Source organism: Conger conger, chromosome 16 (genome assembly GCF_963514075.1).
Source record: "Conger conger chromosome 16, fConCon1.1, whole genome shotgun sequence".
In the NCBI taxonomy this organism is placed as follows: domain Eukaryota; kingdom Metazoa; phylum Chordata; class Actinopteri; order Anguilliformes; family Congridae; genus Conger; species Conger conger.
In genome coordinates, this window is record NC_083775.1 from 32,308,032 (window position 1) to 32,380,120 (window position 72,089).

The 72,089-nt window shown below is 41.7% G+C and overlaps 1 protein-coding gene across 1 annotated transcript; it reads right to left on the reverse strand.

Annotated features, from left to right (window-relative positions):
- Nucleotides 1-15,047: 15,047 nt before the first annotated feature.
- Nucleotides 15,048-45,316, reverse strand: LOC133114720 (C1q-related factor-like). The gene is made up of 2 exons (XM_061224304.1): nucleotides 44,687-45,316; nucleotides 15,048-16,530 (listed from the first exon to the last, which is right to left on the reverse strand). The coding sequence occupies exons 1-2, from the start codon at nucleotides 45,314-45,316 to the stop codon at nucleotides 16,351-16,353; spliced, it is 810 nt and encodes a 269-aa protein (XP_061080288.1). The 3' UTR covers nucleotides 15,048-16,350.
- Nucleotides 45,317-72,089: the final 26,773 nt, after the last annotated feature.

Below are 72,089 nucleotides of genomic sequence, written 5' to 3' on the forward strand. Positions count from 1 at the left end.
AGTTTAGATGGAGATTAACTAAATAAAATAAAAAATGAAATTGTATTGCCAATTTCACTTTGTTTTTATTTACAATAATTGTTAGGGGTGCCAATACTTTTGAATTTTTTTTATAACTAAATAGAACAACATTGAAACACGAGAGTAAATATAAATGTACTGAAATAAAAGTATATTGTTTTCCTGTATGTTTGAACATAAAATATAGATCATTATCCATGTTGTTTATTATGTAGCCATTTTTATTATGGGTTCCGATAATTCTGGAGCCCACTGTAGTTTACACTGGTTTAACACTGTAACAATGTGCTCATTTTATTGACTGTATAGACCCTCTTTTAGACCCTCCTTTGCCAATCAAGGGAGAAACATGTTAGAAACATGCACAGTACATCAGACTGTGCATTTGCAATGGGCAATGTCTTCTTCCCCTTAATAAATAAACCAAGAGATAAATAAACAATTTACTTAACTAGATAATAAATTAATAGTGTAACCATTCTCTAATTGAACCTTCCAGAAAGGATTAGTGTACCTGGTGTTTTGCTCATATGGAATCAGGGTAAAGTATGACATCTCTGAAGAATGGCAAGACAGAGCCTCAGAAATGAGGGATGGCCTGGAAAGTACTATTGATTAGTTCCTTTCATATCGTCAGCCTTGGAAATACTGAACAGAAGCGTGATTTTCAGCCTGCTTCTTTTCTCTTATCATTCTCTAGCTTTCACCCTTACTTGTCTGTCTCTTGTTCACTTGGTGTCTTTGTTCATTTACCCATTCATCTTCACTCCTCTTTAGTTGAAATAAATGAGTGATTCTCAGCTGGCTGAGTAAGCAGTATCCCCTCTCTGATTGGGGGAAGGCTACATAAACTTTTTTTTTCCCATTTAGACATTTTACTGGAATTTGATTGGCCCATTCCAGAATGTAGAGCAGGTTAAGACTGAAGACTTGTTTTCAGCAAGGCCCATGTTCTGCAGGAGGATCAGTGTCATAAACGTAACATGGGGTACAGGAAGATTGATGTCATAACACAGTAAAATGTCAAGTATGGTCCATATGTACTCTGTATGACTTGATTTAACACTGAACATTTTATTGTGAGGATGTCGGGTACAGGTGGATCAGTGTCATCAACATAAGATGGGATACAGGAGGATTGGTGTCCAAGCGGTAACATGGGATACAGGAGGATCAGTGGGGGCAACATTTGGTCAGGAGGTAAGAAAGGTCGTCTGGCAGTTGCCAGTGTCGAATTGTCCCTGAGCAACACACCTATCCCGCAATTGCTCCCAACGAGCTGATCGGTACCTTGCATGTACTGGCGGCTGGTAGCCATTCACCTGGGTGACACCAATCCTGCTGTCAGCAGAAGAAGGGGGGGAATAGGTAAAAAGGAGGTAACATCAACTTCTGTTCTGATATAAAGAGGAATGTTTACACAGATGTCAATGCGTGGAACGGGCAGGCTAGCATTGATCTCTCCACTGCTGGGTGCTTGTTGCATCCCAGTCCACCTCTCTCCCGCTCACCGAGACTCTCTGAGTTGCTGCCTTCCACCTGACCCGTGTGGTGCCCCCCAGGCCAGCTCTTCAGTTACTGTTTGCTCTGTGCTCTGCTTTCTCAGAAACCCAAGGCCTAGGCTCTGTTCATTAGCGCTCAGGGAGACGAGATGGGGTCCAGCAGGATGGTGGGATGCTTTTTAGAGCATAGCTAATATGCTACAAAAACCATACAAGCTTGGGCTTTTCTGTTCACCCGCGCAACTGAACCATACAGCATAAGCCAACAAAACGGGTACAGCCCGATACCTGCACGGGCTATTGTGTAAAATCCCATAGTCTCACACAGGATCTGTTGTTGTTTTACAAGCATAAGGCATATTTAAACATATTTGAAGATAATTTGCCCTTTTCAAAATGTGCCCAAATTGTACTTGCTGCCATGGCGACCAGGACTTGCTGACATTTTCAGCGGTGGCCTCTCTCTGCCCTGGTGAGTTGCTGACCTTTGAGTGATGTTGAGATTCGGCTTTGAAATTTGCCCTGCACCTGGTGCAAAACGGGACTCTCAGCACACCTCTGGCACCATCCAGTCCCTTTGGTTGTTTTGTTGGGGGCTCTGAGCGAGGGCCTGGAGATTCACGCTGAATCGAGCGAGACCGGCTTCGAGAAGCAATTAATGGGCCTCAGCACTATTAGGGAGAACTTTCTTAATTGAAAAGGAACGCCATCGTCACGGGCACCTTGCCCATTTTGGCAGATGGCAGGGACTCCATTCTTCTCAGAAACGCGGCTGCCTTCAGAGCGTTCCCTGGCACTGTGGCAGAGACCTGCCTAACTTTCACTGCTTGCTTTTATTTGCTCCTGATATATTTTAGACACTTTAATGTATTTCCTATTTCTACTTTCATTTTACCATCTTGGTATTTCTTAGGTTTCAATTTCAGTATGCACACTGTGTGGTCCTCTTCAAGCTTGGTACCCTGCTTGGTACACACCTGAATCACACTTATCCTCAGAGTGCCTGTGGATTCCCTGCTGCTCTTCACAAAGCCCAGATCTATCTTTGATTTCTTTGATATCTTGTCTCTGAGGTGCTCTGACACATTAGGGGGATCTCTTGAGTGAATACACTGCTGGTGCCAGCTCCCAGACCCACCTCTGTTTCTATGCTCATGAGAGGCTCCTGTCTAAATGTCATGTTCTTGCATCTGCCAAACAAGCCAAATATGTCCATTGTCTCACATCTGTGTGAGCTTAAAGGAGCACTGTCACGCTTGTTTCAGTTGAGATTATTTGGATTAAATGCTTAAATTCTGTAGGCCTTCTTAAAATCACTGTCAGTGTAGCCTTTTCCTAAATATGGGGCAAAACTTCTACGGGGAAATGCATATCCACACCCAAGATTTTGATACAGCTTGTTACTTACAGCTTGTTTACTTACTCGTCGCTTGGTTGCCCTTCTGGGCCCCTTGGTTGCGTATACGCGTTCCAATGAATCCTCCAACTGCTGCAGAAGAAGTTGGTAAGAACTGCAGGATGTAGCAAGGGTTTGAAATTATTACTGGCAGTGATTCGTGTTCAGTTTCACCCATGCACAGTTCCCACACTGACACCAATTTCTGTTCCCACTGTTAGCTTTGGCTGCCTTGTTCTTCGCTGTCTGTCTCTCTAGCTCACACAATTCTTTCTCTGTAAATTCCAGTTCAAAACTGTAAGGTTGTATTTCTTCATCAAAATCGAAAAGCTTGTCCTCTAACTCGGCAAACTCAGAGCTGTCCACCATATCACTCAGGCTAGCCAAGTTGGGTTATTTGTATGCTAGGATATTTGTATGCTAATGTTACCGTATTTTCGTGGGAGTTTCATGTGATCGCCTGGATGGGTGGCCGCCCAGAAACCAGTCTGTGTTCAAGGGTGGAGTTTGAGTGCCTGTTACCTTCTGGGAAACGCAGGTTGGAGATTGAAGATTGAGATTGTTTGTTTGTTTTGCCCCATAGTTAGGAAACGGCTACACTGACAGTGATTTTTAAAAAGGCCTACACACAGAATTTAAGCAACTGAAACGAGCGTGACAGTGCTCCTTTAACTTGGGAACTTCAGTGTGAAAGAAGCAACAACTTGACATAAAGTACTTTGGAGGAAAGTTTGTGCTTGTCTGCACTTTCCCAACCTGATAGAGGAGAGGTTGCAGCTGTGGAGAAAAGGTTGACTATCTTTTTTATTGTATTTTTTTTTTTTTTCCAATCTGAAACTCTGCTGGGGAGGCATTCTTCTAACTGCTACATAGACCCTGCCCAGATTTTGGAGTTTGCAGAAGTTCCCTCGCAATACTTCTGCCTAGTTCAGTCCCCCATGGCTGAGGACTCTTCTTGAAGATGGATCTGCCACAGTAGGGGATTCGTCAGCACTGAATAGTGGAGTCTGAAATTCATACTATTAAACCGATGATTCAGGTTGTTTACATTTTCTCTCTTTGATAATCAATCAATGTGAATTTCTTGTCTTTTTTTTTTTTTTTGCCTTTGTCGACTATCTCTCAATAGAAACATAGTTTTTGTGTTTAATATGTGGCTTTAGCCCAGCATTATTTACGGTCCTATAGCTGTCTCATTATGAGTCTTCATATCATATAATTAAAACCATTTTACCAAGCTTGTCTGGTGTATTGGTACCTCTTAAATACTGCAAACCCTGCATTTTGGTCCTCTTGGTTGGCTCAATCACACCAGGCAAGATAAATCTCACAGAAAATATTTGAATCCAGAATAATTACGTATTTGACGTATTTAATTTGTCTGTTATCACAAATTAAAAACATTTTTTGGATTAATACTGTACATTGATAATGTTTGTACCTCTTGTTTCCCGCTCAACTGATCTCTAATTGTGATGTGGGTGTTACTGAGGGTGCATAATTATTCTCAACGCATGTATATATAGCTCAACACATGTAGCTCAAGCTCAAGCACAAGTCATCTTAATGTACAATCTATTGCATCACTATTAGCCCAATATAATGCATGATTCAATGGCTGTGATCCCAATTATTAGTTTATCTGTCTGATGAACTTTCGTCAAGCTATCCTGCTGATTTTTGTGAATACACAATCAGGGTAAGATTTTTTCATGAATGAGAACAATTTTTGTTTGCCTTTTATACATCTATGTGCATTGATTAATTTTAGCATCTGCACCATATAACTGCAGTCATGCAAACTAAAAGTGTAACAATTATTTTTTTTGTTTTATTGTTACTGAAACATTATGAACACATCGAAACTGTCTCTTTCTTTTCTAATTTCTTTGGTTTTGTGCCTGCCTGGCAGAAAAGTACAAGAGGATGTCTTAATGTGTGATTTAACACTTAACGCTCCCTTCTGGTTCAGACATAACCATCATCTCCCAGTCCTGTCATGCACGCCATTGCCTTGTGTCCATTACAGTCTTTGCGTGGCGCCTGATTAGAGCATAATGGTTGATCTTAGCCCCCAGTACATCTCGGCTTGCACAAAATACCCTTCATATAATCTTCAATCACACTGGCTCAGCTCTGATCTCTTACTCTTCTGACAAATCAAAGGGAAAAGCCAGAGCCCTATGGTTTCATTGATTCCTTACAAGCGGACCAATGACACATGCTTACTGCAAATGGGCCAATGACATGTGCTCCCTGCAAATGGACCAATGATGCTTTGTTTGTGCAAACAGACAAACGATGCATAGTTTGTTCGAAAGGACCAATGATTAACGATTTGTGCAAGGGAACAAATGATGCATCGTTTGTACAAACGACGACTACAAATAGAGTAATTTTGTGCAGACCATGCAATGCACCTTACATAAAGTCTACTCTTATTTTACTCTGCCTTCAGCGTAAAAAAGCATGCAAGTGCAAACCAAACCAAGAGCCCAGTTTCTTATTACTAAATTGGATCATTTTCAACTCTCACAACCAGAGGGAAAGTGTGGTTGAAACTTGGCCATCTACTGAAATCTTGGGAGATCACAACGAATACATTCAGGGCCTTCGTTTTGATTGAGATCAAAGTGTGTCAAGGATTGAGGTACAAACACCAGGAGACTGTAGACTTGAGAGGTTATAGACACATTTAGCCACTGTGACTTGGATGTTTATTTCAACATTTTAATCTTGTCCAGAGTGCATTCTCCTGAGATTCAAATCTACATGCAGTGAAAATTAATTTAACTTGCCCCAAACTCATGTGCTTCTTCTTTCTGTCTTGTGTAACTTAACGGACAAATAATTCCCACTATACTTGTTTGGAGGCAGAGGCATAGTAGGGAACAGAGGTGAGCAGACAAGAGAAAAATTAGGTAGCATGGAGTGGTGTTGGCTGTTATTTTGGGGCATGAAAGGCACTGAATGAAACCTAAATGTAATAGTGCCATTTTATTTAGTGCTGAATATGCCTATGTACTTATTCTTATTCCTTTGTCCTCGTAATATATTTTCTAAAACACAAGCGATAATCTGTGAGAGGGACCTTGCAGTGGTAGTGCAAGGCCACATTTAAAAATCTGCATTTTATATGAATTCATTTGCATTCTGAAACTGTTGCCATAATATTTACACAACATATATTTATTGTGGTATTATTACATGTCATGAATGAAACCAGGATGATGTAAAATACAAATAATGTTTTGGTATTCTGATCAAAACTAATCTTTGCCATACAGGCTAATAATAATTTTTAAAATCCTCAGACGGGTCTCTGTTTTAACTTACTCACGCTGAGCGAGCTAGCTAGAGTGGGACCTCTTGTTTTAAAATTTCTCTTTGAATCTTGTAATGTATTATGATCAATAAACAATGCAAATTTAAAAAAAAAACTCCTGCATTCCTGCTTTTTTCTGTAATAGAAATTGTGAAAACTGCATGCATACTTTACATGACAGGGAGGCAAAGCCAACCTCCACCAATGTATCCTGTCCATGTATGTTGTGGGTGATGCATAATAGCCTTTTTCGTAATTGTATTCAGCTAATTAAACAAAGTTTGGGGAAGAATTTAATGTGCAAATTGAACGAATGAGGCTGTAAATTTGTCCAGCATAATGTGGAATAACATACCATCATAGCACAGGGGTGAAAGAAAGACGAAGAAAGACCAACCCATATTGACCCACCAACACTATTCGCGGCAGAAATGTAGTATTTATTTGGAGATCCCATCCCAGCATTAGCAGGAAAGGCCATTGAGTGGAACAGCAGTGAAGTTATCCTAAGCAGGTGCTTGAGCAGCAGAAAACTGAAAGAAGCCATAAAATAAAAGCAGTTATTGGATGCCTTGCTTTAATGTGTGCTGTTTCTACCTGCTGCTGCATAGACCATGTGGTGCATCTACATATTAGGAAAATATATTTAACCTGATTTAGCAAATATCTTTCCATATGAAGGCTAACAAATACAGTAGGTTTCTACCAGGACAGAGGTAGCTATCAACAAAGGCAGCAGGGAGTGTAAAGGTCAAGGCGCCCATGACCAGGTCTGACCATGAAAGAACAACAATACTATTGCAATTCAGCAGAGGTGGAAAGCCCATGGCTCAAAGTAAGTCCTGCTGTGTGTTTCTTCCAGTCATGCCAGATAATTTCAGAAGTCATACTACTTTACTTCCTCACTGAAGAATTATGCTAATCAGCAAATCCAGGTGACTACAACAAAATACTGGGAAGAACTAACTTCCACTTCTGTTGTAAAATCCCCAAATAACATGCTTTTTAATTTATGAATGCAATTTCAGTTAACTTCTCAATCTGATGGATTGTGATACAGGGACATCAGTAGCTACGTTCCCGTATAAAAGTTTTGCAACTGTTAAGAAATTTTCTGAAAAGTCAGCATAAGAAAATGCAAATCAGTGAAAATACAAAACTACTGTTTTGCGAATGTTCTGAAGAAGGCACAACAAGGCCAGAGATCTGGGGGAGCTTTCCAGAGCAGAAGCCCAAAGGTTCTTGTCAAGTCATAATTTATTTTGCATCTTTTCCTCCTCGGTCAAGCGCGAATTTTTTGTGCTATTTTGGTGTCCAAATTACGGGTGTTTCCATTGGGGTTTTCTTATGCGCAAATTTGGAATATAAACGGTTGGATGGAACCCCATGACTGATACTGGGCTTTTTTTATGGGATACCTGGGAGTAACTCACCTACTTCAATTTCCCTCTTCCATAGAGGGAATGATCAACCATCAACCTCATTTGTCAGATCAAGACGTTCATAACATTTATCAAATGTTAAAGCAAAATGTAGCGGTTGAACTGTTTTATTTTAAATTACATGATCTTATGCTCTGCTCATTCCTTCACAATCTCACACATACAGCAACTGGCCAAGTTGTAATTTCTTAGATTCAACTTCTTTCCTGTTGGTCAACCCTTCGCCTACGCTCAGTACCTCCTGGGCTCCTGGCAGCATGAGCTGCAACCCAAGGCCCGCACTCGCAATGACATCATGGAGCAGATGGCACCGGAGCAGTTTACAATGAGGCTCCCAAAAGGGACCTCCGACTGGCTCTAGTGCCACCAACAAACCTCCCTGAGTGAGGCCATCCAGCTAGAGGAGAATCACCCGTCTGTCGGAGAGGACCCGGAGAGGAAGGATCATCGCGATCCTCCCTTCCCACCTGCTCCCCAGTTCCCCGTCGTTGCCACGCCCCAGCTCCAGTTACCCGTTTTAACCCCGCCCCATCCCCAGGCCTACGTTTCCATTACATTACATTACATTACATTACATTATTGGCATTTGGCAGACGCTCTTATCCAGAGCGACGTACAACAAAGTGCATACCCATAACCAGGGATAAGTTCGCTGAAAGACCCTAGAGGGAAGTACAATTTCAAATGCTACCTGTACAACAAAGATAAGGACGAGGGCCAATTTTTATTTTTATTTTATTTTATTTTTTTGAACAAAGAAACAAACAAACAACAGAGCAAAAGTGACCAAAGTTAACTATCCAAACACTGCTTACCTAGCCAACTAAAAATACCGATACACAAAGCAAGTCACAGAGACAACAATTAAGGTTCACAGGGAGGTAGGGAGGGATGGGGAGAGGTGCTGCTTGAAGAGGTGTGTCTTGAAGGTGGGGAGAGATTCTACAGTTCTGACCTCAACGTGGAGTTCATTCCACCACCGTGGAGCCAGAACAGACAGTAGTCGTGAGCGTGAGGTGGAGGTTCGGAGAGGGGGAGGTTGGAATGCTAGCACCAATGTTTTGAATTTGATGCTTCCCTGAAGTTTCCCTAAAAGCTAACCTCGTCCCACCCCATCCCATCGTTAACCCCCCAGGGCAGGGTTACATGGTGCATCTCTCCCCTGCTCCAGTTTGTATCTCATACCTGTAAGTGTGAAAGGGGATACAATCCAGGCTTTTTGGATTCTGGTTGCTACCATACCACTACCATACCATACTACAGCAATCTGATAGCAGGTCATTTGGGGCAGGGGAACCGAGTAATGGTCCAATTTTATTGGCCAGGTATACAGGAAGACGTCTATCGGTGGTGTATGGCGTGCCTTGAGAGTCAAAATGTAGATCCTGCCGCCATTCCAAAAGAACCTTTGCACCATTACACCCTTTAATAGAGGTCCCCTTCAAAGGAATTGGCATTTGTCTTGTCGGACCATTCGAGCAGAGCACAAAAGGATATCACAGGAGACGGTTCCCCTCTGCAATATATCTGCTAAGAGGCGCTGTTTCATTTTTTCTCCCATGTCGGAATCCTGAAAGATTCCGACAGATCGAGGCACCTCTTATGTCAGACACTGAAACAGTTGTACAAATAGTTGGGTGTCAGGTCTATTCAAACCAGCATCTACCACTTTCAAACCGACGGGCTCAATGACACACTGAAGACAATAATTTGTAAGTTTATTTCCACTGATATCTAAAATTGGGATAAACTAATTTGATTCCCTGTTTGTCATAAGAGAGGCGCCCCAAGCCTGAACTGGGGTTTTCACCTTGAGAGGGAACTTGAGAGGAGAGTCCAAGCGGAAGTAAAAATGAAATTCAATACGTGTTGGACCAGCGAGCAAAGCTGCTCTCACTCAGTCAAATTGCACGCAAACATTTGCTCCAGGCTCAAGAATGTTAGAGACAGTAATGCAATGGGGGAGCGCAATTTTTTAAATGTGGAGAGAAGTAGCCCCTGCTTTGCTAGCCACACCTAGTCATGTTGGATGAGCTGGGACCAGAAATTCACAACCTGAACAAGTCAAGTTTATTTGTATAGAAATACAGTAAAATGCAGTACAAAGAGTTAAGAGTCAAAGCCCCGTAAAAAGAGCAAAGTTTTCAGTCCAAATTTAAAATACCTGATACTAGAGGCATGTGTAAGGTCATAAGGTAGTTGGTTCTAGCTATAGGTAGAGTAAAAACGAATGGCTGCCTTTGGTTTTGACCTTAGTCACAGTGAGCTGACCCAATCCCAGAGATCTGAGTGATCTGCTTGGTTCATACGACCTGAGCATTTCCAAGATGTATTTTGGTCCAAACCCGTTGAGTGATTTATAAACTATTAGCATCACTTTGGAATCTATTCTATAGCAGACTGGAAGCCAATGAACTCATCCGGTGCCACTTGGCAGCCATCAGACTCAACAGACAGAGGTAGCTCGGTTGCAGCAACTCGGTTTCTGATGTATTCCCCCCCTTACCAGGAAGAACAAACCTTCTAGGACACCACAGGGCACTGTAGTTAGAAGTTGGCGGTATCGATTACCTGAACACAAGAACATTGTGGTACAGGAAGAATTCGCTTCTGCGCGGATTACCGAAAGATAAAAGCAGTAATTTGATGCCAATCCTATGCCAAGCTGCTGGGTGCTGCTCATTTTCTTTCTATGCTGGATTTAAGGGCTACTGGCAGATTCCCACTCGCCTTTTCCCACTCCGTTCAGTTTTCACCACTACATCACACTCCCGTTCAGACTGCATGGGGCTCCAGCAACCTGGGGCTGATGGACAGGCTATTAGGCAGCAGTGCATGCAGCATGCGGTCTTAACTGGATGACATTATCATCCACAGGAAGGACTGGCAACGACATATGCAGCATTTGTGAGAAGTTCTGAAGACGCCACAAAGGGCAGGGCTCACTGCAAACCCAGGGCAGTGTGCAATTGGACTGAGGGAAGTACGTTATCTGGGGTTCCTTTTGGGGCAGGGATTGTTCGGTCCACTAGTCAATAAAATCACGGCTATTTCGGCATGTCCCCAACCAAAGTCCAAAAAAACAAGTGAGGTCGTTCCTGGGGCTAGCGAATTAACCCCTTGACGGACCTCGCTCGAAACAGAGCCTCAGGGAAAAATCTGAAATAAAAAAATTAAAGTAGGCACACACCTGAACTAAATTACAAATTAGTCCAGGCTGTTTAAATGTGTGCTCATTGACTCGTGTGCAGTCGCCGTCTGATACCAGGAAACCACGGATGAGAGAGAGCTGTCCTGCGATAGAGACAGGGCTGAAAGGACACAGCGAAAGCTACAAAGCAAAAAGCTTGTTCCCCTTTATTATTTTAGTCCCAGATCCTGTGAGGGTGCCATTTTGGGTTATTTATAAGTTTGCTCTCGCTCTCTCTCCCTTCTCCTCTCCTGTGACATAAATAAAACGTTGGTGAAAACCGACAGTCTCGCTACCTCCCTGTGGCCGTCTCTTCTGCCTGCCCAGGGGTGTATCATGGCGTGTGACAGTGAATTACCGCAAGAAGTTACAGATGGTTTTTGGAAGTATAATTCAATGTCTTCGAAAAATTATGTTTGCTACAATTGTCATTGATGTATAAACTGTAAAAACATCAAACTGTGGAAATATAGAAAAACTTTTTTAAACAGGACTAAGTTTGTTTTACAGTGTGGCAATCTTATCCCTTACATTCACAGTTTGGGGTAATATTTTGTTTGGTATTCCATTGAATAGCTACTGAGTAGCTGTTGGAATAAAAAAATACTACTGCAACTTCAGCCCAAAAAAAAATACTACTGCACTTCGTTGTATATCGCTCTGGATAAGAGCGTCTGCTAAATGTCTTGTAATGTAATGTAATGCTCGCCAATGTTAGATATGCTTCTACAGCTAGTTTGACTATAATGTTCATTGAACTTTAGGCTAACTATCAGCAGGGCTTTGCCCAATATTCTTTGTGGGATATTGACATTTCCCAGCCTAACCTTCTGCAACTGCCATTTTTATTTATTTTTCTCATTCAATTGTTTCTACTAGGTTTTCTCTTCGTATACACAAGGATGCTCGCAGGCTAACATATCATTGCCAGCACACCTGTCTGTCTGCTGTATTATCTGTGCATTTGACAAATTAATGTTGATGTGATTGAATCACTTGGCTAAATGCAGCTAACAGACTATCCATCTGTTGTTATTAATGGGCAGAATAGCCTATAACATACCTTTTTGAGCGAATGTGTGTCCGTCTAATATTGCGGTATTGATGCGCTCAAAGTCTGATCTAGAAGACACTTTTCCCAGTCTGTCTTTGGCTTGGGGAATGGAATAACAATAACACCCTCCCCCCCCCCCCCTTCAGACATTTAGGAAAATGTGTCTGTTTTTTCCAAAAAAACCATTTTAACCACCTATAAAATGACCTTTGCAACATAACAGCTAAAATGTTTTTCGCTATGAATTACAATGTTGCAGACGAGAGACAGTTGCTACAGTGGTGTGAAAAAGTGTTTGTCCCCTTCCTGATTTCTTTTTTTTTTTTTTTGCATGTTTGTCACACTTAAATGATTCAGATCAAATACATTTAAATATTAGTCAAAGACAACACAAGTAAACACAAAATGCAGTTTTTAAATGAAGGTTTTTATTATTAAGGGAGAAAAAAAATCCAAACCTACATGGCCCTGTGTGAAAAAGTGATTGCCCCCTAAACCTAATAACTGGTTGGCCCACCCTTAGCAGCAACAACTGCAATCAAGCGTTTGCGATAACTTACAATGAGTCTCTTATAGCGCTGTGGAATGGAATTTTGGCCCACTCATCTTTGCAGAATTGTTGTAATTCAGCCACATTGGAGGGTTTTCGAGCATGAACCTCCTTTTTAAGGTCATGCCACAGCATCTCAATAGGATTCAGGTCAGGACTTTGACTAGGCCACTCCAAAGTCTTCATTTTGTTTTTCTTCAGGTGGACTTGCTGGTGTGTTTTGGATCATTGTCCTGCTGCAGAACCCAAGTTCGTTTCAGCTTGAGGTCACGAACAGATGGCCGGACATTCTCCTTCAGGATTTTTTGGTAGACAGCAGAATTCATGGTTCCATTTATCACAGCAAGTCTTCCAGGTCCTGAAGCAGCAAAACAGCCCCAGACCATCACACTACCACCATCATATTTTACTGTTCGTATGATGTTCTTTTTCTGAAATGCGGTGTTACTTTTACGCCAGATGTAATGGGACACACACCTTCCAAAAAGTTCAACTTTTGTCTTTTGTCTTTTGTCTCAAGTATTTTCCCAAAAGTCTTGGGGAACATCAAGATGTTTTCTGGCAAAATTGAGACGAGCCTTAATGTTCTTTTTGCTCAGCAGTGGTTTTCGTCTTGGAACTCTGCCATGCAGGCCATTTTTGCCCAGTCTCTTTCTTATGGTGGAATCATGAACACTGACCTTAACTGAGGCAAGTGAGGCCTGCAGTTCTTTGAATGTTGTTGTGGGGTCTTTTGTGTCTTTTGTGATTGGATGAGTCGTCGCTGCGCTCTTGGGGTAATTTTGGTCGGCCGGCCACTCCTGGGAAGATTCACCACTGTTCTATGTTTTCACCATTTGTGGATAATGGCTCTCACTGTGGTTTGCTGGAGTCCCAAAGCTTTATAAATGGCTTTATAACCTTTTCCAGACTGATAGATCTCAATTACTTTCTTTCTCATTTGTTCCTGAATTTCTTTAGATCTCGGCATGATGTCTAGCTTTTGAGGATCATTTGGTCTACTTCACTTTGTCAGGCAGGTCCTATTTAAGTGATTTCTTGATTGAGAACAGGTGTGGCAGTAATCAGGCCTGGGTGTGGCTAGAGAAATTGAACTCAGGTTTGATAAACCACAGTTAAGTTATGTTTTAACAGGGGGGGCAATCACCTTTTCACACAGGGCCATGTAGGTTTGGATTTTTTTTCTTCCTTAATAATAAAAACCTTCATTTAAAAACTGCATTTTGTGTTGTCTTTGACTAATATTTAAATTTGTTTGATGAAAAAAAAAATAAGAAAAAGAAATCAGGAAGGGGGCAAACACTTTTTCACACCACTGTAGATGTTGGTGGAAATTCAACATAGCAACAGTTTCTAAGCAGTGATTGGCGGACTGCGTGTCAATCATACGTTTGCTAAAGGCCGATTGTTACACTCCTTAATTATGACTTACCGTCTCTTCCATCACCGTTTTCAGAGTACTGAGGTTCCTTTCTCACGCACGTCTGCAGCACTGCGGCTCTCCACGTCTGCAGCTAGACTCATCTCAATTTGGTCTCGATCTCAATCTACATCTGGAAAGTCTCGAGAGATTTCTGTACTCGTCTCTCAACTTGATGGCATGCTGCAATTGACCCTGTCTTGCTGGAAAATACAGCCATCACTTCAGCACTGAAAACTTTGTTCAAGATCACTTGCAATGTGGCTGTTTTTCTGTTACTCGTTTTAAGCTCTGGAAATAAAACACATTATCCAATTTAATTTAATTACCTCTTCCAATAGTTACAGGCACAATTCCAGTGCCTGTTTCCTGCAGGGAGCCTCCATGGAGCAGTATTTCCTATTTGAGATGTTTTCTGTCTCATTACTCCTGTGTTAGCCTAGTCCCTTTAGATGCATTCCACACCCTGACAGGGTTTTATTTTACCCCTAGTGAAAACAACCCTCTAATTCCACCCATACTGCGCCATCACAGCTGGAAATCTCTATCAACCAAACGTGTCCAGTTCTTTAAAGGTGTCTTCTTTTATTGAGAGTGACTGCCATTTTGTTTGCCTGTTCCTGGAATTTCACATGATTGATATTTAGAATGTTTCCATCCTTCCTCAGCTTTTATTTTTTCTGCATTTTTTGAGAACTATAAAACCATGCATCCATTCACCTGGATCTCAAGGCTCTCTTGTTCTGCCCTGTTCCTAATATCGAGTAATAAAATGTCCTATTATTATCATCGTATCATTAATTATTGACTGATTTGTACTGTGACCAAAATTTATGTCTGAGAAAAGAGCCATGGCAATTACAATAGACTTACAACCTGTTCTGTGCTCAAAGAACAATAGGGGACAATGCTCTTTGTAAAAAAGCACAATGCATGTTAAATGTAGTAGTAGTAGTAGTAATAATATTAATAATAATAATAATTTATAAAACAAGATACAGTATGTCTTTTTTTTATGACATACATTACACAAACTTTAAAAACCTATGAAATGGGTTGCAACTAAACACAGAATTTCACAATCAATTCAAATCCATTATTAATTTTTTTTGGTCTCATGTTGATACAAATAATTCATTTGAGAAAAGAAGGTCCAAAATGCCATTTATTTAAATGAATTCAACAAATTGTAAAGATAGATTTGCAAAAGCAATATGTTTCTTCTACAGGCTGTTTGTATGTCACTGATCACTCTAAAACTCCTCCCCTCTGCTTTCACTCCATTCGCTGAATTAAAGACTATCTTTGAAAGCGGCAAAAGGAGCAATGGCACATGCACACATACAAAAACACAAACACACATGAACAACACACACATATGCACACACGCACACATTCGCACGCACATATACACACACAAGATCAAGTTCCTTCACCTGCGTGCTTGATGATCAAGGGTTTAAACCTTTACCTTCAGACACGAGCGGGTCACTCAAAAATCTGGTCTGAAAAGATGAGTAAACACTAGCAGAATGCATTTGTTTCAGATAATAATATTACGCAGCTTATGGACACTATTGCTGTGTGCCAGGGTTCCAACCAGGTTTGGCTTTTGTGCCATCATTGCCTGAAGCCTATGAGATACATAATTGCAAGAACAGTAGTATCAAGGATTTACATATACATCACATTTTAACATCAACTAATATATATGTATATATATATATGGAGTCTCTTGTTAACCCATTTGGTTAGTCTTGCATTAGACATGACAAACAGGTCCAAACCCAAAAGAGCAAGGGCAGGAGTGATAGACAAGACTGAAAATATACTATAATTTAGTCTGAAAAAAGTGGTTAGTGCCATGTTTCCTTCAGTTTTTCATAAACAACATTATTCAGCTATGACGTTTTCACAGGGCAAGACAAGGACAATATGCAACCACAAGGTGGCGCTGTGTCCAGTGTAAAGATGAGAGAAGTCTGTTCCATCTGCAGTGTTGTCACTCAGTCACGTTATTGACAATTTTGAGGGTCCAGATCTGAACGTACATTTAATAATCCCCAGTCACAAAAAATTACAGTGGCTAAAAAAGACCAAGAGACCAAGGAGCAGAGCAATTAGCCACTGTGACATTAACCTCCTCGTTTAACATATTTGGGCACATGAATACACTGATACATTACGCAGAATACGAGAGTAGGAACCCATCTCATTAAATCAAGTGTGGGATGAAATACTCGTGTCTCTTTGCAAAGTAATAAGAAGCTCTCTTTTCTCAAAACCAAAACCAAAAAGTTGTCTGAGAAAAATGAGAGATCTCTGGATATCAGCTTACAATATCTGACCAGGATGAATGTCGACGCTCTGAACTTCCCGCCATTTGGTGGGGACAGAGGCCGATGGAAACGGGTGTAGAGAGACGGACCGAGGATCTCAGAGGCCTCCCTTCAGTCCACGTACAGGATGAATCCAGAGAAGGTGCTGTACTTGTTGCTGTTTCCCCCGTGGGCCTTGCCACCATCCAGCTTGATGTAGACCTCGTCCCCAGTATCCAGGTGGAGGATGACGCTGTTGCTGGCGTAGTCGTAGTTTTGGTCCGCGTCCTGAGCGATGGCGCTGGCTCGCACCTGAACAAGGAGAAGGAGAGGGGACGGTCAGCGGGCCAGTCTCGGAAAGCAGACGGTCTGATCTCCAACTGCTGCAAACTCCAGCCTAGCTGGGTATGAGCTGGTCAACCAGCTTGTGCTGGTAGCTTGTCTGTTTCAAAACATAGCTGAGTTGGTCAAACCATGTCAAGCCGGGAGCTGGTATAAACTGGTCAACCAGCTAAACCATGTTGAGCTGGGAGTTGGTCTAAACTGGTTAACCAGCTAACAGCTGTTTCAAAGCTTAGCTTGAGCTGTTTTTTTTCATCTGGGCAGTCATCTCGGAAGACTGGCCAGATGGGAATGCCTAGGAACGGAACAGTAGCAGCAATCAGCATACCAGGGATGTGTCAGTTTAGACATTACTCAGATTCTCTGATGTTTGTCACTTTTCAATCATTCCTTGTGTGTTAGTGTTGAATCACTTGTATGAATCCCTGAATTCAAATTAGACCTGCCATGACAGAACATGGCATATTGGTTAAGAACTAAAAGATAGGGGATGTTCTGAATGGCAGTTTTCACCAGGCTTGTGCTAAGCTAGAGTAAACTGCAGAAGCTAATGGACGGAAGAATGCAAATCTGCATTGTTGATGTGGTTTATCTATCTACTGTATTGGTGGACCCAAGAAATACTCATATCAACAGAATATACAGACAAATATCCATCAAATCAACATCAACAAATTTAGTTTACATGTGGTCCCATTAATCTGAGGTTATTAATTTCTGGAGTACAGTTCTCATTTCAACTTCAAAAGTAAAAAAAAAAAAAAAAAAAAAAAATGGCACTTGTGTATTTTTCTACTGAGTAGAGGAGAGAATAAAGTGGCTTTTGAGTTCAGCTGCAGTCTTATGTTAAGCTGTCCTTGAGATATAGCCAACATGAGCATACAAGTCAGTTTGGGGCAAGTTGCTTCGTGACACATGACAACATCCCCAGTATAAATTGACACATAGAACTTTCTTAAAAATCAGTGTAATCAGCAACTAGGTGTCTTATAATAGCACTACTGTTATTTTAAATTGATTATTATACAGTAAACACTGTACATATATTTAGAGCAGCAGACATAACCCTGGACCGCACACGACTGGCTGAGTCTGACTATCAAATTTATGCTTGTACTCAAAGCCTGGCAATTAGTGTGTACTAGAGCTGTGAATTGGACTCTGAAGAGTTTGATTAGTCAGACATACAACAGACTACAACTGCCACATGGTACAGTGTTATGCTGCTATGCTGAGTTTGAGTGTGCCACTGTCATTTATCAGAGAGATTATTGACTGGGGATGGGGTGGAGAGGTAGGGGTGAGGGGGGATGTTCTGCAGTTCTTTGTCACAGGGATTGTTGACAATCGTGAAGGTTACATTAACACTGACATTAACAGGGGTACTAGCAATTGTGTCTGGGCGGGGGGAAATTAAACATTTGCCCCCTCACCCCCTCCCAGATATGGCCCACTGGTCCTTTGATGAAGCTATATTTGGTTTTTAATTTTAAATGGGGGAAAATATTAAAATAATAATGAAAAAAAACAAAAAACAACAATATTATTTTTTTACCTACAGTAGCACCTGTGCTAAATACTTTGGAGGTGCACTTGCCTCTATTACTCTAGCAAAATGCAGTGAACATTGATTGATTGTCCATTGAATGCATTTTTGTCAAAATAATGAAAATATTATTCATTGTTTGGTCCATCTAGAGTGTTGGTGTGTTAACTGTGCGAAGAGTTCTGAAAACGTAAATTTGGTATCAAGAAATGCTTGTCAGCATTTGAAAAAAATTGTAAGAATAATTAAAGTGAAGAGAGAGAGGCATCGCTCTTTCTCTGTCTCTGGTTCTCGTCCCCATGTGGTAAGCACAGCTGCATCCCTCAATGTTATGAGCTGTGTTTCTCATGACCTCTGAGAGTCTTAAACCATACCGATTGGTGCTGGGAGAAAAGTGTGGGCTGGGGTGAATCTATTATGGAAAAGATGGAATACTGGCAGATACTGCCATCTGTTGTGTGGCTTTATATGTGTGTGTGTGTGTGTTTGCTGTGTATTTACGTAAATGGCTGTGTGTGTGTGTGTGTGTGTGTGTTTGTCTGTGTATGTATGTACATGGTTGTGCGTGTGTGTGCGGTTACTGTGAAATGCTGTATTTTCTTTATGCCAGACATAACATTGACAACTTAGTAAATGTATCAAATTAAATCATTTATTTAAATGTGTTTTGTGTTTACTCAGGTTCCCTTTGTCTAATATTACATTTTGTATAAAGATCTGGAAGTATTCAGTGTGACAAATATGCAATAATAGAGGAAATTAGGAAGGGGGCGAATACGTCTTCATGGCACTGTATGCCTCCAAACTCATTGGACGGTATTTACTCATTGTATCTGTATGGTCACACTAGGACTCGGAACCATACTGTCCTCTAGGGTTCTCTTCACACTTGTCCCTGTGTTCGATCTGCACTTCGTTGTATGTCGTGCTGGATAAGACCGTCTGCTAAATTCTTTGGAATGTAATAATAATGTAAATGCCATTGTCCAGCAGCGATAATTGGGCTGCAGCTATGCCATCCTCAGAGTAACAGGTTGATAGACTGTGCCCCATGTCTATATAGCATGGAGAATTTAGCACTTTTCACCTTCCTTTTTTTCTAACTAGTCAATTTAAGGAAAATATTCAAACAAGGGCTGAACACATGCAGCCTGAAATAGGTACCCTGGGTGCTGAGAGACAGTGAGCTTTTGTCCAAATAATCTGTTTGCTTTTCTTTCCAAACTTACACTCTCTACTGACTTAATGAAAGTTAAAGTTAATAAAATATAATTTATTACAAGAAGGGAAAAGCAAAGAATGTCATTACATTTGATTTACTTAGTATTTTAGGGATATAAAGCAATAAGCTAAGCTTTGCCAATGACATTCTGGGCATTGCAGTGTCCTCCAAAGTTATTCCCAGCCTTGATAATGATGAACAAAGATGTCTGTATAAAATAAACACTATGTGCTCTATGTGTATTTGCTTGTTTCAGACATAAACAGTTGTCATTTTCCTGTCCAGTGCTGACGCTGTTAAAATAGCAAATGATCTTGACCCCCTCAGTGGGGTGAGTCATTGGGACTGATTTGCCCATGATCCAGGGGCTCTTGTTTAGATCAAACGCATAATGAATTCCACCAACCACTGTCGAGGACCCGGCCCTAGGCCTGCCTGATGAGAGATTGACGGAAGATGGGTTGGGCAGGAATGCATTGTTAACCCCTCGCACACGCCATTGGGGTGGTAGTAAGCACGCCCGTAAGAGGAAAAATATGTGGTTCAGGACAAATGTACAACCGTTTATGGACACTGAAGAGTCTGAAGTCAGAGGACTTAGATTTAGAGTACTAGAGAGCAAGGCTAAAGGTCTGACTGAGGCCATGCGTAGAATGTGTTCCAGCATGACCTTGGAGGAGACTCAACATGCCGAATGGGCGGTTGGTGACCCAGGGGGTCTGGCTTTCACAGAAACAGAATATAATAACATTCTTGGTTGAGAAGTGTGGGCTTGCTCCTACAGGGGAGGAGCATAAGGCCTGGTTAAAGCAAAAAGATGAGGAAAACAATGTGGACGATTGGGAAATGAAAGAGTATGAGGAGATGGAAAAATGTAGGAAAGATAAGGAAGAAGGGAGGGATGTTAATACCGAAAAAAGATTAAGAGGCTTTGAGGGCCTCCCTGATTATAGCACCACCAAGATATCTTTGCCAAAAAGCAGGTTGTCAGATTTGGCTGTAGGTGGACCTTCCCAAAAGACAATGCCCCAAACGTAGATCAGTGTTATACTGCAGTGGCCTTCCTGGCCTCTGGCCATAAACCCTATCAAAAAGCTACGGTCTAAATTGAAGAAGGCAGTCTATAAACACAAGTCAAAGGATATCGTGCATCTTGAAGTGCTCTCAATTGAGGAATCTCTCAATATGCCTTCAAATCTGTTGTCAATGACTGTTAAACAAAGATGGGTACAGTAGCAAAAAACTCAAGTAAGAGTACAGTTACTTATAATTAAATAATAATTACGAGTAAAAGTAGTCATCCAAAAAACTACTTGTGTAAGTGTAAGAAAGTATCTACTGGAGTACCAAGTTGCTTTAGTCTATAGGATATTCAATGGAACGAGCAGTGCTAGTGCAATGGCTAGAGAGCTGCAGAATCACAGTGTACATGTGTGATATAGCATACATACAGCAAGATCAACATAATTAAAATGTCCAAAGTATGACATTTAAAAATGCACTTCCAATAAAATAGTAATAGACATAACATCAGATCACCATGTGCAAATTAAAATGGGGCCTAAATCAAATACCATCATAATAAAAAATACACAGCAATAAATTAAATCATTATCCAACATAAGCCACAAGAAACACTTCATTTTTTTATGCATGGTAGGTTTGATAAATGCTGCAACAGCATATTCTTAGTTCCTAATACACATTAAAATCATATAACCTTGAGTCATCCACCAAGCTGGAGGACAACCTGTCAGTACAACATACATTCCCCCATCCCCCCCCCCCCAATAACTAAGTATTTAAATCTCACATCAGCTATACTGATTATAAATACAGCAATATTCCAGATTTATAATGGTTCATTTAGGGAGATAATCATTTTGGAAGATAAACTAAAAAGATCATTAGCCATCAGGCAGAGGAAACACAAAGGTTGTCAGAGGAAATAAGTGCAAATTGGATATATATAGGCAATTATAGGCATTATAATATTTTTTCAGACCATTATGTCACTTGTAAGTTTCGGATATCTAATTGTAATGTATCATATCTCTTCCTCATATACAAACTAACATGAGTCAGTGAGCAAAAAAAAAAAAAAAAAATCCTGTAAAAATTAGAGGCTTAATTAGCTACTAGTTACTTCCAACATCAGTATTTGACTTTTGTCCAGAATGTAAATAGGAATGTAAATAAGAAGACATTTTATGATGAGGTAACAATTGATTATGGCTAAAACTGGGTCAAAGAGGTCTGGGAACGTTTAGCCTCGAAACTCAAATCAGGGACTTTTGTACCTGCGTCCTTATTGTGTGCGTGTTTGCACATCTATTCAACAGGCATGCCGGAACTTTCCTGATTTTTAAAATCTTGTGAAAACAAATGAACAGAATATCGGGCATAAAAATGAGTTTAAAAATGTGCCTTTCTGCCAAATTCTGTGATCTATCTAAATTCTGTGGGCCACCAACACACCAACAGCCATTCTTTCAGCCATGGGTTATCTATGGCTTAGCCAGTGATCAAGCATAACTTTTGAACATTATAAATGTTTCAGAAGTTTGGACCAGGTAGGTGGTACACTACAGGACAGACCAAGGTACTGCATTCATTGTGGCTGTATATAAGATCGCCCTGTGCCACGGATGATGGATGTCACCCAGATCTTGGACATTGCAGAACTTCAGATGGAGGAAGGCAGAGCTGTCAAGTGCATTGGGAGGTTATGAAGGCACAGAGCATATGGAAGAAGAGAAACTTCTTGGCTGCAGAGTTATTTTCCAAGTGATATCTCATCCCGGGTGATACCTATCATCAATTAAACATATCTGAAGTGTTAAAAATGCATTATGGAGCTTGCACAGCCTGGAAGATAATACAAGTAATAAACAAATTTTAGAAATACAAATGACAACAGCAAAAAAATATGTCCTGTCAACTGTCTTGACATTATTTGCCCAAGGAGTCTTTTTGAAGAATCATAAATGTACGTGCTGGGACTCTGCACCTTACTTCTGGCCAGGGGGCTAAGCCAGGTAGCTATCCCCAAATACCTTGCGTGAATGAACTCTTAGAAAGGAATGTGCGTGTTTTGGACAATTTTAACATAGAGTGTATCAATGATGTTTAAACAGGAATTGTGTCAAATGGACTTACACAAAGACATGTAAAATGTGCAATATTAACACATTATGTATTATAGGACTCCACACGTAGTCTCTCCTGTCAAAGAGAGGACTATGGCTAAAGACTTAACATTCAGTTTACCCTGGCTGAATCATGGCTACCAGGACCCAGTCCCGGAGCTAGGCCTGGGGGTGGGTGGTGTCTGCACGCCAGAGATGTTCACAAGTCATCAAATGCAAGTCCAAGTCAAGTCTCAAGTATCTGAGCTAGAGTACAAGTCAAGTCTCAAGTCTCCAGAATGGTGCAGCCTAAACAAGAGTATGGCTATAGAAATCCATCACGATTCCTATGCTAATTGAAGATATAGAAACCAGAAGTGTAGAAGACATTTTGACATGAAGTATGTGACAGTTGAAGAAGCAGTATTATCAGGGTCATACAAAACGTTAGTGGTTATTTAATTTATTTATTCATATATCAATGAACTACCATGCCTGAGCCAATGTTTTGGCAAAGCCTTTCTCAAGATGGCTGGAGAAAGGCTTGCCAAAACCTCAGATCTGGTGTGGTAGGTAATTAATATATCAATAAATAAGATAAAATAAATAGCCATTATATTTTTTAAGAACTCTGTGTGACTCATGTGACTCATAATGTAAGCATTACCATAACATAAGATAAGATGATGGTCAATAGCAAAATAGGGGCCGGTTACATGAACACAGATTAATCTTAATCCTGGACTAAGTGCATCTTTGTATGGATAATTAATCTCCAATTAAATTTACTCTAAAACTAGGCTTAATCTGCATCTGCGACTCAAGAATAATAATTAGAACTTTATTTGTAAACAAAGTTACAAAGTGTTGAAATTTGAATTGTGTTGCAGTATTGGTTTATTAATATACTCTTACTTTTAAATTTTTAAATGAAAGGTAACTGTTAAGAATTAGATATTGTTTATGTAAGAAATCAGGATCTTTGATTTTGGGACTACATCTACATTACACTATAGGAGAACCTCGAATCCTAAGGAATGTCATTGCACTATTGCATAGTAAAATTATAAATCATTTCAAAACTGCATGCAACTACAGTGCATGCCAAACTCCTGTTCTATGGTAGCTTTTAATGTTAATGTCAATTACAAAAAAGCTCTCAAATACAGTTCATTTTTGTATGACACTGGAACACCAAACAATGTCAGGTTCTGTGTTTTCTGTTTCCTGATTTTCTGTTTCCTGTTTCCCCTTCATTTTTGCCTTTTGTTACCTTCTGTTTCCTGCTCCATACCCCCATTTGTTTGTTTCCACCTGTGTTTCATTTCATGTCTCCTCCTCCCCACTCCTTATATGTACTTCCTTCCTGTCTTTTGTCATTCAGTTCACCTGTGTCTCATTGTCTGTCAATCCCCTGTCGTTTTTAGTTCAGTGTTGCTAGTTCATCATACCCTGTATCCTGTGTCTGCCCCTGTATTTTCCTGTCCCCGGTTCTAGCCTCCTGTATCCTGTGCCTTCACCCCTGTATTCTGTTTAGTCTGTTCTATTTTTGGATATTCTTGGTTTGATCTCTGCCTGGCTTTCGACTTTATGTTTTTGGATTCTGTTTTTGTGCCTTCGTCTGTGTGGACTGCCTTCCTGTTTTTGAATTCTGCCTGTCATCTGACCCCTCTTCTGCATGCCCTGTATGAACCCGTCTGCCCGGATTTTGACTATTGCCTGTTTCTGGATAGCGTTTTGGATCTGCCCTGTGTAAATTAAACAAATTTAATAGGTTATTAAACCTCCCATTTTCCTACCTGAGTCTGCACTTGGTTCCTCTGTCCCCCGTACCTGACAGTCCATGCAACTAGTATGTAACATCACCTAACAATACATTCAAAATCACTCGCTGTCCTGGTTGCATATCGATCTTAAAGACCATACTGAAAGGTTTTTAAAGTAGTGCATCAGGCTCCAGATCAAAATCCCATTACATGGCCGTTTTATTGAAAACGCAGCTGCTTGTCTGAACTACGTTGACAATGAAAATATACGGGGCTTTTCAAGCCAACCTGACAAAGTTTGTTTGAACGTTACTGTACCTAATGCTCGTGGTTCTCTAGCTTGCATAGATCAGATTTTCAAGATCAACCATTTGAAATGCAAGCCAATATCGCTACAACTTGACAGTCAACAAAATAAGAAAAATATGCGCTTCTGTTATGCTGATAAAACGTGAACTAACATTAGCTATACTGAGTCTGAAACACAAGTTACATTAACACAACAGTGAACAGCGGTGGGATCAGCTTCGTTGTTCGTAAAACTTAATTACCTTTCCGAGTTTTCAGATGTCTGTTGAAATTTGACTTGGTTGGTCCCGCATCTTTTATTTTAATTATCCACGTTTTGCTAGTTGCAATCATTTTGTTGGGCTCGAGGAGCCTGAATTATTTAAACTCAGAAGCCACAACATCCATCTATCCATCATCTGAACCCGCTTATCCTGAACAGGGTCGCAGGAGGGCTGGAGCCTATCCCAGCATACATTGGGCGAAAGGCAGGAATACACCCTGGACAGGTCGCCAGTCCATCACAGGGCACACACACCATTCACTCACACACTCATACCTATGGGCAATTTAGACTCTCCAATCAGCCTAACCTGCATGTCTTTGGACTGTGGGAGGAAACCAGAGTACCCGGAGGAAACCCACGCAGACACGGGGAGAACATGCAAACTCCACACAGAGAGGCCCCGGCCGACGGGATTCAAACCCAGGACCTCCTTGCTGTGAGGCGGCGGTGCTACCCACTGCACCATCCGTGCCGCCCTAGGCCACAACATGTGGAACTGTAATCTTAGCGAGCTATGCTCCAAGAAGTACATCGTGTTGCTATGATTGCTACTAAAAGGCACATTGTGTGGCGCATAAAATGACATTGGGTGTGTTTTAACTAAGGAATATCTTTCATATAAATAGTGGAAAAATAATCATTGGCTGTGACATTATTCACTTCGTTATTTTCACGATGCCATTTGGCAGCCGAGAGTCCTAATTGAGTCGAGTCTCAAGTCAAGTGTATGTAATACCCCACGCTAACCCAACGACGGAATTTAGCGAGGGCTGAAGGTATCAGCGTGCTCGTCCTTCTGGTGTTGCTGAAAGAATACTAGTAGGGTTAAAAATGAGTGGCCCCTATGCGGAGAGTCTAGATCAGCCAATAAATAAACCATGATACAAAGACAGGAGTACCACTCTGCCTTCCGCTCTTTACTGGTGCGGGCTGACCAAGAATCTCCACAATAGGACCAATAGATTCACCTTTGTTTATCTGACTCCATTTTAGAATAATAATTTAGATTAGTTATCCACATTAGGTAGATTTCTTATTGATAATTTTGACTTGATCGCTATAGGAATCCTGTACTGAGATTTACTCTCCGAACAGTCCTCTGCTGGTACCACCGCATGTCACATCGTAATGTGCACGTCTCACGAACTGACTAGCTATCTGTAGTCATCAGAGGTCGCAGGAATAGCTACTCTTGGGTATATCTGTTTACAGCCTAGGGACCCAAACAGACCAACCTAGCTATGGCTGTGCTCGACATGAATGAACTACCATGCGGAGGCGAGGGATTTACCAACATAGGTCTACGGGTGCTATACGCCGTGATACATTAAGTGGAAATAATCATCCTCCCTAGACCAGTTCGAGGGGGTAAACCACGCATTCCCTGTATAACTTTGAGTGTCAGTAAGCGAAACCAAACAGATCAAGTTTTAACAATTTATTTTACCAGGCAGGTTACATACACGTAATTACATACTAGTTCAAAATCACAAAACATTACAACGGAAACCAAATGACGGAGTCTTAAAAGTCATACCTGGTAATAAAAGCTACATACGGGAGTCTAGCTACAGACACCCTGTACGTAGAAATTACGTGCACTGTGTGCACGGCAGGCTGATTGCATTCTCCCAGATTGCTTAGTTTGCTGTCCTTAAATCCAAAATCTGGCCTTTGATGTTAACCCTAACAATGGGTCACCCATCTGTAATTTGGAGCCACGCCTCCCCAGGAAGCGCAGGGGGGTTGAGGCACATGGCTTTCACTGAGGCAGAGCTCCACACAGCTTCTCCTGGTTGGTTATGATGTACAGGGTTTGCTGTTGCAAAAATAAAACCATTGCACCAGTCGCACTGAAACAATCAGAATAATACCAAACATGAATATTATCTAAACTGACTTTGTCATGAAACATCCAATGCTGTACACATCATTTAGTGACTGAGTAAAGAGGGAGAGAGCAATGAAGGGGGGTTCAGGAGAAGGTCAGGGCCTAACAGGCCGTGCTCTCTGAAACCTTCCCGTGCCGTAAAGGATGTTGCCCCGTCGTAACGAGTTTTATGGCTGGAGGCCTGAGTCTTCCCCCACAGGCTCCTGCCCGTATGGGTGCGGAGATAGTGGGGGTTAATGGTGCATGCTCCTGGCTTAAATTACTTTACAGCCACATATTCCACAATACCAGAGGAAGCCAGCAAGCTGACCAGCCCTGAGTGATAATGCCAGATGTCCAGCCTTACATGTATGTGCGACTCGAGTCCCCATCTCTGCGGCAGGCAAGCCCCGGACGGCCAGACAGGCCACATACCTCAGCTCGGCTCAGCCTGAAAAGAGGAACGGTCAGTTCCACTGAAACAGATTTAACTGGGAGTACATGGAGAGTCTCCATTCAAAATTGAATTGAGGCTTGTACTAGGCTTAGTCTGTGTCTGAAACTGGCCATAAAAGATCAACACTGGATCACCATGTAGGGGGGTCAGGTGCAATGTACAGTGGACCTGGGCATTGTTTGCTCGGGCAGCTGAAACTGACTCTTGGTCTCTCGCAGATATTTGAGGGGGCATGTACTTATACAGTCTGCATGTGTTTTGTAGATTTGGAGAAGGCTTATGACTGTTTCTCAGGGAATCTTGTGGAAGGTGCTGCGGGAGTATTGGGTGCTGGGTTCGCATTCTTGTCATGAACTCAAGCTTGTTCAATTTGAGTGTCGGACTCTGCCAAGGGCGCCCCTTGTCTCCCCTCCTGCTCCTGATATTCATGGACATGATTTCAAAGTGCAGCTGAGGTCTGGAGTGTGTGCAGTTTGGGGACAGAGGGATGACATCTCTGTTGTTTGTGGATGATGTCCTTTAGGCCTGATCATACTGTGACCATGTAAAATGTATCAACAGCCACAAGGATAACACTGAAGTTATGAGACACTGAAATAACAAGTCCTATGGACAGTGCATGCAACCTGTGTAGAGTACAATCTGTGTTTTTTTGGCTCTGCACTAGAGCAACTGTGCTCTATTTCTTCTTAATGATGTTCCATTTGGTTTTGGTAAGTATCTTGTTTGGCCTTTTTTTTGTTGTCTTATTTATCACCCTCATGATGGCTTCTTTCAGTTTTATTGGCACAACTCTGGTAGTCATTTTGACAAATACAAATAACAGACTCCAAAGGCAATCAAAAGCCTAGAATCAAGACTAGATACTGAAAGCATTCTTAAGGATACGATGGAATACACCTGACTAATCAGAAACAGCTGAGAAGCCAACTGTGCACAATTAGGTGGACTATGTATAAAAAGGTATGTACAGGTAGTTCCTACAGAGACTTTGTATGTACTACATGAATGCCCTTACCTTAAAGGTGACCTCATATTCAAGGTTTAATTTCTATGGGGTGCCAACTGTGACATTAACAACAGCTAAATGTTTAATTAAGTATTTTTTATTATTTAGCTAAATGTATGAAGCTTTTAGTTAAATATTTAGCTTAAAGGTACAATAGGCAAGATTTTTTTATTAAAACATTGTACTTTTTATTAAAACTCTGTATACTAATGCTTATTATCCAAGCAAAGACTACACACTTATTAAACAATACCAATTTGCTATCGGTAGCAACAAGCAAATTAGCCATAGTTAGCTCGATTAATTTATAAATATCCACCTGAGGCAATACAAACATAGTAGCGAGCGTTGCAAGCATAGTTGCACAAGCATTGTCCCTCAGGTGGATATTTGTAAATTCGGCAAGCTAACTAAAAACTAATTTACTTGTTGCTACCGATAATTATATAATTTTATAATACATTACATTACGTTAACGGCATTTGGCAGATACTCTTATCCAGATATGTATTCTTTGCTTGGATTGTGAGCAATAGTATACAGAGTTTCAGTGATCGCTTGTCTGGAGTGCAATTTGGGTAGCTACAAGTTCCTTTTATCTCTTTATGTCGTGCATTTAGCTAAACCTGCTGCCTCACAGCAAGGAGGTCCTGTGGGATAGGCTCCAGCCCCCCTGCGCCCCTGTACAGGATAAGCGGGTTAGGATAATGAATGAATTAATGAATGTAAGTTGCAGTTGCATCGTTTGTGTTACACTATCACATCTTAGTTATATAGCCAGCTAGTTCCAAGGCCAACTAAGTCGCTTGCTCATAATATAGTTGGTTAGCTAAAGTGAAAACTTCAAAAAGATAAAACATATTAATAGTGTTGTGCAGCACACTAAAGTCAGCATTTCATAAAGTCACCCGATCGGCAAACATTTTCTTACCAGAACATTACGAAAAGACGGCAGGCTCTTCCACGTTTTTCACTGTCAACTTTCTAAGACAGTGCATGTTGTGGTTTGAGGGTGTTTGTTGCTGCAATTCCTCTTTTGACCATTAGGAGTCTGAAATTACCTATTGTTCCTTAAATATATAAAATCTTTAGCTGAATATTTACCTAATGTATAAAACATTTAGCTAAATATTTGTAAAGTTTCAAAAGTTTCTTTTCATTTTTTATCCATAATCCATTTTATAAATTTAGATAACCAAGCTGCTGTACTGTAAGATTCCCAACCTTGTTCTCTCAATCTGATACTTAGTCATCGTCCAGTTAAATTTGTTTAATCATTCTAAAAATTGGCAAGTATGATAGCACCATGGCTTCCATGAGGCACCCAGGTGGTTGCTGCATATTGGTGGAAATAAATGCCAAAATGCATGAAACCCTTCCAATAAAAAGCAGTTCTCATTAGTAAAAAAATATATATCTTAAATTCACATTTCTTCATCAAAACCAACCTCCCAATTTACATTACATGATAGGCATTTAGCAGATGCTGTTATCCAGAGCGACAACAAAGTGCAAATCGAACCCAGGGACAAGTGCGATGAGGAAAGTTCGGTTCCGAGTCCTAGCATGACCACATAGAAACAATTTGAACCCTTGAAGACTACATCAACTTACCATGTAGCATATCACGGTTGGCAGCTGGAATACCCCGAGTACAACATACAACAATACTATATATATATATATATATATATATATATAGAGTAGTGTCAGTATAATTTAGTTTAAATAAAAATCAAAAAACCAAACTATACATTTATAAAAAGCATAGTAAATGGTTGGCAATTATATAGCGCCTTTATCCAAAGCACTGTACAATTGATGCTTCTCATTCACCCATTCATACACACACTCAAACACTGACAGTGATTGGCTGCCATGCAAGGCACCGACCAGCTCGTCAGGAGCATTTAGGGGTTAGGTGTCTTGCTCAGGGACACTTCGACACAGCCCGGGCGGGGGATCGAACCGGCAACCCTCCGACTGCCAGACAAATGCTCTTACTGCCTGAGCCATGTCGCCCCATATGCAATAGGACAATAGTATGCAATAGAACACATGGGAGCATTTAAAAAAATATTAATATGTGTTCAATGGCCACATTTGGGCTCTGCATCACAGGCCATGTTTGCACATCCATATGAGACTTGCTAGATTTAATCTGGAAAGTAAACAGTACAGCCCACCGATCTCCAAGGCAACACACAACAGAATTTCTTTTCTGAGTGGTTTCTGCACACTTTCCCACCTTTTGTTTCCCTCAGCCCTACTGATTGCCTGTGACCTCATAGCTGATCCCCCTTATGAGATTTAGTATGCAAAAAATAATATAAAGTCCCGGGCACTAATTTCAGCAATTCTGAGGCAAGATAATCTCTCATTAACAAGGCGTTTTTGCCCACAGAACTGCTGTTCACTGGATGTTCAGTTTTTGGACCATTCTCTGCAAACTCTAGAGACTGTTTTGTGTGAAAATCCCAGGAGATCAGCAATTTCTGAGATACTCAAACCTGACACCAACAACCATTCCATGGTCAAAGTCACTTGGATCACATTTCTTTCCCATTCTTACATTTGGTCTGAAAATCTATGAGTGTAGATCTAAGCAATCATCATCATCTGTAATAAATATGTACATACCATTGCTCTTGTACTAAGGGCCAAGGACGACGTACCAAATAGATTGGTAAATGAAATGGAACAAGATCAAGGCTGCTTCAAAATTTTGACTTGTGCCACGTACAGTTTGCATGAAGAGAAAGAAACTATATAAATAAAAAAATGTATGCAGTGGCTCCAGACAGTATTCAGGCCCCTTCACTTTTTCTACTCTTTATTGTATTGTAGATTTAATTTGAAATGGATACAATAGCCATTTTGCCCATCAATCTACTCTCAATTCTGACCAGTCTCCCTGTCCCTGCTCCTGAGAAGCAACCCCATAGCATGATGCTGCCACCACCATGCTTCACTGTAGAGATGGTATTAGCCAGGTGATGAACAGTGCCTGGTGTTCACCAGACCTAGTGCTTGGAGTTCTGCCGAGAGTTAAATGTTTGTCTCATCAGACCAGAGAATGTTTTTCCTCTCAGGGCTGTCATATGCCTTTTACTTAAGAGTGGCTTCCGTCTAGCCACTCTACCATAAAGGCCTAATTGATGGAGTGCTGCTGAGATGGTCATCCTTCCAGTAGGTTCTCCTATCTCTGCAGAGATCTTCCAAAGCTCTGTCAGAGTGACAGTTGGGTTCTTGGTCACCTCCCTGACTAGGGCCCTTCTTGTCCGATAACTCAGTTTTCCCGGACGGCCAACTCTAGGAAGAGTTCTGGACTGGTGGTTCTAAACTTCCATTTCACAATTGTTGAGGCCACTGTGCTCCAGGGTACACTGAAAGCTTTAGAAATGGTTTTTGCCCAGATCTATGCCTCGCCACAATTTTATTTGCAGAGGTCCAAAGAGAGTTCCTTGGACTTTGTGACTTGGCTTTCTCAACTACGTATGTCCAATCAATTCAATTTGCATTTGCCACAGATGGACTCATAAGGATAATTAATGCAAACGGGATGCAATCGAATTAAATCTACAACGCAATAAAGTTTTAAAAGAGTGAAAGGGGTCTGAATACTTTTTGAAGCCACTGTATATTATATTATATCTTATCCGATGGCATCCATTTCAAAACATGCAATCAGTGTTACATGTCAGTGTGAGTTTGCATATACGCACACTGACACGGTGTAATGTTGCAATAAGACCATGTACTCGGGAGAGTGAGACTACCTGCATTGTCAGGTGTTCATTTCATTGAGAATTCACAGCGTGACATGGGGGGAGCCTCCTAATACTGCTCTGTCACTCCTGTCTACCTCCACTATGGCCAGTTCTGGCAGTGCTTCAAGGACTTCTCGACTCCCCTATAAGATGGCAACAGCGCTCTAATGAGGGGGATCGAGTCCAGTAATGTGTCTGTTTGTCATTTACCGAGAGTGAACCTGATGACCAGTACTCCTGCTGATCCTGACCCAGCCACCCCCACTCTGTCCAGCCTGCCTGGCCCCAGCACCTGAATAAATAACCCCGCACTGCACATTACAGTGATTCGAGGCTAATTCTTGTAAAATAAGTATGCTGTATGGCTAATCAGTCCCAAGAGAATCTCTCTGAGTGTTTTTGTGATTATTTTGTGGTCCAAAATGACTGAAATTGCAGCGGCCTTTTCTGAAAAATTGCAATTGCTTTTGATGGTTTATTTTATTTCTGGCTGTATTACCAAATTAACTTCTCCTCGTGGATCGATAAAGTATTTTCCATCTGTCAAAATGACACAGGAAAACATATGACCAACAGAGCCATAAGAAATATTCAGACAAAGGCAAGAGAGATTAAACAGAACATTTCCTTTGTGTCTTGCCTGGCGGAAAGTACTTTTATGGCTGTCAACAAATACTTAAATCTAAAGATTAAGTTTGCAATTTAAATCATGGTACAGAAAGGCAGACAATTGACTTTTCTCTTTGTACTCTGAGGGACTGATGAAAATAATGGACTCAGACTCGTTGGTATACAAAGCGAAGGGGCTGTCATTCACATATATGAATGGGATAGGCAGAATAGCAGACAACTGACTTTTCTCTCAATCTTGTGCTCAATCTTGCCTCGTGTGTGCAGAAACGACTTTTCACTTACCGAGCGTGCACAACCTGATCTCCACCTACCTACAGAGTCCACATAGACTCCTCACTTACCTACAAGGTGCACATAGACTGCTCCTCACTTACCTACAAGGTGCAGATAGACTGCTCCTCACTTACCTATGAGGTGCACATAGACTGTTCTTCACTTACCTACGAGGTTCACATAGACTGTTCTTCACTTACCTACAAGGTGCACATAGACTGTTCTTCACTTACCTACAAGGTGCACATAGACTGTTCTTCACTTACCTACGAGGTGCACATAGACTGTTCTTCACTTACCTACAAGGATCCCAGACTGCTCCTCACTTACCTAGAAGGAGCCCAGACTGCTCTTCACTTACCTACGAGGTTCACATAGACTGCTCTTCACTTACCTACGAGGTTCACATAGACTGCTCTTCACTTACCTACAAGGAGCCCAGACTGCTCTTCACTTACCTAGAGAGTGCACATGCAGTAGACTTACATGCACATAGAGTGCACATACACTGCTCTATACTTAGTGTGCTGCAGAGAGGCTACTCAACCCTGCTTTATGCTAAACAGTATGATTACTCATACAAATTTCAGTGGTTGCTGACAGCTGGCAGACAACCACTGAGATGATGTCACAGGCAGTTCTGAATATTTCTCAATTTTTCTCTTTATACACAGGTGTTGTGTAGGCTTCAGGTCATGCTCCTTGAGTACATAAAACCTGTCATGAATTCTTTGTATTTAACATGTATTAGTTGATTTCAAACATTCTATATATACTCTTTCATATTGTTCTGGGTTTTTTGTAATTGTTTGAATGTTAATTATTGTGATGGACCTTTCTGGGAAAGAGGGAGAGATCATTTGGATGGATGGAACTAAAAGCCACTACAAATTCCCAGAGATGAATACAGTGCCATGTTAATAATGAATCGAAAAAGGTCAACCCCAATGTTCTAAGAAACTCAACCCGAAAGTTCTACTGGGGCGCAATGGAAGGTTTTTGGTTATTCTAGTGCATATGCTTTCTGTTTACACCACTACTCTTTCAGAACATCTCTTAATAATGTGCACTGCACAAGCCACTATGTGAGAATCCACCAAATTACCCTGTTTTGTCTTTGAGACATGATGCATGGGGAGGGGGGGGGGGTGGTTACAATTCATATTGTACTGTGTTTTTTGTTACTGTTGTTTCCACATTTTGAAAACCTCACCAATAAACTAATTAAGTACACCCACCCACCACAGCTGGTTGTCATTAAAAATGAAGGCTAGCGAGGCCTGACTTCTGCAGCCGGTTGGCATTTCATACAAATGCGTTTCACTGTTTAATGGCCCTGCTATAACTAAGTAGGCTTCCTGTAATGTTCTGTTTGACAGAGTGTCAAATCTAATGTCCAATTATACACCACATCAAGGCTAAAGGACTGACTTTGCTCCATCTTGCTGGGGAACACAAAGTGCCATTTATTATGTGCTCTGCACCTCCATCCTGTTCTGCCAAGGATTTGTCAGTTTAAATGAGTTATCATTCACCAGTTAGGAAGCCCAGGCCAATGTTTTACATCCATAGTTCCTCAACATCTCCTTTGAAGTTTATGTTCTTAAACTATCCATACAGTGATGTTATCCTGTTGTCCCTATCCTTCAAAGTACTACAGATAGCTGATTTTATGTTGAGAAATACTAAAAGACATCAGGTTTTTAAAAATTGTAAAATTAAACCTGTCTGTATCAGTGTCTCAATGTCAATAAACGCAAACTGGAATGCTTTAATTTCATTGGCTTTGGAAGAGCCTTATTACAGCTTTCGTTAAAGTGATCAGTGGATATAACGAAGCAGGGATTCAGCTCAAGTTATTAGTTTCGCCTTTTCCAACGCTTGTTGGTGGTGATTGATTTGGTGCTCATTAAGACACCTGGATGTATCAGAGAGAAAACAGTTGACCATACTGGAACTTTTCAGTTCCAAAATAAATAGCACTATGGATCAAAATAACTATGGAACTGTTTTTCCACATATCTGTGCTCTTTCTGTAATGCTACATTGGACTATTGGTATTCCTATAATTGCTAAAATTGAGAAATTTGTTTATGTTAGCTAGCTAGGTCTGCCATGTCCTGTTCAAATGGCTAGCTGCCTAGTTGGAATTAGCAAGATTATGATTGGATCACATAATCATATGGGAGGCTACTTTGCTTTCTTTCACGTAATTTACTGGTATTTCAGATTGCTTACTATGGGCGTGCTTACCGTTACTTGTTTGTTTTTTTTGTTTTGTTTTTCTGTGTACCTTGGAATTAAATCCTGTGGGCAGCCCTGTTTGGCTCTATACTCCACTCTACATTGGACTCATTACATTACATTAATGGTATTTGGCAGATGCTCTTATCCAGAGCGACATACAACAAAGTGTATACCCATAACCAGGGATAAGTGCGCTGAAAGACCCTAGAGGGAAGTACAATTTCAGCTGCTACCTGTACAACAAAGATAAGGACCAGGGCCTATTTGAATTTTTTTTTTTAAACAAACAAATAAACAAACAAACAACAAAGCAAACGTGACCAAACTTAACTATCCAAACACTGCTTACCTAGCCAACTAAACAATCGATACACAAAGTAAATCACAGAAAGACAACAATTAAGGTTCACAGGGAGGTAGGAAGGGACGGGGAGAGGTGCTGCTTGAAGAGGTGCGTCTTCAGTTTGCGCGTGAAGGTGGGGAGAGATTCTACAGTTCTGACCTCAACGGGGAGTTCATTCCACCACCGTGGAGCCAGAACAGACAGTAGTCGTGAGCGTGAGGTGGAGGGTTCAAAATGAAACAATGAATATGAGATTAAAATGCAGACTGTCACCTTAAATACATCCATATCAGGTGACATGTAGGAATAACATAATTTTTATACATAGCCCCCTGTCGAATAACTAATAAATATATTTACATTTACATTTACATGCATCAAAGCAAAGGCAAAGCATCATATCCATAACTAGGAAAATACACATGGAATGCTGTTCTAAACATATAGTCTTCATCATAAGTGCAATTTCTTTTTTTTTTTTTGGGGTTAGACAAGGAGGATAGGGATATCAGAAAGGGGGTGCGGGGGAAATCAGGAGGGAGGACTAAGGTAGAGTTTGAAAAGGTGTGAGTCTGCGTCAAAATAGGGGGAGGGATTCTGCTGTCCTGACAGTGGTAGGCAAGTCATTCCACCACTGAGGAACCAGAACGGAAAACAGGCGTGAACGTGCAGCTCCACCGCCAGGTGCACGTAGAGAGGGAACCATAAGGCGACCAGAGCTGGCAGACCGGTGTGGTCTAGCTGGGGAGTAGGGAGTGATCAAGGATTGTATGTAAGGTGGGGCAGTCCCCTTAGCAGCCTGAAATGCCAACACTAGGGCCTTGAATCGGATGCGTGCGGCAATAGGAAGCCAGTGGAGGCCAATGAGAAGCGGGGTGACATGAGCCTTTGAGAGACTTGATTATTATTTTTGGGGACCAAAAGTAATTGGACAGTTGGACAGCAAATTAAGGCAGAAACCAGAAACAATTATATGCTTTTATTGAGGACAAAGGTGATTGACAAAGTCAAGACATTTTGGAAGGATCAAATGTATTACCATTCAAATGTTAGTATTAGGTCAGATATGACCCGAGTTGGTTGCTTGAGGGTTAAGGAATTTATTCATTTATACTTTATCCCATGAATATCTGAGTCTGATCACCCGCTCCCGCCTGCAATCGTGTTCCAGCATCTACAGGGCTTGGCCTCTAAAATGCCTCATAATTTAGGCCTACATATCGGTATGAGTTGCAACCAGTTCTATTTCAGTTCAGTCAATGCATTAAATTCATTTGGAAGTCAATTAGTGGACTGAAAATGCACATAATGTTCCAATGAGTAGATAGAATTTCTTGAATTTGCTGAATCAAACAGGAATTAATTGCAATTTTGTTTTGGACTAACCCCTAATAAAGATATGGCCAACCCAAAACAAAAAAAAGGGGTTAAGAGCACCAAAACCAACATGCTTTCAGATCTCCATTATTTCACTTTGATCTTTACTTGGATCCTCATTCAATTGGATGGCATTTTCCTAGCAGCTGTGTGTGAAGCAGGACACCTGTAGTTATAAGCAGTCCTGCTGCTGTGCTTAGCTGTACTAATCCACTCTGTGCTGTACTGTAGCAGCAATCTGACCATACCTGGGGGCGCTGGAACAGGTAGGCTCTTCTGCGCGTCAGTAAAACAATAGGGAGGTACAAGGTGCTTGTTGAATGCAGGGGATTTTGGAAACTAAAGGCTGCTGCTAGCATCGCTGCAGGCCGACAGCTCTCTCAGCGCAGGGGGGGGGACGCATTGGATGCCGCACAAGTCACGGCTTCTCCAGCTGGATCAATGAACTTCATGACAAAGAATAGGGCAACGATCTCAGGAGCAGAAAGCAGAGAGGAGCGGGAGTGAGCAGGGAAGGGGGGGGGGGGGGGGGGGGGGGGGGCGGTAATGAGGTTGGGAACGACCAAAAGGGAGGACTGCGGATTCGGCAGGTTTGCGCTTTTCACGGCAAAGTTTTCCCGTGTTCACCCCCCCCCCCCCCCCCCCCCCCCCCCCCCCCCCGGCTCTTCAATGCCCCTTGCGCTGGACTTTGTTTTGGAGACCTGGCAACCCTGGAGGATGGAGGAGGGAAGGAATGAACACGGGAGGAGAGGAGTGGAGTGAACGAGGGAAAGGAGAAGGGAGCAGGGAGTTTAGTAGGGGAGAGGAAGAGGAGGGAACAGAGTGAGCAGGGGCAGCGGTAATTGCTCGGGAAGAGACAAGCTCGGGAACTTATTAAAGAACAGAGACAGCGTGATTATTCACCCCAGGCCCCCGAAGACAATGACGCCAACATCATCAGTTTTAATTAAGTCTGAAATGCTTCTCAGATTAATAACTATATTAGAAAGGAATTTAAGAAGAAATACAAACAGTACAAACAAAGTTTTTAAATTACGATTAAGCAGACTGCCTAAACAGAACTTTCTTTTTTCCCTGGTGCACGGAAATTGGTTTGGCATCATTAAACTGCCTCATCTCCCCAGGTGTCCCAGCATGGAGGAGGCATAGTGGCAAGGGAGGGGGCACCATGAATGTAGACAATGGTAACTTGTTGAAATATTGCCAACTCACAAAATAGAGACTGCAAAATGAATTTCAGTGGCATATAAAATGTGTTGCCATGTGTTGAACAACAGCAACAGCAACAAAAAACATGGCAGCCAACTTGAGAAAGGACTATGTCTAAAACAAGCCAATGTCACAGGTAAGGACTTTGTGAATGTAATTCTCTCATGCTCAGGAAGTGTGTTTTCGCGGGTAGACCCTCTGAAGCCATGAGTGTGGCATGAAACGTGACAGCCGACTGGAAAGGTGGATCGTTTGAAGTGCCAGGGAAGAAAAAACACCGTGTACTGTGTGCATCCCTGTCCACAGCTCCCCACATACAGACCCTGTTCTTCACTCTCCTGAGAATGAGATATGCAGCACTTTGTTTCAGGGCCATTGGCTTTCCACTCTTTGTTTACCAACATTGGGCTGTCAATAAAAATGCCCAAAACTTGCCTACTGTTCCAGAATACAAAACACACTAATTATTAAACCAGTTCAATATTGCTACTAAATTCCAACCCCTGTGCTGTGTTCACATTACGACTATCAAAAATATGTGCTACAAAACACTTGCATAATAGGATATTACACTGTGGAAAAATTACACAGAATTTCCTACTACATTTCCAACAATGTTTTTCCCTAAAAATAGAGCAGTTATTCTTTATACATTTGTGCAGGTGCAGATGCAGGCACGTGTGAGCTCAATCCACAAAGAGAAAACTGCCTGTGAAAACGTTTTAAAAGTTGTCCAACTGGGTAGCAAAAGCGTAGAATTGGCAACACTGCCACTAGACACGTGCTCTGTGGTGGGAAACAAATTGCCTGTGTCAGTGTTGGCATCATGTGATCACCCTACTCTCTGAAAAAGGGCTCTTTGGCTTGTCTCCATCGAGAAACCTTTTTTGTTCTTTATCGAACTCTCTGTCATAGGTGTGAAGTGTGAAATCTCCCAGATAAAGAACCATTTCCCTCTCCCCCTCCACCTCAGCTAGTGTGTGGTGAGTGTTCTGGCACAAAATGGGATCCATGCATCACCCTGGTGGGTGCTACTCATTGGTGGTGGTTAAGACAAGTTACCCCCTCATCACTGTAAAGCTCTTTGCGTGTCTAGAAAAGCACTGTATAAGATGCAATAGTATATCATTTTGCCTGAAAAATAACCCATGAACTACATAGGGTTGTTCAATGGAATCACAGAGTAGTTACCACAACTGTCAAAATACTTAATTGTTTTACCCAGGTGTGTACTCATCATAATGACAGAGACAACTTGTACTTTTACTCATTCTTAGACACACAGACCCAAAAGTGAGAACATTCAGGAAATGATGTAGTTCTGTTGGCTAAAACATGTGCTACTGCCATCCATTACATGAATGATGATCTTCATTAACTACAAGCTAAAGGTAACACCTACCACAGATATTGCGGACAAACAAGACAGACATCTCATTCATTCTTCCGTTCTCCCTTTTTATTAATTACAGGAAGTTCCCCTTCATAGTGAGAGTTTCCAGTGTGCATAGTGGGCTCCAGACATATTGGCACCCTTGATAAATATGCAAAAATGTGCTGTGAACTAAAATAGAATAAATTATTCACATAATCAAAAAATGTTCAACATGCTTAAAGTAGTGTGCTTTTTTAATGATTCGATGGAATCAAGCAAGATCCACAATTATTGGCATACCTGGTTTAATACTTTGTGATAATTTGTGATAAGGTTAAAGAACAGATTGAGAGTGACTTTTGACCATTCCCCCATACAGAAACTTTCAGAATCATTGATATCCTTGGGATATACGCTTCAGTTCAGATCACAGATTTTGATTTATGATTGGAGTCATTGTCCTGCTGGACAATCTACATATGACCATGACTCAGCTTCCTAGCAGAGGCAACCAGATTTTCTGCCAAGATTTCCAAGTACTTTGTTGAATTCATTGTGTCATTGATCATAAATAGTGTGCCTGGACCACTGGCAGCAAAATGTCTCCAAAACATCAATGACCCATTGCCATATTTGACAGTAGGCATGAGGTGCTTCTCCTTGTATGCATTCAATTTTGCCACCAAACGTGTTGATGGTGTGTAGGCCAAAAGGTTTGCAAGGTGAAGGGGCCATTTTCTGTTTTGTTTTTTTAGTCTTGGTGACCCCAAGACACTCCTTGGGTTATTTATAGCCTCCCTCACCATTTTCCTTACTGTCTGTGGGGATAATATGCACTTGTGTCCTCTTCCTGGCTTTCATTCATTCCATATGCTTTACGCTTTCTATTATTGCCCTTACAGTGCTTAGTGGTATGTTTAACCATCGATGCATTTATTTATTTTATTATCCAACTTGTTACGGTCAATTACCATCTGTGTCTTCTGAATTGACAGTTCTTTGACTTTTCCCATGCTGATGGCCGACAAAGGGATTCCGCATGCTTATCACCTCATTTTTATACTCTAGTGAAACAGGAAGTGATGGAATGACACAATATAGTCCATTTAGACTGAGATTAACTAAATTAAAGTAAAATTGTATTGCAAATTGAAATTTTTATTTGATTTTATCTACAATAAATTGTTAGGGGTGCCAATTTTCCCATATGGTTTTCCGAAAGAAAATTTGATTATTAAATAAAAAAGCATTACAACATGAGAGTAAATATATTGAAATAACAGTATATCGTTTTTGCGTATGTTAATAATAACAAAAAGGGCTACTTACATAAAATGTATTTGTTTAATTGGACATTAAAGGAAAGGGACATTGATGCCTTCTGCATTGTGCACCAGTTCTTTGGATTTTATTTATATAGAATACCTTTTTTAAAGTGCTTAAAAGTAGAGGGCTTGAATATATTAGCCCTCCATAGAAAGATGTCTATGAGTAACTGAAGTATCTCCCCCACAGCGTTATATGGGATCAAAATACCCCTCAAGCAGAAGGCATTTTATGGAGACATATGTCTCTGCACAATTCGCCGACATGGTTTAAATACATTTTCATGAACATGGTTGCATAGGAACCAGCCCCTTGATTTCATATGATGAGGTTTTGCTAGCTTTGATGTCGGCATTAACTCTCAACAGGCCATGGAGAAGCTTGCCTATCAGTTCTGAGAGATCAGTTTTCTAATTAAGCCAGGACATCTCCAGTCCCAATGTTAACTTTTTCAGAGGTTTTGAATATCAGGAGCTTGGTTCAAGTTTCATAATATATAATTAACCTGTAATAATGAAACATTAATAGAAAACCCAAATAGAAACTGATGTGTTCAAATGCTTCCTTAGAGCAGATATAAGAACACTTTCAGTATCTAGTCTTCACTGTAGCCTTTTGATTGCAATTGGAGTCTGTTATTGTTGTTTGTCAACAGCAGTTGTGCCAATGGCAGTCAAGAAAGCCATTATGAGGCTGAGAAATAAGGAAATAGAGTCAGAGACATAAACCAAACAATATGATTAACAAAATAAACAGGTTGGGACATCGTTAAGAAGAAAGGGGGCATTAGTGAGCCTAATAATTGCAATGGGGCTGGTAGGCCAAGGAAGACTTTTACAGTTCATGACTGAATAATTGCCGGCATAATGAAGAAAAAACAGCTGTCCAACAAATCAGAAACACTATTCAGGAGCTGGGTGTGAACGTCAATGACTGCTGAAGAAACAGATCTACACTGAAAGATGCAAACCCCTAGTTTACTGCAAAAACAGAATGATCAGGTTACAGTTTGAAAAGTAGTGCCAAAAACAGCAGCAGAGTTCTGCAAAAACATTCTTATGGACAGATGAGACCAAAACTGACTTGTAAGTGATGGCATCAGAAAAGTGTAGAGGCAAAAACTAACCGCCCAAAAACCAAAGCACCTCCCCTCATCTGTGAACCATGGTGGTGGTGGTAGTGACCACCACAGGTGCTGGCTCACTTGCCTTAATTGATAATGTAACTGCTGATAGCAGCAGCAGAATGAATTCTGAGGGTACAGAAACATCTTATCTGCTCAATTTGAAACAAATGCCTCAAACTCGGCAGGGTTGCTTCATCACGCAATAAGGCAATGAACCCAAGAATATACCAACAGCTTTATTCTTTCTAATGATGTTCCAAACAGTTTGTTTCAGCAAGCCTAGTTTACATCAGTCCTCATAAATGCTAATAACATACTCCAAAGGCAATCAAAAGCCTAGAATCAAGCTGCACTAAGGAAGCAATTGAATACACCCGACTAATCAGAAACAGCAGGGAGCCCAACTGTCCAAATACTTTCGGTCCTCTACAATGGAGGTGGGGTGGACTATGAAAGGGATCTACATGGATTACAGGATATGGATGACAGTCTGCACCCTGCACAAATAAAAAGTGACAGTTTGCACCCTGCAGCCTTAGTCCTGGATTGTTTTAAGCGATCTATTCAGAGCCAGTAAACCCTGATGAGATGGTATCACCGTGTAATCAGCTGCTTTAATTGATAGTTAAGTAAAGTACTGAGAAATAGCAAAAACCCGCAGACCCTGTGGCTCTCAAAGGGTTGCTGTACATTAATTTATGAAATCTCAAGTCAGATAATGGAGTTGTGCCTGGAATCGAAGATAAAATAAGTAAAAATAAGTGGGCCGGTCACTACCGAACACCAGCTATACAGAAAATTAAGGATCATATTGAGCGACCCAAGTTAAAAAGCGTGAACCGTGTTTGTCCGGATAAAATCCAACTGTAATTTTAACTACCTCCCTGATAAATTATCTCATGACAGTCAGGTTGCTCAGGCAACAGCACTGACTTGCGTTTAGACGAAAGGGCGTGCAATATTCCCTCTTCCTTCGGGTGCAGGTATTTAGTTTCAATTACTTTTCACATTTTGACACAGGTCAGTTCCTGTATTATTGATTCATACAAGCAAACAGAAACGTAGGCTAGTTTTTTTCAAATTGGCAGTTGTCATGAATCACGAAGCATTTCAAATGAAACGGTATTATAAGGTCGTGGTTTATTTCGTTATATTCAGCAAAAATATAAAATCCTATTCTCTTAAGTACTTTTATAGTTACTAACCAGAGTTACCAACTCTCATGCTTTTGGCGTGGGACTCATACTTTCAGGCTCTGTTTCACGCCGTCACATTGTTATGAGGGCAATGCATCTCACGCTGAAAATAAGATTTATTTCTTACACGTCGCGAAATTGGTGGCTATGTATATAGTTTATAACGAGATATAGCGTACGGAACATTTGGCTACAAAATAATTTTGTTTAAACCATGACAACCGTAAAGCCCCACAACTTCAGAACTGAATGCAATGCCGTTATAATCCGTTTCTGATAAATCTGAACAGAATAAAAATGTAGTGGCTGTGTTCGCAAAAGTATTGGTCATCGGCTGGTACCACAAGTGATGCATTCACTTCTTGCGTATGTTGTGACTTGTTTATTTGCGTTTGATATAGCTAAGATGATAATGTAAGATCGCTGTTTATGGTGGTTTCGGCACCAACAGTTATGATGCAGTCAAAATATTATTCCATTCCAAATTATATCGCCTACGTATTGACTAATATTGTGTCAGTTTTCAATTGCTAAAAATATATTGAAAGCCGGTGTCTTTATCATACTGAGCGTGACTCAGTCGACCACACATCCTTTCAACTTGCCCCGTAGGTAAAAACCTGAGCTCGAGAAACTGCGTTTTTACTTGTATTACTTTCATATATCCAAGTGCTGGGTCAAGTAGACTATGCTTGCAAGTGTACTCAGTCAAAACCAAGATTCATGGCGTATAATGAAAAATATAAATACAAAATAAAAAAACGTAAAAATGATCGCAATTGAAATATATGACTTGTGAGACTAGTTTAAAGTAAACGTCCAGTGTTTGTTTCCAATGGCGTTTGGAAATCAGTGTCGCCTCTCAGTGAACTTTGCAGTCGGTCATTATGTACAGCCTTTCTAATCACTTACGGAATTATTGGACTTGCAGACGTGATAAACGTTCTGAAATTCTGCTTCAGGCAATGGCAACGGAAAACAATTACTTGCAGAAAAGGAGCGAAAACATGAAAATGCAGGAGCAGCTCATGCTGAATTTAATTCAACCAACAATACAAACAACCAAAATAAAATCAAATTCATCCAATCTCTCTCACCCCCCCCCCCCCCCCCCCAAAAATAAAATAAAATAAAAATAAAATAATAATAATAATAATAATAATAATAATAATAATAATAATAATAATAATTTTTAAAAATCTGTATTTTAAGTGAGAGGAAATGTATAAACTAATTACCACCACTTCACTTCAGCTGCAAAGCTTATGTCATTGTTGCAGATCTTATGCCAAGGAGTTCTTAAAGAAGGCACATTACAGAATGACCATCCTGACAACGATAAGGAACGTTGAATGCCAAAAAGCCTTAAGAACTAACTGAAAATCCATCTGTTTTTGAGTGTTGAACAAGCATGCATTTCCAAACTTTCTTTCAGGCCATGTGCGGTGGTGCAGCTCTGTGAAAATCTGTGGGGATTTCAAGAGGTGCCACAGATGGACAGGTGTTTCCACAACCACATGCGGTACATCCACAAAGAGTCATTTCTCAAAGTAGCAGTGATATTTAACTGTGGATCCCTCAGGTCAGTATTGCCAACAAAGCCAAAGTGGGGCTGAGCGAGAGAGGGAGAGGGTGAGAGAGAGTGAGAGAGGGTGAGAGAGAGTGAGAGAGTCACTCACCTGCCCATTCTTGCAGAGGTCTGCCCACATGCTGGTGCCATCACCACCCCTCATTAACACGTGGTAGATGAAGAAGTAGGTGCCTGGAATGCTGCAGATGAACTTTCCAGAGGCGCCATCGTAGTCGTTGCCCACGTTTGTGACCACGTCGTCGAACTTGAGGATCTCGTAGCCCTCGTGGGGGTTCTTGAGCCCGGCGTAGAAGGCCACACGGGGAACGGTGGTGTAGGTGGCCGTGCTGATAGCTCCATTGTATACCCCCGGTCCCATTATCCCGGTCCTGCCCGGGTCCCCTCTCTCCCCCGGGGGGCCCGCGGGCCCCGGAGGACCGGGCTCTCCGGGAGGTCCCGGGGGTCCGGGCTTCCCCGGCCGGCCCGGCTTGCCCTGCGGGCCCTGCACCAGGGTGGAGGGCGGGGGCGCCAGGCCGCGGTCGCTGAGGGCCTCGGCCTCGGCACGGATGCCGTACCCGGAGCTGGTGCTGGCTCCGCCGCTGCTGCTGGTGGAGGCTCCCTGGTTCAGGTACGGGTCGCAGACCATCCGGCACGAGCCCAGCATCTCGTAGGGCCCGGTGTCGGTCCCCACGGAGCTCACCAGCACGGGAATGAGGACCACCAGCACCAGGATGAGCATGACCCCCACCGCCGCCACCACCAGGGTCTTCCTCCCCAGGCTGAACCGGGGGAGGGGCTGCGAGGCCAGCGCGGCTCTCCCCGGGGCCGAAATGGCGGCTGCTGGGCGGGGCGCGGGCCTGCCGGCGGCGGTCGGGACGCGGGGACCCCGGGCGGGGAGACGGGAGGCGTCCGAGGGAGAGGAACCCGCATGCACTCTCGGCGACGAGAAAAAAAAAAAGCCCACTCCCGCGAGCGCTCGCGTTCTCCGCGCAGGAGGACGGGGAACGGGAGGAGAGCGGAGGAGAACACGCGCTGGGGGAGGGAGAGAGACAGAGAGAGAAAGAGAGGGAGGGAGGGAGGATGGTGGAGAGAGAGAAAGAGAGAGAGGACGGGCAGAGACACAGCAGAGGAAAGGAAAGTGGAGAAGCGCACGAGGAGTCACGGAGTGGGTTTGTGCTGATTGATTCTTGGGCGGCCCTTTATATATGGCAGCGGCTGTGGAGCCGCCCTCTGGCACGGAGAGGCATGTTAATGCGCGGGATGCACATCCTCCATGCCAGCCCTGCGTGAGGAGAGGCGCACTGACACGGGGGTTTGTCATCGCAGCACGTTACTTTCCTACTATGCCGCCTGGCATTCCTCTCTCCCTCTCCCTTCCAATGTGGACGTTCTCTACGTTGGTTTTCATATGCAGGTGTGGCCAAACTGTACGCACGCACGCACGCACGCACGCACACGAGCGCGCACAGATGGCTGTGTGATCCATGTGACTTTTTTTATCCAAGAATATATTTTTTCTCATGGTTAGGAGCCAAGACCGGGCTGTGAAAAATGTCATGGGAATTTTCAAAAAGTAATAAAACAAACTATTCTCATTAACAAACTTAATCCAGATAATGATAATTAATCCAGAAAAAAAATAAAAGGCAAAGTGATTGAAAATGATTGAGAATCACTGCTGTCATGCGCACGTAAACCATTTCAAACTAACATGCGCAGAAAATAAATTACCCTGTCAACTGTGTACACAAACTGCATTTTAGCTCAGACGGATTACGGGAAGAAGGCTTCCCTGAGGTTTTTCAGAGAGGGTTTCGCAGATTGTTGCTTTACAACCCTCTGGCGCGCGACCCACAGCAGGAAACACGGGGACATAATGGAGGCTGTGTACCAAGTGAACCCTGATGATACGCAGAGGCTAATCCCCAAACTCTCCCTACCGTGACATATCTGTGCGTCAGCTCTTATGGCTGAGCACCAGGAGCACAGTGCGACTCTGCAGAGCACTGCTGCTCACTCCTTCATCTGTGCGTGTCCTCTCGGAAGAGTGTTATTTACTGTACGCGCCTCTTCTTCAGGGGCCTCTCCTCACGATATCTCCCGTTCCAGTCCGTAAATATTCTTCACACTGCGGGTGCTCTGGGCCAAATAGGCACTGTATTCGAAGTACTTGATATTGTTAGGTGTTTCAGCAAACCTAACTTGCTAACCAAAAACTAGTTTTTCCATTTTTCTCCCAATTTGGTAGGCAGTTGTACCCTATCTAATGAAATTATTTTTGCGTTAGCTTGGATAAAACCGCTTGCGACCCCATTCCTCAGCGGATCTTTGGAGAACGACGCCGTATTGTCTCGGCGTTACCGTGATTCCGAGGAGTCCCCGGGGTTGTTGTACGTGGCAATGCAAGTCGAACCCCGGTCCTCGGTGTGCAACTGCAACGAACTGCAACCGCAAAGTTCGCTGCATCTCAGCCTGTTGCGACACCACGGCGGCTCCCCTCTGTAACCAGATCTTTTGATGGAAATACATGTTTTAAATTTGTAAGTGATGCATGAATGGTGGGCTGGAATAGATGGGGGGGCTTCAGGGTTGAAGTATTTCAGATTATTTAGCCGGAGAGCAGAGAGGATGAGCTGATGTGCCATCACCCTTCAGGCGTTGCTGCCACTGAATCGTTATTCCTATGGTAGTTCACTAATTTGATCCTATGTTTTGCCAGCTTCCTCCATCTCCCCACGCCTCGACTTCATGACATTGTCACTTATTGGCCTCTTTCTTTTCCAATATGGCTATTGATTTTCAGCTTTTAATAAGTGAGGACGACATCTGGAAGAACCCATCCGCAAGGTTGACATTTCACCTCAATACCACAGGGAAGGAAATGACAAATATACAAGTCTACAAAACTTTAGTCATGTAATACCAGATACCCTTTGCTCCAGAAAACATCTGAAATGCTCATTAACAGAAAGTGGATAGCACTTTCACCACACAGCAAGAGGGTCCTAGGTTCAAATCCCAGTCAGGGCCTTTCTGCGTGGGTTTCCCCCAGGGACTCCTCCCGCAGTCCGAAGACATGCAGGTTAGGCAAATTGGAGTGTGAATTCCCCATTAGTATGAGTGTGTGTGAATGGTGTGTTAGACCTGAGATGAAGGGAATTGGTGTTCGTGACCTGCAGTGGATTAGCAACCTGTCCAGGGTGTATTCCTGCTTCTTGGCCCCCTTGAACCTGAAATATGGAAGTTAGATATAGTGGATGGATTATACACCTACAGTATTCTCCAGTTTACGCCTGCCTCATCTCTGATTAAGTATACTATACATATTTAGACAGATACTATACAGATCTTTCCAAGTATGTAACAAAGTCTTACTACATGCTTAAACTTTAACTGAACAATAAACAATACATATATCATTAGGGGTTGTTTCCGGGATACAAAACAGTAGATAGAGCAGATAACTCTTGTAGCTATAAACTGTCACTCTTTAGTTTTGCTTATTGGTAATTTACGTATATGTGTGTTGCGTTCATAAAATGTTAATAAGACAGTAGATGATCCAGATGTAGGTGGATTTGAAGGGGGAGGGTGGGCTCAAATGCAGTTTAGGGGCTTTAGCCTCAAAGGCTAGGACCTGCACTGAGCTGCTGAGTTTGAATGTCTCATATGTTTTAGTGCATCTTCAGAATTGCATTCGTAACCTTCCTCCAGGTGACATTTATTACAATAGAAATTGTTTCCTGCTAGAGGGTAATAACAATGTGCATTTGAGACAAAATAAATGAAATGCATGAAATTTTAATTAATTGCTTAATTAAATTTTCTGCCAGCCAGACTTTGATAATTTTACCCGTTTAAACCCAGCAATTTCTAGTTACTGCAGAGCAAATTCTGCCCTGGTATAGGTAGTTCTGTAAACAGAACATTATTAACAGATGCTTCAGTTTTTCTTCTTCGCTTCTATTTAAAGCATGACATATGAGAGCCTCTGCTCATTACTTGATGTACTTCCATAACTCTGAAAGATAAATTGGTGAATACATGTCCAATACATGGCTAGTTTTCCTTTATATTGTCTGTGGAACTGCAAGCAATTACTTTGCCACAGAAGACATATTGTTGTCCTACATGGGTTTATCCACTATCAATTGTCTCCTATCCATCAGTTTCTGCTATGTTACTTCTGGATTTTCAACATTGAAATTCAGTTGAGATCCACCGCACGTGTCATAACATCTGAAATTATGGTTATTAGATCCTACGAGAGAATAATGTGTCTGGTAAAATGTAACAACTTGTTATTTTAACTGTATGGATTAGACATAGATAATGGTGAAAATAATGCAATCCGACCAAGTCCAAAAGCAGGAGCGTCTGCCTGATGCACTGTACAGGAATGGTGCGTATTCAGACGCATTACCAACCATTTTTTGTTTAGTTTTGCAAATTATACACTGAAATGTTGTTCTTTGTGATATTGAAGAAACACGGTGAAAGTATTAAATATATCCTTTCTTTAAATTTGGAGAAGTATACATAAATTTATCGTCCTGTTTTCAACTGGTTGAGAATGTTCTCCTCGTAGTGCGTCACACGATGGTAACCACTCTCCTTATCCCTCCCCTATAACTCATGACCCATAGTTTGCGCTGTTGGCCTCCTGGCAAGACCATGCAAATATTTGACTAACCTTAGGTTCACTTAAATTATGGTCAGTCAATCATAGCTAATTGACCACGCCCAGACAGTTTGGGTGAACATTTATAGTGGGAAATTTTTAAATAACTGAATAATAAAATAATTATGCACATTTGTTTTGTTGTTGCCTAAAAACAACTGGCAAGTGTCACATTCAACCACCATGTTACTCCTTTAATGTACAATTTTAATGCTCAGGAAGCTCCAAGTCTACACTGATGAAAATGAGGTATTCAATGAAGACACAATTGCGTTGCATGTCAACCGTTAATGTGGCTCACACTTTCTGTATAAAAATCCTTTTTTTTTTGTTTTAGGACCCTTAGACAGGCTGTATATATGAAAGAAAGGTGTGAAAATGAAAATGAAAGAGCATTCTACACATTCTACAAGTGATATTCCAGCGAGCACTGTTGGATCAATAAAAGTTGTATCATGCCAGGCTCTGCCTAGAAAAGGCCATCTTTCAAAACTCAGCATCCAACCACGAAGGAGACTTGTGAGGGAAGCCACAGAAAATTATAAAATCACTTCAAGGAAGCTACAAGGTTCAGTGGCTTTAAGTGGAGTAAATATGCACCAGTCAACAATGTCAAGAGCTCACATAAACCTAAACTGAGAAAATCTAACACTGTCTATGCCTTTAGAAACACCATGGTGGTGGCAGCATCATGCTGTGGAGATGCTTTTCGTCAGCACAGAGTGGCCTTCTTGTTAACACTGAAGGACAAGTGGATGGAGCAAAATACAGGGGAATACAATACTGCAAGAGAACCTGCTTCAGTCCACTAAGAAGTGAAGTCTGGGAGAAGGTTCAGCTTTCAGCAGGACAATGATCCCATGCACAAGGCCAGCATCTTATGAAAAGACCAAAGCCTACGCTGAATTTATCCTACCAACAAGTATCGCCATCAAGCCAATGCCAGATATCCTATCAGTCATAGAACTCCATTGCCCAAAAAAATATTAAAACAAGTCAAAGTACTGTTGCTTTGGTCAGCATAATACTTTATAATATTATGAAGAAATTCAGAAATAACTTTATAAAGTGATAGTCATTGCTTTTTTAATATGGGGAAAGTATCGACTGTATAGCTACATATATGTCTCCACTGAAATGAGCAATTTGCCCAATTTTGAAGTACATTTAGTAAAGCGTACACTGACCAGGTTTCACAATAATAGGTTGTGTTTTCTGAAAATGAAAATGTGTCTGAGTTAAATTATTTGAGCACACAATTTGAATGAATAGCTTTCTGGTTGAACCCTAAATGGGTAAGGAGAATGTCAGTCAATTCTCTGCTACGATACACAGTTATGCCATTGGCACATATTAACACTATTTCTCATAAATTGGATAAATATGTGTTAATAGTCATAGCACCAGTCTGTGAATCAACAAGTCATGGCACATGACTAACTGCGATGACTCAGCATGTGATGGAATAATTTTAAATGATTGCTCCTGAGGTGACTTTACTGTTCATCATGCGATCACAGAACTCGATTGTAAGTTACAAAACCTTGTCATTGAAATCTCAGGATTCTTACTTAAGGGCTTGACGACATTTTTTTCACACTTTGTTCACACAATTCTCATTCTTGATGTGATACTCTTCCTGATCAGGCAGTATGCTTGGTCTGCTGTGGGCCAACATGAGGTGCAATCAGCCCACTGATCTAAGCCAAGCCAAGGAACAAGTAAAACATAGTATACCTTCTCACAGTATAGTCTGTAGCACAAAATCACATGCTAACTAATACTTATGAACTCTAAATTTACAACACACAGTCCTTCCATACATTGCTTCATCTGGGGACCATTTGCTCTCAGTGCTGTTTTACCCATGTGTTATAAAGCTGATGGAGAATACCAGTCACTTTGACTCTTCTACCTCCTGGGACAGCACCTCCTGCCTGTCCCCTATCTAAGGTATCAGACACAATGTCTTCACAATGTCTTCTGCGTGGCTCACAAATATTGCACATACCTCTGCCAATTGTTAATATGAGTCTCATACAAATAGGTATCGGTATAAGCACCGTGTGGCATAAGTGGCATTGGCAGCCACCTGTAAGCCTGAAAGTAGCTGGAGCCCCAAGTAAACCAAAAGGAAGCATTACAAATTAGTGTAAAGTGAGTGGAGAATGCCGATTTATTTCTTAGAGAATTGCCCTTGACAGTTACAGTGAAAATCGTAAAGAGAATGAACTGTGCCCAACTCATCCAGCCGCTAGTCTAGTCAACTCAAGGCATAGGGTAGGCATTACATTTAAACGGTGTGTTTACCTTTCTGTAATTCACAAAGAAGCAAATAAACCCATCAGGCTTGGGAACAAACATAGTGGAACTACACCAATCACTGCGACTTTTCAATTACCTCAATGTCCTGCACCTTCCCCAATCCATTCTGAGCCAGTTCAGGCATCCGATATGGACAGTGCCTGGTGGGAAATGTATGTGGTGCTGTGTGTGATCAGTTCAATCCTGCCAGGGGTGAAAACACGTCAGCAAGCTCTCCCTTTTTAAACGAGATGGCCGTACCTTGCCAGGGTAGCAGGTAGAGGTATTTGCCATGTGACCTCGAAGGACCCTCTCTATTAACAAGCAATTCAGAAGATGACAATGAGACTAAAACCCCAACCCCAAACAAATCATCTTTGATGCTCTTAGTCTTGGGCCTGGAGCAAATGTTTACATCCAGTGTGACCTAGTGCTCACAGGTCCAAGATATATTGCACTTCATTCTTACTGAGTACTTTGTTTCTCTTAATAGGTCCAAAATGGTTGCTGGCCTAAAGATACTTTCAGATAAATGGAATGCTTTGCAATTAAGTTGAAATTCTGCACCATGGCTTCAAAAAACAATCAAAATGTTTTCACCAGAAAGGGACCATTTTGGAGGCTGAAAGGTAACATTTGAAATGTATTTTGCTGATAGTAGCACTCCCTTGCCAAGGTCTGTAGTGTTAAGAGTTATTTAACTAGGCTTCCTGGAGGTTTGTGAGTAAATCTTTTATTGGGCTGTGTATGTCGACTAGTCCCAGTTGACTCATATCCAAAGCTTTCTTCAGTAATTCCATACAGGTAAAAGTATTACCAACATATGCTTTCTTTTCACTCAGGAACCAAGCACAGACTCAGAACTGGTAGAAAAGGGATCTTTATTTTCGAGGTCAGACAGTCCAGGTTCAACTGGCAGCAAACGGGAACAGAGGATAATCAGTTTGTTGTGAAGGGGCAGGTGAGGGTCAGAGTCCGGGTAGACAGGGCAGTGGAGAGCTGGCGAGACAAAGTCAAACACAGGCCAGGGTTGTGACCAGGAGATCAGTCCGAGAGGGAAGGCCTGAACGGAGATGGGGCTTAGAGGAGAAATAGGGCAGAGGACCATGGGCTGGGCAAAGGGATCACGAAGGGATCAGACCAAGGGCTGTCTTTCATATCCAGAACTTGTGTAGTAAATGGTTGGCATTTATATAGTGCCTTTACCCAAAGCACTGTACAATTGATGCTTCTCATTCACCCATTCATACACCAACGGCGATTGGCTGCCATCGTCAGCAGCATTTCGGGGTTAGGTGTAGCGCAGCAATCCAATAAAAGAGCAGATTATAGTTAACTCATGTCACTTGGTTTCTTTGGTGTGAATTCATCACCAATATTAAGGAAAAAGCAAAAACCGGGAATCAAATAGAAAATCTTATTTTGAATAAACTTAGTTTTTATCTTCTTCTTTCACTTTCCATCGCAGCAAAAAAAAAAAGGCAAAATAAAACATTTTTGAAAAGGAATTCTCTCCCGAGGCCATTTGGATTGTATCAGTGCCTGGAGGGGGGAAAAAAAATCACTGTATGAAAAAAAAGACGGATAGTTCCAGATAGTTTCTGGGCCTCTGTTTTATCTTTGAGTGCTTCCGTTATGTCTCCCAGAAGCGGCTGATGTTTTACGAGACACGGGAGCACAGCTGCCGTGGCACCCGGCGCGCCGAGACGACGGCTCGCTCGCTGTCTGACCCCCACCTTTCACTGGCTAAACCACATGCTAACTCATACTTATGAACTCTAAATTTACAACACACAGTCCTTCCATACATTGCTTCATCTGGGGACCATTTGCTCTCAGTGCTGTTTTACCCATGTAAAGGGTAGGGAGGAGGTCTGACCCCCACCTTTCACTGGCAGGAGCCCGTCATCGCCCGCCGCTAGCCCGCTCTCCTCGGAGGAACGCGGGGGGAAGCGGGCTCATGGCAGGGGCCGGGCTAACATAGCGGCTAATTGCTGAATGTGCCGGGGCCAACGTGACGGGTCCCCGTGCACCTGGGTAATTAATGTGTGTGGGAGCCGGCGTGCTCTGGGCTGTGCCGGCCCCGTTTGATTAAGCGGCCCTGCACTGCACACGCCGGCGGACGCCACGAGGAACGGCGTGCTTGCCTCAGCAGTAACGGTCCCGAACTTTCCGTTTCCAACAATGCTTAAGAGGATGTGCGGTACTCTTTGTCTTTGTTCATTTTTCATTTTTTAAATTAAAAAGAGAGGCGAAGGAGAAACATTGTTCGATGCTGAATTTGCACCGGTCGTTGCATTGCGGCGAAGGTAAAGGGGGGAATGCCATTGGCCAGCACCTGCACATTAATTCAATCATGCTCAGATTTTCAGACGTGTGAGAAATTTTTTCAGACTGTGGTTGAAAATGTATAATGCATGCAAACAGGAAGCCCTGCCTCCATTTTAATGTGACGATGGAAGTTAATTCAAGAAGGTTATGCAATTCAAGGCCCATTCAGCAGAAATGCAATAATGCGGTCACAGGGATCCAGTACTAAAGGATGCAGCATCTGCATACCAATCTATTGACATACAAATGGTTCCAAGCTACAATATATAGTGCAGGGATCACCAAATCTGGCTCTCAAAGCCAAATCCAGCCCTGGTTTTCTTTTCTCCGAGGTAATTAATGCAATTGATTTGCCAGACTGTCTTCACTCCTGACTCCCAGGTAAAGAGTAAAGAGAACCAGTGGTTCTCAGCCCTTGAGGAACCCAAGTTGCTGATCCCAGAGTACAGCACTCATTCAAATCGCTTATTTTTCAACTCTTTCTTTCATTGCTCCTATCTCCACCCATCGGGCGACGCAAGGAAAGGAAGTCAGGAAGGACGTGGTCTGCACCAGAGTGCGATTGCTGTTACAAACTGTAACCAGGTGGTAAACGCTCCAGGGTTCGATTCAACCAGACTAAACAAGGCATGTGTGAAAGCACCCTTAAACACTGCCATTTCATCCCGAAATCCTGCTTATGGTAACAGAGAAAGTTGTGTAGGCCTAAATATCGGCTCATAATGACACATCAAACAGTCGAACCGATGTTCCTTGTCCTCCTCCAAGGTCACACGGAATGAGATAAATGGTGAGTCGTGATGACTTGTGTTGGAGCAACTAAATGGAAGTGACAACGTGCCCCTGGCTACGGGAGGCGGACTTTCACTTCTGCTGGTGTGTCAGTCACTCTGCTGCATGCCAGGTTCTGGGAGGGGGCCTGAGGGCACGGCTGCTGTAGCCGGCCACTGCAGGGAGCTGAGCATGGGATTTCCTTGGGCTGAGATGCAGAATCCAGGGCTTCAGTGGAGACTGGTATGGCAAAGCCAGTGTTCCAGCACTAGCCTGAGCAGCAGAGAGGTCTCTGCAAATGTGTTACCACGGAGACAAGCCAATATCACAGCACATTCAATATAATATTCAAGTCTGGGGAGAGGAGGGGTACTGTATTATTAGTATTATTATTATAAATGTGTTTGCCTTGTCCCGATGCACAAATTATTCTCACCCTCACCCTCTCATTCTGATATTTCAATGGCTTTTTTATGCCATTGAAGATTTCTGACAGTGACACACTTTGTTGTTTTGGTTCTGTAGACCAGTATTTTTTGTTTGTTTTGAAAAGAGCAATGTATGTTAAAGACTGTCTGCTTTAATTTGATCTACATCCATATTATGCGATCCATATCAGAATTAGCCCTTTATATACATAGTCCCTCCATTCTACAGGACCAAAAGTAATTGGACAAATCAACATAATCGGAAATTAAACCATCATATTTAGTACTTTGCATTTCCATTTGCTGACTGCCCCGAGTCTGTAACCCATAGACTTCACCAGACCCTGGGTATCTTCCCTGGTGATGCTCTGCTTCAGTTCTTGTTTGTTTTTGGGGTGTTTTGCCTTCAGTTTTGTTTTCAGCGAGTCATTTGGATTCAGCACAGTCGAGTGACTTGGCCAGCCAAGAACATTCCCATTTCTGACCCTGAAGAACTCTTTCTTGTCATAGCTGTATGTTTCATCTGAGCAGTTAAGATGTTTCTGTACAATTCAGCATTAATTCAGTAGACTCATCCTCAGTGAGGACAGGTGAGCCAGTACCAGTGGTAGTCGTACATGCCCAAGGCATAACACTACCCCCACCATGTTTCACAGATGGGGGGTAGTGCTTTGGATCATGAGCAGTTCCTTAGTTTCTCCACACTTTTCACCAGTTTTGTACAGGTTAATCATCATACATCCTTAGGACATTGTTCCAAAACTACAGTGTTTATATGTTCTTTTTTGGCTATGATTGAGCTATAGCTGGAGATTACACAAGCTGAATGTACACACATGTGCTCTACTCTGAAGCATGGGACCTCATCTTAATCACACTGCTGTTTGCAAGACATGCTGTTGAGACTTACTCAACAGGCAATTGACCAGTGGCGGTAGTTCATATGTGAGGGAAAAAGAGCTGCCGTCATCCTCACTAACCGAAATCCTCCCATTTCTGAACAACACTAGAGCCAACTGTGAACTGCCCCATGGGGGTGCTGACTGGAGTTGATACCAGGAGTTGATGGAGCCCAACCTCGTGCTTGAAGAGTGGTTTAACAGTAGCCATCCAGGAGCCACTCTGCTATTTTTATTGAGTTAATGAATAACTAAATAGAAATATGAAATATGTCTAACCCTAACCCTAACTAGGGCAAAAATTATATTTTCCCATTTTTGTTCTTGGAAATTCGATTGTCTGATAGGCTACTCAGCAAGAACCCTGCTTTTTTCCCTTAGAGAGAAAATCAAATTAAAGGAAAATATAGCACAAATGGGAACAAACTCGAGCATTGTTTCCCAGCAGTTCATTTCAATTCTGTGAGAGGACAAACCATAAATCAACTTTATCCTGACTAATGGAGCCTATGTCAAGCAAACTTTCAGCCTGTACCTGGAGACTTTTTGCACTGCACGAACAGTGTAATGTGCAGAAAAACGCGGACTGCCACAGAGAGGAAAGAAACTAGTAATTTCTTCATGCTGTTTAGTTTCTACACCAAGCTATTTCCCCTGGTTTAGACTCTCTTTAAAGAAAAACACCTAAATTTGGGGAAACATACCTTTTTCCCGACTTACCCAGACTTAGCCGAGATTTAATTTTCATTTTTGTGCATTCACTGGCTCAATTTCCATGTTAGCATAATGTCTTAGCTTAGCATAAAGACTTCAAGCCTATCGGAGTCAGTAGCCTACCTCCTTCAAAATTAAGAAATATACCTTACGGAAACTCCGAAGCTGTCTTACTTACACAAGGTATCACCTGTATTTGAAATACATGTGTGGGGGGAAAAAAACTGTAAAAACAAGAGACGTTGTTCTAACTTTTAAAACTACCTTCAGAAGGTGCATTTGTAATACACGTGGTTGGCAACTGTGTCTGGCTGTATTTCAAGCTACCATACACACGTGTTGCCATTCACAGCTACCCATTAGTGTAAATAATACATTTGTATACTTTGTTCAGTTGTATATAATGCTGTAAATATCTTTATTATTGTTATTATTGGTGTTTCAATATTATTCGAGTATTGTTAGTAATTTTCTTAAGATTTTCGAGAGGTTCATAACTTCCTATTGCTTTGGCTGCATTGGAAGAGAAAAAAAATAAGTAAAAACTTTTGCACACCATACAAGAGGGAGAAGAATCGGGAAAGTGTACGGAAGGGGAGTGGAGCTGCTTGTGTGGCACCTAAAAGGCCTCCGCCTTCCTGAAGCTCTACTTTCTGAACAAGGATACTAGAGCTGACATGCAGTGAGAGGGAGAGTGACAGAGAGAGCCCGGCTTGGAAGGATGTTTCCAGGACAGGGAAGCACGAGAAACGGAGAAGAGCGGGGTTGAGGCTCAGGATGAAGGTGAAGGAAGTGAGGAGAGCATGACCATGTTCTGCTAATAGTTGGAAGAGGGAAACTGGCGGCACTTTCTCCCCATTTGAACAGCGCCCCCCGGAGGTGACTGAGGAGCCTGATAGGAAGCCAGAGGCTGCTGCTTAAAGAGCATTTTAAAAAAACCTCTTCAGGAAGGCAGCTTTGAAAAGTGAAAGTGAAAATGTACCAGCTGGTATTTGAAGCTGAATACTGCCAGACTAATTAATTACTGTCCATACATGTGTGAATGTGCGTTCGTGTGACTGAGAGGGAGAGAAAGACGTGTTTGTGTGTGAGTGTACAGAACCGTGTGTGTGTGCATGTTGGTGCAAGTGTGTGGGTGCTGGCGGGGTGGGGGATGTGGTGGGGATATGGGGAAGAGAAAGGGATTCTTATTTTGTAGTTAATTTAGTTGTATGTAACATTTTATTTGACTGCTATGAAAAATGAATCAAATTGCTTTTGACAATTAGATTCCCTGTGTCCATTTTAAATGTTTTCATTTTTAATTCCTATGTTTCCAAATCCAAAGACTTTAAATTAAATTAAAAGACTAACTCTATGAACCCAAAGAGATAAAAATGTTTCTTTGAATTATATGAAATTTAGCTTTTATGACAACCGATTTACATGATGATTTCAGATTAATTTTGAAAAGTGAAATATGCATTCTAGTTAAAAATCCTTTTTGTGAAATCTGTTAAGGAGTAGAATCATAGGGCTGGGATATATTGGCAAAATATTCTATCATATCTTACATATTATTCATGGTATGACAGCTGATTGACACAGTATGAATTTAATAAAAATATAATTATTATACTGTATAGTGTTAAAGTTCTGCCAAAATCACTTCCCCCAAATGATGTTTTCAATTTAATCAGTTTGTCACAGTCTTTTTAATCATATTGAGTGCAACTATTGACCAACAATCTGAGCAGATTATCCATGCATTTACACTCAATGGGCACTTTATTATGTATTTATATGTATCTGCTGCTGTAGCCTATCCACTTAGAGGTTTGATGCATTGTGTGTTCAGAGATGCTCTTCTGCATACGACTCTTGTTTTCTGCACCAATCTCTGCAGACTCTAGAGACTGGTGTGTGTGAAAATCCCAGGGGATCAGCAGTTTCTGAGATACTCAAACCACCCAACAACCATTCCACACCATACCAGCTGAACCTCTACCACATCTGCATGCTTGTATGCATTTAGTTGCTGCCACATGATTGGTTGATTATATATTTGCATTAACAAGCTGGTGTAGAGGTACACCGAATAATGTGGTCACTGAGTGTATATCATGTCTCGATTAGACATGATATAAAAAGCCAAAAAATGGTGGGCACCCCTGGCCTTGTTAACTGCCATAGTCTGCCATACCCACATGACACCCCTGCAGCTATACAACACAATTCCTCAAGGCCTTTTGACAAATTAATAATTGTTTTAAATCTCATTAAAAAACTTATTGGCTTTAATGTAACTTATCTCTCCTACTGACAAACTGTTACTTTTTCACCTTCTCCCACCTGAATATATTAAAATCTTACCTCATGAAGCCCAACCATGAATTAAGAAAACATTAAGGTGGATAAATAACACATTTTTAATTTCTCAGTCATGACTCTTGACATGACTTGGCATATACAGTAATTATCCTTACATTAATTACGACTTTCAAACTTTTATCCCACTGGAGCTCTGTAGCAGGAAGACAAAAACAGCGATCGACAATCGACATCAACAACGCAACAATAATCACAACAGCTTGAGTGTCCATGACACCACATAGGGAACACATGAGAACGTGCTGAAAGTTTAACCCTTTCTGTTTCTCAGAAACGTTTTGAACCATAGCTCAGGGCATGACAGAACCATTACCTATGGAAGGCTTAGCAGCAATGCCCATCAGCGGACAGGAACTGTCTGCATTATGTACATACATTTCCCAGAATCAGACAGAATGTACCAATGTGTATGCTCATTAGTGTCAAGGCCAAGTTTTGGTGGCATGCCAGTTTGTCAGCGAGGATGACTTTCCGAGACACACCGGACCTTAGGAGACAGGCCACCATCTGGTGCCTTGGCCGCCATCTGGAATCCATCATCAAGAAGGATGAGTGGCCCTCTGTACCAAGGACTCTTGTGCCTTCACTCGTGTGAGCTCACCAAAAAAGAAGCACAAGAGACGGCTCGAAAACCTGGGGACTAAATTAAGCCTTCAGAAAGCTTTGGAGAGAGTTGCAAAATGGAGGCAAATTGTCTAGTTTAAACCAGGGAGAACAATCTGATCCCTGGAGAGCTGGTGTGTACACTGGTTTTTGCTTCTACCGATTACTCTGGTTCAGTTAGCTAATTAGCCCTATACTCCAAAACCGGTCCACTCATAGATCACCATTAAACCACTTTGTATGGGGAAACAGCTATTAGCTGTGATTCATCACTATAATGTTCACATGCAATCCAGAAACAGACACAGTCCTCCTTACCTGCCTTAATCTATAATATTACAAAGCAACACTCAAAAAGCGGTGCTACGAAAATGTTTATACACCAATAGTTTTCTATTGTTATTAATTGATAAAAGAACTAGGCTAGAGAGGAATTGATATTCAAGGGTGAAGCCAGCACCAGCCTCTGGATGGGTGAAAGGAAGCTACTGGAATAAACTAGGAACTTAAAATGAGGAGGATGAGAAATTAAGATAAAATAATAAAATCATTAATTTTATCTGGACTCTGTGAGTCTGAAATATAGTTTCAATGAATTAAAGAATAAGAATGTGCAGAAAAATGCAGAGAATAGTAGAATATATCTCATGTGCATTAAAATGGTTCCCTTTTGTTTTTGTCCTTTGTGTTTATAAAAGAAGCCTTTGTTAAACACAATGCAACAGTGCACCATGTTATTGCTCACTCTGTGGCTCCAAAGTTTCATTTCGAAGGGTAAGTTCTCACTCATCAGGGGTGTGGTTTTAAGTCACAGATTTTTAATAGATTTTAGAATCAAGGCATTCAGTTGAATGCACATGCAGTAAATCAATGGCTATGAATTCCGCACCCATAGATATTGTACCTAAAACTCCATAAAGGCAGACTTTGGAACCCGATACCCTGCAATTACTTAGTTCAGTCAGACAAAGCACAATTAATTTAAGCAATATTTATTGACATTTAATGTAAATGCAAACTTTGGCGTGGTCTCTGCCTCTCGTCACCTTGCAAAAAAGGCTAGAATTAGGAATAAGCAGGATGATACAAGCAAAAGCTGCTATAAAAAGTGGCAATAGCATGCAATATGGGCAATGGCAGCACTCCAAAACAGGCAAGTGCAGCAGAAAGAGCCAGGCAGCGCAATGGCTTTAGAGTGCAGGATGAACCAGGTAGCAGGGCAGCTGCGTATGACTGCGTCAGGGCAGATGCCACAGCTGCTAGCAGGCAGCATAGCAGAGTGCGCAAAATGAGCAAGGGCCTGAACAGGTAAGGGTGGTGCTTTATACAGCCCCTCCCATTAGACCCAAGCATCATGTGAGGGGGCGGGGCTTTATACAGCCCCTCCCATTAGACCCAAGCATCATGTGAAGGGGCAGAGCTTTATATAGCCCCTCCCATTAGACCCAAGCATCTTGTGATGGGGCAGAGCTTTATATAGCCCCTCCCATTGGACCCAAGCATCATGTGAGGGGGCGGAGCTTAGCCCAAACTATATCTGCAGGCTTCACATGATTTATTTTTTGCAATTTTAAAACTGGAACCAATTTGGACATGTTCTACCATTCATTACATTTCAAGTTGATCTGTTAAGCCATGGACTGTTAATTTTCTTCACATTTCCTTTGAATGAAAAAAAAACATTTCACAGCATTTCATTTCCTGGTATTGGATAGCATCTTGGAGGTGTCTATTTCGTTGTTCAAGAGCAGAGGGATGTTCCGTCCGGGTAGAACGAATGAGTCTTCCCTGGAATTATGTACTGCCAGCCTAGCTAATAATGCTGAGGAGTCTCTGGTGCATTCCACCTGGTGCACCAGAGCAATAAAGTCAGGAGCAGCATCGCAAGTCTTTAATGGAAATTCTGCTGAAAGCCAGAAGGGAGCTGTGCTATATTTACCATTGCCCAAACGCCCCAGTCATATGTCTCACTCACCAGTAAAGACAGCGTCAGCCCTTCCCACAGACTCCTCTGTTCCTCGTTCATGTGAGCTCTGTCATCCATTTTTATTTTTCTGGACCGAGGGCAGAAGAACAGAAGGAGGCACTCCACACTAGAAAGTTCCAAAGGACAAACAGAGAAAGCCCTCGTGCCGACAGCACTTTGAGGCATCAAATGGCGGGTGAAGTGTTGTCAGGGATGGGATGTCCGCACTGTGCGTATTGTGAGCGTGTTTTCTTAATTTGTACCATCTGTCTCATATGCAGGCTGAGATGTGTCACAAAATGGGGCTTGGCATTATTCTATTTAAACCTCAGTGAAAAAACAGCCGCTACAGGCAGTGAAACAAACCATAATACTCTTGGCAAGGAGCCGATAACTGCGGACGGTTAACACTGAAGTTCAGCATCAATGCATAAATGATACATACACTTTTCAGACCCAAATCATCCTACACAACTATATACACTGAGTGATCACGCTATTAGGTAGACCTGTACACCAGCTTGTTTATGAAAATATTTAATCAGCCAATCATGTGGCAGCAACAAAATGCATAAAAGCATGCAGACCTGATGATCCAAGTGACTTTGACCGTGGAATGATTGTTGGTGCCAGACTTGAGTATCTCAGAAATTGCTGATCTCCTGGGATTTTCATACTCAACAGTTTCCAGAGTTTGCAGAGAATGCACCTAATAGAGTATATACGTACACCATTTTGGCTACACAGTCATGCTGTGAACCTCCCATTTCACCTCATCCCAAACACGCTCTATGGTTTTGAGATCAATTACTCCATTGGAGTAAACTGAAGTCACCGCCACGTTCGTAGAACCAGCTCGAGACGATTCCTGCTTTGTGACATGATGCATTATCCTGCGGGGAGTTTCAATTTGACCGATTTAAAAAGGGCGGAGGAAGGCTCCGGGTTCAGGCCAGCCTTGAGCGACAGCCCCAACTTCTGTCTGCAACAAGAAAGTACGTAGAAGTTTGTGGGAGATTTCAGGAGTCTGAGAGCAGCCCAACTGAAGGGGCAGCACCCTCTGAAGAGTCAGAGTCGACAACTCGATCGCCTTCAGCCGGTGGCGGTAGCCACTGACAACTGGTTCCTTTCAATTGAATTATTGACAGATTGCCTCTGGAACTGCCCGTGCTGAGGCACTCTGCTGGTGCTGCAGGCGATGAGGAAGGGTGCTGGGCCTCCTCATCACAGTCATGTCATGTACAGTGGTATGTAAATGTTTGACCACCCCTGGTAAGACTCCATGCTTTGCTGAATCTCTAAGTGAAAAAAGAAGTTAACACAACCTTTTGCGGGGCACAAACTTAAACATGATATATTTCTGCAAATTGCATAATTTCTACTTATTTGCTGAATTTGAAAGTTAACACTGTATATGTGTGTGGGTGTATGTGTGCATATACTGTATCTACGTGGAAATATTATCCCTTATTTGAATATCTTATCGGTTTTTTAATAACTGGTCTTCGTCATTATATTTTTTATATACAGTTGCAGTCAAAATTATTCAACCCCCCTTAACCTGACATTTTGGTGATGATTTAATGAAAATATACCAACTAAGGCTTTAGTGTATTAATAAACTGTTTTTGTGTGTTTACTTTCGAGTGATTTTTAAAACATAAAGTTCAGTTTATTCATGCAGATATAAAAAAATAATTATCTCCACAAATGTCCAAGTTCAACCCCAAACTCAATATTTTGTGGAGCATCCTTTACTCTTTATAACCTCCAATACAAGTTTCTGGTAAGTCATTACAAGCTTCTAACACCTCTCAATTGGAGTCTTAGCCCATTCCTTGTCTGCAAAAGCTTCCAGCTCACTGATATTCTTTGGTTTCCATGCTGCTACTGCTTTCTTTAAATCCAACCAAAGATCTTTTATTTTTAAATCCAGGGACTGAGATGGCCACTCAAGGACATTCCAGGACCGATCCCTGAATCAAGCATTCGTTGACTTGGACTTATGCTGGAAAGTCCAATGGTCACCAAGCTTGAATTTATGTACTGAAGGCATCACATTGGCCTCCAAAATGGCCTGGTATTTCAAATAATCCATGATTCCATGCACACGGTCAAGATTGCCAGTTCCTGCGGCAGCAAAACACCCCCACAACAGGACTGACCGACCCCCACACTTGAGTGTGGGGATGGTGCTCTTCTTGTCATTTCTTACGCCAGACATACCTCTGATCCATAGGTACAAACAGTTCCAGTTTAGTCTCATCACTCCATAAAATCGTCAACACAGGCCTATCCAAATTCTTTCTAGCATACTCAAGTCAACTTTTTTTGTGCTTCTTGGTCAAGAGTGGAGTGCGGTGAGGTGTCGAGGAAGGAAGTCCTTGCTTGTTGAATGTTCTTCTTATAGTCTGACTCTGCACCAATACTTTTTATTTTCCTGCAGGTCATCGTTGGCAGTAATAAGAGTTTTTCTCAGCTGTTCTATTGAAAAGTCTGATTTCCCTTGGTGAAATTTTGCTCTTTCTTCCACATCCAGGTAGGTTTGCTACTGTAGTCTGAACTTTAAACTTGTGTATGGTCCTGCCAACTGTGTCTCTAGAAACTTACAACTTCTGTCCTGGAAATCTTCTTGTAGCCATCGCCTTTTAGGTGAAATGAAATCATTTATCTTCTTAGATGTTGTGAGAGCTCATTTTCCTTTGACATGTTTGCTACTCAGCTTGAACATATGCATGGGCGGGATTCTTGACCGCACCATTGTTTTTGGCACCATTCCAGGAGTTCAGCCATTTCTAAGATGCTCAAACCAACAATCACTTAGATCACATTTTCAAAAGTCACTTAGATCACATTTAGATCAAAGTCACTTAGATCACATTTTTTTCACAATTGTTCTGACAGCTGAACCTCTTGACCAGGTCTGCATATTTTTATGCATTTAGTTGCTGAGAAAGAGGAGAATGTAAGCTTTCTAACGATATCAAAGTTATCTCTCTACTTCAGATATCAAGGGAGTTGTGTTCCGTTTCATGTTGAGTGCCAACTCAACATGAATAGGAAACTCAGGGGCTATAACTTGTCATTTTATGTATAAACCCTTTAAAACTATATTTTTACTCTGAACATTTACTCTTGACATTAAAACATACAGACCATGAATGCAAATACATTAACATGTAGCCGTGAACGCAGCTGGTTGTTTGTGACTGTTGAACAGCTGGCGATCCTCCAAACAATGTACTCCAGTTTGACTTCGCCATCTTGCGTTTAAAAGCTGAAAAACTATATTTTTACTCTGAATTTGGCATTAATGACAGGTTCTGTGTTTTTCTGTTTGTTTTTTGTCTATGTTCTTTTTCGTTCCTTGTTACCCTCTATGCTCACTGTAGTCCGTTAGTTCTCTCATTTCATTCCTTTATTCATTTCACCTGTGCCCTATTTAGTTTCTCCGCCTCCCACACCAAATATTTACTTCCTTCCTGTCTCTCTCTGTTCCCGAGTTCTGCCCTTGTGTTCCCTACCCCAGTTCTAGCCTATTCTTCCTGATTCCGGTTTCCTCGTCTGTATGCCTGTACTTCAGTTTTTGGATTTTCTGGTTTGTGATCTGGTTTTTGGACTCTGTTTTGGATTTTTGGATTTGTACCGTTGCCTGTTTGGACTTTCTCCTGGCTTTTGAACTCTGCCTGTACTTTCAATTACTCTTTGGATTATCCCATATGTACCCGTCTGCCTTGATTTTGACCATTGCCTGTTCTTTGGAGAACGCTCAGTCTGCCCCTTTATCTGCCTGCTTGATTAAACCTGTCATTTTCTTGTAACCCCTGAGCCTGCGCTTGGTTCCTCTGTCCTGCAAACCTGACAATTAAGACATGCAGATTATAAACCACCATGATATTGTTCTACAAAATGAAGATGAAAGCCCAAAACAGCCAGAAATGAACATTTTACATAAACATGGATTTATGTGAAATTGGCCGTTTCAACTGATTATGATAGAGCGGGTCACATGTATGTATCCTATGGCCCACAGCCTATACAATTCCATGCACGTGACATAACAGCGAAAGCACACAGCATACACCTAATGCACTTGGACTTTGTCACTGTTGGCGCAACATTTTAGGCTATGTTGGGAAATCGCAGGCCATTGAAAGGAAACTTGGAGCTTGTGCGGAAAAACAGGTTCAGGCTGGGTAATTTGAATATAATACTGGAGCTGTAGCCCATAAAACTGGGAGAGCAGCAGGAACACCAGTACAATTATTAATGCAGTTCATTAGTTGCCCAAAAATAGCAAAAGCAATGGCACAGCAGCCTCAATTAAATCTAAACGCCAGATAAATGTAATTACACATTCTTTCTCAGAGGTGCAGAAAGCCTTAGGTGCAACTTCCTCGCTCGTTCACTATTGACAATATGTGACGCTTTGTGTATGCCATGGGGCAACATGGCTCAGGCAGTAAGAGCAGTCGTCTGGCAGTCGGAGGTTTGCCGGTTCGATCCCCCGCCTGGGCTGTGTCGAAGTGTCCCTGAGCAACACCCAAATGGTCCTGACAAGCTGGTTGGCGCCTTGCATCGCAGCCAATCGCCATCTGTGTGTATGAATGGGTGAATGAGAGGCATCAATTGTACAGTGCTTTGGATAAAGGCGCTATATAAATGCCTACCATTTTATAATAGCACTTATGCATGTTATTGTTGTACTCTAGCTGCCAATCGTGGTATGCTAGTTGGTAAATTGATGTATTCTTCAAAAATTGTATGTATGTGGTCACGCTAGAACTCGGAACCGTGCCGTCTAGGGTCCTCATCGCACTTGTTCCTGTGTTTGATCTGCACTTCGTTGTACGTCGCTCTGGATAAGAGCATGTGCTAAATGCCTGTAATGTAATGTAATGTAATATGGTCAATCCACCAAACCTATCCTGACCCATGGTGCTACTCAGATAGTTTTTAATTAATTTCAGTTTAGAGAATGAGCGCGCTGCTGTCGCGACTGCACTGTGAAGCGTCAGAAACAGCAGAAAGGCTGTACACACCTCTACACACCTCTACACACCTCTACACACCTCGCTGAGTCACCGCTGGATGAGCTACCATGAGCAGTTTTGTCGTTATCCGCCAGCATTTCGTTATCCGGTCTTTAAAACATTCTTTCCAACTCCAACGTTCTCTCCTCTTCTGGGCTTCACTTTTGAGTTTAGGCATTTGGAAAAGTGATCTAGCTAGTCAACACAAGACCATTCTCTCTCTTTGATCACCAAAATGCATTTGTCAGTTTTTCTGGGGTTTTTTTTGACATGGCTGTATTCAAATAAACAATAATCCTTCATTCTCAGGGGGGTTGCATAATTTTGTATTGTAACTGTAACATGTATCCTTTAACATGGGTTTATATTATACATCTATGCTTCTTTTAAACCCTTGTTTCAGCTCATAACCCCAGGGGTCTTTCTTACAAATATATACTGGGGCCAGCCATACACATCCCTTCTCTCATGGATTGAAAACTAGAAAACTGACTCTAAGATAATGCTCCAAGGAGGGAGAAGGTGGTATTAAACAGACTTCTGTAAGTAAATGTAGGTTTGTAAGGTAAGAGACCTTCTGAAAAGGTATAAAAATACACTGGGGAATTGTCCTGTCTAGACAACATCCACATCTTGTACTGCTGCGTGTCTTTCTGTGCGCACTTCAATAAAGCTTGGTGGAAGCAGAAGATGTTAACCCCTGTACCTGAGGGTTTCTGCTATGCTGATCTGATTCCATGGAAGTTTTCCACTGCAATACATGCAGTGCCCTCCAAAATTATTCATACCCTTGATAAAGATGAGCTGCATAAAACAGGCCTTGAGCTACTTCGTATGCTTTTTAATATTAATATCGCTCACAGAAGAGGATTTGCTTTGAACAAGTATTATTTTCTTCCACAAAGATACAATGTCAATCACAGATTGGATGGTTGCTACTCAGCGGCCAAAGGGGCGAACCGCTCTCAGGCACGTGCCTGACCTAACAGGTCTGACCGCGCCTCCGTTCTCCTCCTTCCAGCATAGAAACAGAAGCTGAAGAACGAGCCAGTAACTGAGGGATTTGTGCAATGCTGGTCAGCAAGTGCTCCAACTGTCTCCACTCCACAATTTGCGGCATATTTGAAAACACGTTCCCTGGGCTTAATGAATATACTGATGACGTCACGCACTGCATTAAAGTATGTACCGATAATGCATGTTCCTGTGAAGATAATATCAGGTCATAACCCAACCAAAATTCCTGGATGAATAATTGCAATCTTAAATTTAGAACTAATTCAGGGATTATGGAACAGCAATCAAATCATATCATTTACTGATGAGACCACAGTCCTGGAGCTGAGGAGCAATAATGATGAAGTTGCCCAGAGAGCCGACTATGTGGCATGATAACAAAAACCTGGCCCTGAACATACAGAAAACCAAGGACTTGATTGCCAAATGATTTTCGGGGCGCAAGAACACTCATAGATCTGACAACCACATAGTCCACTGCTTGCGTTCAATCCACAAGGCTCAATCTTGGTGTCATCAGATGATAGCATGGTTCTTCACGCTATACTCCCCCCCTCTTATATACTGCTGCCATTTCAAATCATTCTATTCCATTACATAGCATAATTTGGCTGACACTTTTATCAAAAGCAACTTACCGTTGATTTAGACAATGCAGGGCCTTGCTCAAGCGTGGATATTATTGTGGCTACACCGGGGATCAAACCACCAACCTTGCAGGTCCTAGTCATGTACCTTAACCACTACGCTACAGGCCGCCCCACAAGAAACCTTTGTGTTTCTTCCCAGTCTTCACCTTCCTAGTGGCTCTACTTTTTGAAGTCCCTGGCGAATTATGCAACCATGGCTCATATTCATAGTCCTTGGTTGTAAATGTATAAAATTTCATTGGCAAACACAGTGGTTTGGGAGGCTCAACGATTGTCCAAAAAACACTTGAACCTTCTTCAGTGGCAAACAACTCCCCCCCCCCCCCATCCTCGGCCCTACCCCTACCTTTTTCTTCTCAAGTTTTTTTGAAACGTTTATTCCAAGAAATGACACATAAAAAAAGTCAGCTTCTGACCAAAGGATGAGCGCTTGGGGCCAGGGAATGTCAAACTCCATCTCCTTTACCGGTACTTTCCGCCACGGGCACATCGTGTTTAGAGATGGCCTTTGAACTTGGCTACGTACAAAGAATTTTCAGCATCAGGGGGAATTGGGAGTTTTAACCCTGTAGGGACCTTGTGCGTCTGCAAGAGTGCTCACCCGAGCTCACCCCGCCGCTGTGGCAGTTGCTACTTGAAATCTGACGAGCTCCCCTTCGATTACCTGCCAGACGAGCGCTTTAAAGTTCAGACGGCCGACGGAGCCACTCTGCAGCAGCCTATCCAGGAGGAGGCCTGCTCTGAATCGGCTCTGCTGATAAACTACAGATGGCTGATGCAAGGGAATCCATTTTGGGATGTTCCCTGTCCTTTTGAAGCCCAGAGCCAAAGCCTTTTTGAAGAGAGCCAAATTAACGACTGAGTATATCGTATAGAAGGTGCTATTTTTAATACAGAGCCATGCAGTTTGATACAAATGCACATTGCAGTAGTTTTGTGAGGATGGAGCCATAATGTTTGGGATGTTGTTTTTCTTGATTTGGCATTGCACTCCACAGTTTTAGATTGAAAATAAACAATTCACATGTTATTTAAAAGCAGATTCTTAGCTTTGATTACTTATGAGTGCATTTCTGTACATATTGTTTTCACTTTGTAGAGATTACAGCACTTTTTATACATACAGTGCAGTCTGCAAGTATTTGGACTGTTTTTGTACTCCAGCACATTTGATTTGATATGAAGCAATTCCGTGTAGGAATTACATCCCTTTTTATAAATAGTCCCTCGATTTTTGGGGACCAAAAGTAATTGGAAAGCTTCGCAGCTGTTTCTGATTAGTCAGGTGTATTGAATTGCCTTAGTGCATGTATAAGAAAGCTTTCAGTATTTGATTCTTGGCTTTTGATTGCCTTTGGAGTCTGTTATTGGTGTTTGTCACGAGCACCTGAGTTCTGCCAATGAAATTGCTTGGGGATCAAATACCTTTCTGTCATGTCTTACCTGGTACAATTGAGCCAACCAAGAGAACCAGAAGGCGGGGTTTGCACTTATTTGGAGTATTTCATAAGTTCCAATGTACCAGACAAGTTCAGTAAGGCATAGAAAAGTATTTGAATCCAAAACTATTTCATATTTGACCCAGGTCTGGTTGACATCACCACATATGCAAGTATATACCTACAGTAAGTGTTTACATAAATATATGCATTCCTTTTATCTTTTGATTTAGTGTAGGTAATGGGCTTGTCCCAGCCTGTTAGCGATGTATATTTTGTATCACATTTTCTTGACACAAGCTTGAAAATGACATAGCCAAAATGAACCCTTTTGACTACAGGCATAATTCTGGTCCCTTCTGAAGGCGGGGAGTGGAGGGTTAGGCAGGCAAGCAAACAAATGTTTGTTTTTTCGAAGGAGGCAAACACATTTTTACTTGCACAAGTGATTTATTTTTATTCTGTAATAAAATAAAAAAAAGTTGCAATACAGAACATAAACATGATAAAATAAAATAAATAAATAATATGTAATTTACTTGACTGCTGTACATGCGTAACTGTTTTTAGACAGAACAATTGCATGACTGCCTTAAGCATTTTGCTTCCTGAACTATACAATACTTCTTATCCTGAAAAAAAAGTGTTTGCTTTCCTGCAAGGAGAGGGCTAAATAAAGGCTATTTATTATTCAAAAGCAGACTGGCTCCTTATTTGTAAGCATAATGAATAATAATACAATATTTTGATAATGTATTTAGATGCGATATAAAATGGGGTCACGTCACTGAAAATTCCCTCTGTTGTGGAGTCAACAGTGTTTTCACGCTCTTCCTCAGAAATATTCACTCTGACGAGAGATCCCTTGGAACTCCTCCTAAGAAAGTCCTCTATTTCGACGTAAGCATCGCAAAATAATTTTTTTGACGCGAAACCTCAACCTTTTTTGGCCAAAAGACCTGTTTTTGCCGAAGTGCATGCATATGGAAAATGCTATGGTATGGTTACGCAGCCAAAAAAAATCTGTGTTGTCTTATGCAAGCCTAACAAACTATATACCATTGGAAACATAATGTCTTTAGCTAAAATGCTTTTTAGTCATTACTTTAATAACATTGTACACCCATAGTCGGTTCTTTGATGAACTGAAGTTATACTGAATTTTCTCTAAACTATATGACCAATACTGGTCAGAGATTCTCGTACTTGGGCTCATCATGTTTGAGAGAGTATACAGTAAGTGTCGATAATAGCATTTCTATGTAGAAGTACTTTTGTGGAAGTATAATAGTGAAACGGACAACAATGAGAATTCCTCCAGAGAAATTAAGAGTTAAGGGGTTTGTTCACTTGCATGTTGTGGTTTGGAAAAATAAAAAAATATCAGATGATCAAATTGGCCCTTTTCTTTGTTGTGCAGGTAGCAGTTGAAATTGTACTTCCCTCTAGGGTCTTTCAGCGCACTTATCCCTGGTTATGGGTATGTACTTTGTTGTACATCTGCCAAATGCCATTAATGTAAAGAAATACTAAGTAAACAATGTACATTCTATCAACGTTGGATGTACATTGGCACATTGTTAGAATGAGAAACTATTATGCATTTGGTTGTCTGGACCCTTGTTGTGAAAGGGACATTACCTTATTTCTTGGAGTATGTGAAGACATATGTGCAGAGAAGGTGAGGCCCCCCCATGCTTGTTTTAACACCCACATTACAAAATAATAAACTGTTGCCCCAAAAGCTATGGCATCTTAAGATGAGAAGAAGTTTGAAAACTTTCCAACGGTATATCCTGTTACCATAGTGATTGAAAATTGCACCCTGAGAAAGGGAATAAATGCAAAAAAAAACTCACTGGCCCGGTGAGACTTAAGGGGTTAAACCAGCAGTTTCAAATGTTTGTTAACTAAGACCATTCTCCACAAATGCAGAAGCCCATTCCAGAGCAGTCACACTCAGCATGTGAAAACAGTAGATTTCAGGGCCGGTTGCGTAATGAGGAGAAAACAAACTCACAGAGAGGGTTCTTTGCATAACCAGGTACCCATTTTTCCTGGGGTAATCACTGTCTTTAAAAACGATGAATCGGCCAGGCTATCCACAGCATGGATGTTTCCAGCCCCTTTAGTTACTGCACAATGGCTCTCTGCTGAGCCCTAACAATCCCTACATCACAAAGTGCACGATAAGCAATACACACTTCCCCCTCAGCCATAGGGAACGTAATGAATCCTTTGTCACCGTTTTTGTCTCAGGTAAAAAGAAGGCATTCCTAATTTTTCATCGCCGCATACGCCCACTC

Bases quoted from the DNA above. Each gene is read 5' to 3' on its own strand.
- LOC133114720 (XM_061224304.1), bottom strand. From the start codon at position 45,316: ATGCTCATCCTGGTGCTGGTGGTCCTCATTCCCGTGCTGGTGAGCTCC. The intron at 16,531-44,686 runs GTGAGTGACTCT...CTCCTTGTTCAG, and splicing joins ACCTCTGCAAGAATGGGCAG to GTGCGAGCCAGCGCCATCGC.